This window comes from Capricornis sumatraensis, chromosome 17 (genome assembly GCF_032405125.1).
Source record: "Capricornis sumatraensis isolate serow.1 chromosome 17, serow.2, whole genome shotgun sequence".
NCBI classification, from domain to species: Eukaryota; Metazoa; Chordata; class Mammalia; order Artiodactyla; family Bovidae; genus Capricornis; species Capricornis sumatraensis.
Genome location: NC_091085.1, coordinates 79,145,299 through 79,212,385, shown reverse-complemented (window position 1 = coordinate 79,212,385; position 67,087 = coordinate 79,145,299). Strand labels below are relative to the sequence as shown.

General features: G+C 61.0%; 3 protein-coding genes and 1 pseudogene across 4 annotated transcripts in view; all 4 read left to right on the top strand.

The window, feature by feature from the left end:
- UFD1 (ubiquitin recognition factor in ER associated degradation 1) overlaps positions 1-5,602 on the top strand; it is a 17,332-nt gene extending 11,730 nt beyond the window's left edge. The window contains exon 12 of the mRNA XM_068990297.1: positions 2,377-5,602. Coding sequence (XP_068846398.1) covers positions 2,377-2,451 — 75 coding nt within the window. The 3' untranslated portion in view covers positions 2,452-5,602. The remainder of the gene's footprint in view (positions 1-2,376) is intronic.
- A 1,264-nt stretch (positions 5,603-6,866) lies between these two features.
- On the top strand, positions 6,867-9,565 carry C17H22orf39 (chromosome 17 C22orf39 homolog). Its single transcript, XM_068990024.1, has 3 exons — positions 6,867-6,890; positions 6,994-7,161; positions 7,926-9,565. Exons 1-3 carry the CDS (start codon positions 6,867-6,869, stop codon positions 8,049-8,051), a joined length of 318 nt encoding a protein of 105 aa, XP_068846125.1. The 3' UTR covers positions 8,052-9,565.
- Positions 9,566-14,135: 4,570 nt separating this feature from the next.
- Positions 14,136-59,025, top strand: HIRA (histone cell cycle regulator). Of its 2 annotated transcripts, XM_068989743.1 has the most exons (24): positions 14,136-14,240; positions 25,832-25,894; positions 26,719-26,829; positions 27,847-27,937; positions 28,828-28,922; positions 33,586-33,681; positions 34,371-34,531; positions 35,554-35,721; positions 36,768-36,881; positions 38,394-38,464; positions 38,673-38,778; positions 40,281-40,511; positions 41,124-41,209; positions 48,935-49,126; positions 50,280-50,441; positions 51,913-52,117; positions 52,355-52,459; positions 53,540-53,688; positions 54,573-54,793; positions 54,925-55,030; positions 55,248-55,370; positions 55,549-55,712; positions 56,234-56,322; positions 58,837-59,025. In XM_068989743.1, exons 1-24 carry the CDS (start codon positions 14,204-14,206, stop codon positions 58,951-58,953), a joined length of 3,063 nt encoding a protein of 1,020 aa, XP_068845844.1. In that variant the 5' UTR covers positions 14,136-14,203; the 3' UTR covers positions 58,954-59,025. The 2 variants fall into 2 exon arrangements, with proteins under 2 accessions (XP_068845844.1, XP_068845845.1); XM_068989744.1 differs by lacking the exons at positions 25,832-25,894; positions 26,719-26,829; positions 27,847-27,937; positions 28,828-28,922 and having other exon boundaries at positions 14,188-14,240.
- LOC138094027 (large ribosomal subunit protein uL1 pseudogene) lies at positions 43,069-46,251 on the top strand (annotated as a pseudogene).
- Positions 59,026-67,087: the final 8,062 nt, after the last annotated feature.

Sequence of the window (67,087 nt, the reverse complement as noted above, 5' to 3'; positions counted from 1 at the left end):
AGACATGCCTCCCTCGGCCCAGGGCGGGGAGGGGAGGTTTCACCGTACGGGCCCTTCTCCTGGGTGCCAGGAACTGGCTCAGAAACCCCGCACAGCCTGCCGCCTGGCCACTGTGACTCTGCTGGCGGTTTGGGTTTGGGTTAGGTGGTTAGCCCCACTTCAGACCCTGGTCTCCTGGTTTCCTTCTTGAGGCTCGGTCCCCTGGGGACCAAGAGGGGTTCAGAGACCCACTTAAAGCCCTTCCTGGCCTTAATGCTCGTCGCGTTGACACCATGCTGAGACCTTGCTAAGCTGGGAGGAGCGCTCTCGGTCCCCCCACCAGGCGCTTGCTCGCCCCAGCCCAGCTGCTGGCCGTGTCTGCCAGCCTCGCCATCCTCTGGCCCCTTCGTCCCTGACCATCGCAGGGTGGGGAGACAGGTGTGTGCAAACACGTCCAGGCGCGGTGTGTGATGGGGGTGGCCGGCGGGTGCACTCCCGCTGCCTGTCCTGGGACACGGGGCACACTCACGGGGGTCTTGGGGGAGCCCCGAGGAGACCAAGGCACCTGACTGGGTCGCCGCAGCCCTGCTGGGGCAGGGGGCAGGGCCCGCGCTGAGGACCAAGCGTCTGTCCCAGGGCACTTGGCCCTGCCCCCAGGAGAAGGGCCGAGCGTCACGGTCCCTGGAAAGGCCTCAGCCTGGCAGTGGTAGTCTGTCCCTGGTGTCCGCCCCACCCGGCTCCCATGCACAGGCTGGGCTGGCTGCAGCTGGAGGAGCTTTGCCAGCGGAGCCCAGGGGAAGTCCCAGCCCACTCCCCCAGCGTGAAGACTGCAGTCAGAAGGCTTCCCTTGCCAGCACCCCAGTCCCGGGAGCTCAAAGACACCAAAGGGGCAGGAAGCACCAGGGAAATAACTTTCCCAGACAGGGGCCCTCCAGGCCTCCAGCCAGTGAGTGGAAACAGCTCCAGGTTGGGGCAGAGGGAAGACCCTGAAGCTTCCAGGAGGTGGAGATTCTGCCATGGGTCAGGAACAGCAGGGGACACGGAGGAGCAGGGTCCTCAGACGTCTGTGCCTGGTTCCTGCACATCGCTGTGCCGAGCCCTCACCCCTGAGCCTGAGTGCGATTGTGTTTGGAGGCACGGCCTTTCCAGAGGTGAGGTGGGACGAGGCTCTAGGTGGGCCCTGTTCCACGCCAAGGAGATGCAGACACCCCAGGGAAAGGCCTGTGAGGACGCAGGGGCGGGGCAGCCACCTTCCAGCCACGACCGGGGCCTCCGGGGAAGCCACACTGCCGGCCCCTGGGCCTCGGGGTCCGTGTCTCGCTGTGAGGAGGTGTGTCTGTGCTCAGGGCCAGCCTGTGGTGGTGGTCTGGTGGCCCCAGCAGTCTCACACCAGCCCCATCAGTGAGCCGCCAGAGGAGAGAGGTGCCCAGTTGTTTAAGAGCTCCCTGGAGGCCGGCTCTGTGCCCTCTCAGGAGGCTGCCGTGACACCCCACTGAAACAGAGACTAGAGTAGGCACGAGAAAGCCTGCCACCCTGGAAGCGGGGCCGCCCCATGGCTGTGTGCAGCCCTGGAGCGTGGCCCGTGCAGGCAGGGCACAGCCCCGAGCGCCTGGGAGACAGGTTCCTCAAGTGGTGAAGTCGGGGGGGCCCTCCTGCAGCCGATGTGTGCACACCGGAGAAGCCAGGCTCCGGTGCCAACCGCAGGGTGGACGCAGGCCCTGCAGGGAGGGGGCGCTGCTTGGCCCGGTCTCAGCGTGCCCTCCCGTGGTCGCCACCACGAGAAGCCTGCACGGGGCAGGGGAGAAACACCAGCTGCCCCAGGCGGTGGTTGGCGTTGGCTGGGAGCCTGGGTCCTCTTCAGTGTCTCCCCGACTAGCAGCAGAGCTCGTGGACAGTTACTTGCTGTTTTCAGAGCTTCTGGAAAACAGTCTTTGTGCTGGGAGGAGAATACCTTGGTAGACTGAAGCCTGCCGAGTCACCATTCTGCCGAGTGCACCGGTCTGCCGAGGAGCTGAGCCTCTAGGGGAAGTAAAGAGCTGTGTGCAGAGACGCTGAACTGCTCACCAAGGCAGCTTCACTGCTGCAGAGCTGGAAATAACAGCGACACGGGCTGGAATTGGTGTGAGAGGAGAAGCGTGTGGCCTGAGATGGGGCGGTTGTCTGCGGAGGCACACAGCAGGGACTGGAAGTGTGCTTTGGCGTGGTTTTTCTTCTAGGGGAAGAAGGCTGCGGTAGAGTAGTTACCTGGCTTTGTTTTCAGTTCAGCCGGTGATAATTCACATTTGTAGGAATAAAGTGGGAGTCAGGAGGATGGCGGGATGGCACCTGAACCAAAGGAATAAAGCATTTCTAGTAAACTTCCAAGGAGCTGCTGAAGACGGTGTTTTCTCCTCACAGGATGAAGCCGGAGGCAGATTCGTTGCTTTCTCTGGAGAAGGACAGTCGTTGCGTAAAAAGGGAAGAAAGCCATAAGCTGGGACTGTTGACTGTTTGGAAAATAAAATAATTGCAGCATGCTGGCTTTTAGTTGCTGGCTCTGAGGGGATGCTCCCTCACTTTGGGTTTGCATAGAGTCACCTGGAAGAGGGCAGCGGGACAGCGGCTGTGTGCTGGATTTGGGGGAGAGAAGGCCCCTGGGGCCCCTTGGGGGGGCCTCTCCTCATGCCCACACTCACTGCTCAGCTGAAGCGGGGTGCCCCAATTCCTGCTGGAAACAGTGAAGGGTTGGATTGCTCTAAGTTGGGCTTTTTCTTTTTTTTCATTTATCCTTTTCCCAGGTCATAACTTAGCTGTTGCCTTTGGGCTGAAAAAAGCGGTTTAAAGAAAGTGACCATCCCATTGCGCTGGCTGCAGTTTAAGTATCCGAGGAAGGTGTTTGTTTATTTTACATGTTGATTTTTTTTTTTTCTCCTAAAAAGCCATGCCTCAGAAGGAAAACCTGATTTAGAAGCATTTCTGCTTTTCAGTTCAGTTAAGTCGCTCAGTCGTGTCCGACTCTTTGCGACCCCATGAATCGCAGCACACCAGGCCTCCCTGTCCATCACCAGCTCCGGGAGTTCACTCAGACTCATGTCCATCGAGTCAGTGATCCCATCCAGCCATCTCATCCTCGGTCGTCCCCTTCTCCTCCTGCCCCCAATCCCTCCCAGCATCAGAGTCTTTTCCAATGAGTCAGCTCTTCACATGAGCTGGCCAAAGTACTGGAGCTTCAGCTTTAGCATCATTCCTTCCAAATAACACCCAGGGCTGATCCCCTTGCAGTCCAAAGGACTCTCAAGAGTTCTCCAACACCACAGTTCAAAAGCATCAATTCTTCGGTGCTCAGCTTTCTTCACAGTCCAACTCTCACATCCATACATGACCACTAGTCAAACCATAGCCTTGACTACACGGACCTTTGCTGGCAAAGTAATTTCTCTGCTTTTCAATATGCTATCTAGGTTGCTCATGACTTTCCTTCCAAGGAGTAAGTGTTTTTTAATTTCATGGCTGCAGTCACCATCTGCAGTGATTTTGGAGCCACCCAAAAATAAAGTCTGACACTGTTTCCACTGTTTCCCCATCTATTTCCCATTAAGTGATGGGACCAGATGCCATGATCTTCATTTTCTGAATGTTGACCTTTAAGCCAACGTTTTCACTCCTCTTTCATCAAGAGGCTTTTTAGCTCCTCTTCACTTTCTGCCATAAGGGTGGTGTCATCTGCATATCTGAGGTGATTGATATTTCTCCCGGCAATCTTGATTTCAGCTTGTGCTTCTTCCAGACCAGCGTTTCTCATTATGTACTCTGCATATAAGTTAAATAAGCAGGGTGACAATGTACAGCCTTGATGTACTCCTTTTCCTATTTGGAACCAGTCTGTTCCATATCCAGTTCTAACTGTTGCTTCCTGACCTGCATAGAGGTTTCTCAAGAGGCAGGTAAGGTGGTCTGGTATTCCCATCTCTTTCAGAATTTTCCACAGTTTATTGTGATCCACATAGTCAAAGGCTTTGGCATAGTCAAGAAAGCAGAAATAGATGTTTTTCTGGAACTCTCTTGCTTTTTCGATGATCCAGCGGATGGCAATTTGATCTCGGGTTCCTCTGCCTTTTCTAAAACCAGCTTGAACATCTGGAAGTTCATGGTTCACACACTGTTGAAGCCTGGCTTGGAGAATTTTGAGCATTACTTTACTAGCATGTGAGATGAGTGCAACTGTGCAGTAGTTTGAGCATTCTTTGGCATTGCCTTTCTTTGGGATTGGAATGAAAACTGACCTTTTCCAGTCCCGTGGCCACTGCTGAGTTTTCCAAATTTGCTGGCATATTGAGTGCAGCACTTTCACAGCATCATCTTTCAGGATCTGAAATAGTTCAACTGGAATGCCATCACCTCCACTAGCTTTGTTCGTAGTGATGCTTTCTAAGGCCCACTTGACTTCACATTCCAGGATGTCTGGCTCTAGGTGAGTGATCACACCATCGTTATTATCTTGGTCATGAAGATCTTTTTTTGTACAGTTCTTCTGTGTATTCCTGCCACCTCTTAATATCTTCTGCTTCTGTTAGGTCCAGACCATTTTCTGTCCTTTATCGAGCCCATCTTTGCATGGAATGTTCCCTTGGTATCTCTAATTTTCTTGAAGAGATCTCTAGTCTTTCCCATTCTGTTGTTTTCCCCTATTTTTTTGCATTGATCGCTGAGGAAGGCTTTCTTATCTCTCCTTGCTATTCTTTGGAACTCTGCATTCAGATGCTTATATCTTTCCTTTTCTCCTTTGCTTTTCACTTCTCTTCTTTTCACAGCTATTTGTCAGCCCTCCCCAGACAGCCATTTTGCGTTTTTGCATTTCTTTTCCGTGGGGACGGTCTTGATCCCTATCTCCTGTACAATGTCACGAACCTCATTCCATAGTTCATCAGGCACTCTATCTATCAGATCTAGGCCCTTAAATCTATTTCTCACTTCCACTATATAATCATAAGGGATTTGATTTAGGTCATACCTGAATGGTCTGGACTTCCCTGGTGGCTCAGACCTGGGTTCGATCCCTGGGTTGGGAAGTTCCCTGGAAAAGGAAAGGGCAACCCACTCCAGTACTCTTGCCTAGAAAATCCCATGGACGGAGGAACCTGGTGGCCATGGGGTCGCAAAGAGTCGGACACGACTGAGCGACTTCACTATCACTGAATGGTCCAGTGGTTTTCCCTACTTTCTTCAATTTAAGTTTGAATTTGGCAATAAGGAGCTCATGATCTGAGCCACAGTCAGCTCCCGGTCTTGTTTTTTGCTGACTGTATAGAGCTTCTCTTGTCTTTGGCGGCAAAGAATATAATCAATCTGATTTTGGTGTTGACCATCTGGTGATGTCCATGTGTAGAGTCTTCTGTGTTGTTGGAAGAGGGTGTTTACTATGACCAGTGCGTCCTCTTGGCAAAACTCTATTAGCCTTTGCCCTGCTTCATTGCGTATTCCAAGGCCAAATTTGCCTGTTACTCCAGGTATTTCTTGACTTCTGCTTTTACTTTGATTTAATTTGGACATAACTGGTTCTTTAGTCTGTTTTGTAAAAACAGCTTCGTGGTGAAGCACAAATGTAAGTGTTAGAATAAATGAAACCTGAAGATGTGTTCTCCCTACCTCCCACTCCCAGTTTTAAATGTATTAAATTTTCCAAAGTTCTGCTGGCCTTTTTTTTTTAAATTAGTGTTAATTTAATTTCAGGTCTCCACTTTATATAATGAGCTCCTTTGACATGTCAATTCAATTATTTTAATCTCTTGTTCCTTGAAAATAATTTTCGATTATGAATTCAAATGAAAAACAGGCAGTGACCAAAACCTGAATTGCCTCTACGCGTCTGATTAGGTACCAGCATGCGGCTGACAGCTGCTGGAAAGGTCCTCTGCGGGCTTCTCCGACCCTGGGCCCAGCAGGGGCTCCCCTTGCCTCTTTGCCATCTCGACAGGCTTCCCTCAACACTCAGGAGACTCTTCCCCCGCGGGAGAGTGGTCCCAGGGTTCACCCACGTGTCCTCAGAGAAGGAGCATTAGAGTTCATCGTGATAATCAGGGTTGGGCCCTGTGACCCAAACCCACACCCAGGCAATGCAAGTGGTTTCGGAAGTCTTGAGCAGGCTGTGACCTGCCGGAGCCTCCAGGGGTCTTGGCTCGCTGGCGGATGTAGACGCCCTCTTTGGTGGGCAGCTTGGCCTGTGAACCACCACGGCAGGACGCCTTGGTGAGACTGCAGCTCTCGGCCCTGACCCAGACTCACCCAGCGGGTAACTGGCGGTGGCTAGGCTGGGGGAGTTGGAGGAGCACCGCGGAGGGGTCGCAGGGTAGTCCTGAGGCGCCGTCAGCCTCCTTGCCGTCGCTGTCATTGCCTCGTGCGCGCCCTTCACGGACGAGCCCGGTTCCCCGTCCCCCGCCCCGACCCCCGCCTCAGCACAGCCTCACCCCTACCGCCGCCTCGGGACGCCCACCCGCAGGGCCTGCTGGCTCCCCGGGCCGCACGGCCTCCGCTCCACTCCGCCCCGCTTCCTGCCTGGACGCCCTCGGGAGGGGACACGGGCGGGACAGCCGCAGCCGCAGGCTTGACCGCGCGGCGCTGGAGCCCGGGTGCGCTGATCCATTTCAGTGGCCGGAACTGCGAGGCGACCAAGAGAAAGCCGCGGGAAGAGACTGCCCCGCCCACACCGGGCTCGGCCCCGCCCACCTCGAGTTTCGGACCCCGCCCCCAGGCTGTTATTGGCTGCCAACCCGGATGTCCCGTTCACTGGCGCATCTCAAGGAGGTGGGCGAGGAGCTGCTGGCAAAGCCTCGGCGCTCATTGGCCCCTCTGCCCGTCAGTCACGCGGCGGCGGCGGCGGCCTCAGGAGGCGGGCCCGGCGGTTCCGGAACATGGCGGAAGGAGAAGGCTGGCGGGTAAGCTCCGTGGGCGCTGGGGGCCCGGGGAGCCGAGTCCGCCGGTCGGAGCGGGCGGGCGGGCACCTGGTCCCCGCTCACGCCCCCGTGCCCGCCCCCGCAGCCGCCGCGCCCGTGCGAGGCCTACCGCGCGGAGTGGGAGCTCTGCCGCAGCGCCGGGCACTTCCTGCGCCACTACTACGTCCACGGCGAGCGGCCGGCCTGCGGGCAGTGGCGGCGCGACCTGGCCAGCTGCCGCGAGTGGGAGGAGCGCCGCAGCGCCGAAGCCCAGGTGAGGCCAGGTGACCCGACCGGGCCCGCCGAGCCCCGGAAGGCCGGGAACCAGAGGCGCCGGGCGCCGGGCACAGGGGGCGGGCCTTGAACAGGGGGTTCGGGCCCAGCCCTCCGCATGTGCTTTGATTCGTATCATTCAAAGGTCCGTCTGGCAGCCAGGCTGGGAGAGGGCGTGGTGCAGTCACGGGAGTCCCGTACGGAGGGGCTCTTGGTCCGTCCGTTCAGCAGACACTTCCCGCTTGGACGCTCTTGGACGTACAGGAGCGGTTAGAACCCGATCTCTGCCCTCCTGACTCCCACATCCTAGTCTGGCATACAGTGGTGCTCTGGAGCTGATGGGGCAAAGGGTGGAGCGGAGCTGTGAGGGTGCAGAGCTCGTGGGGTGTGCCAGCAGGACTGGCGAGTGTAAATGCCCAGTCCCTGAGCAGTGGAAGCGAAAGTTGGCGGGTCTGTGTGGCAAGAAATCAATAACTTAAACACAGCTTGTAAAGATAGCTCTTATATATCAGTGTGAGAAATGGATTTCACAGTGAAGTGGACAAAAGGCATAGAGAAGGGATTTACCCTGAAAGGACGTCAGATGGCCTGATACACATTTAAAATGACGGTAAGTGGTTTCTGCCCAGCGGAACATCCACTGGGGTTTGGAGAGTCTGAGCACCTGGGCAGTACTGGTGGAATGTGGGGTGTTTTGATTGCATAAATGTCAAATGCATGCCTTTTGATCTCAGAGGGCTGCCCGTGACCCGGTCTCCTTTGCAGCGGTCCCTGTGTGAAAGCGAGCGGGCCAGAGTTCGGGCTGCACGGAAGCATGGCCTGGTGTGGGCGCCCAGGCAGAGCCCCCCAGAAGACTGGCACCTCCCTCTGCCTGAGGACAAGGACGGGTGACCGACCCAAACAGTCCAGAGGGCCCCTGGGAGCTTCCACCTAGCGTGGGACATGGAGCCCTTGCCTCCAGCCTCGCCTGCCCTGCCGTCACCACCAGGCTTGGAGCCGGTCCACCCAGCATGCAGTGTCCCTGTGGGCAGCCAGGGAGGCTGTCCCAAGGGCTGGGCTCCTCAGACGAACCCTCCAGGGGCAGCTCTGACCCGTGGGGACACTTGGGGGGGAATGAGGTGGCCCCCCCCACCAGCCCTGCTCTGGTGGCCACCACGCACCTCGGGTCTCTCCCGCCACGGCCACTCACTGCTCCTTCCCTCGGAATTTCACCCAGTCGTTTTTAGAAAATGTGGATTATATCAAAAGACATTTCACAGGTTTAATTCCAAATAGAAACTGTAAATTACATCCAGGTTTTAATATTGAAAGAGTTAGATGCGGGCAGTGTTAGAATTTTGTACATTCTTGTAGATGCTTTTAAAATACATGTCCTTGAACCAAGAAGAACCCTCCTTTAGAGGTCTCTTTCTTCTGCTGAAATGATGTAGCCTCTGGGGCCGCGCGGCCGGCCCGCCACTGGGCGCTGTTCACCCAGCCTGCGGCATCTCGGCGCTTCCCCCTGGGCCCCAGCCAGGGCACAGGCGTGGCTCCGCATCATGGAACCCATTCTTGGGGGCAGAATAACCCACCCCTTCAGAAGGACGTTCATTATTGGGCCCCCGTGTGCCGCAGGAGTCCTCTGTGGCTGAGCGGTGGGGGTGCACGCACGGGACCCCCGGAGCAGAGGAGAGTATAAAGAAGGCGCAGGGTGCCCCTTCTGGCAACAGCTGAGCCCATCAGCCGCGGCTGCACCTCTGTCCACGGGCATTTCTGTGCGAGGAGAGGGTGGCATGGCTGGGTCCTCCCGGGTCTGAGACCCCCCGTGGGGGGCTGTGTGCTGGGAACGGCGGCCACCCCCTGGTTCCCGGGATTTGTGCAGCAGGGCGCAGGCACCATGAGGAGCCCCACGCCTGCTCGGATGCTGAGCGTGCCTCCAGTGCAGGGGAACATGCCTGTGTCAGGCGTGTCCACGCCCTGGGACCGCACACCCAAAACGGACACATCGCCTCTGTCCCATTGAGTTCAGGGGACGGACATGGACATTCAGGCGTCAGCCGTGAAGATTGAAACGGGCAGCGTCTTTCAGACTCGGGCCAGAGGCCATGGTGACGAGCCGTTTGGGTGGTGACCCAGTGCAGCGCGGTCTCAGGGACGCTGGCAGTTCTGGGGCCAGGGTCAGAGCGCCATCCTGGGGAGCCTGTGATACGAGGATGTGCGGCGGGGAGCCGGGCAGGGAGCTGGGCCCCGCTCGGGCAGCACTGTTGTCTCTGGTGTAGGTGAGGCTGGCCAGCCTCCAGCCTCCTGTCAGCCTCTCGTGACCTCCGAATAAAAGGTTGAGACAAAACAGTTGGCCACGACCTACTGACTTGGTTGTCCAACCTCACCGAGGAAAGCTACGGGCTGGAAAAGCACCTGTGAGGGGTGGGGCGGTGGGGAAGGCTCTGAGTGTAGCCCTGTCCGAGGAGGAGTCTGAAGGCTTGCAAGGCCGAGAAGGAGCCACAGGCTGACGAGGCCGGTGCACAAGCTGCGTGCTTACTCAGGTGAAACGGCCCCTGGCGTGCCTGCCCTGAGGTGGGCCTCCGCCTGCAGGGACCCTCACTGCTGGGCTACTTCCTGCCCCCCACCCAGTTCCTCTGGAGGAGGCCTACCCCCTGCTGCTCTGTGCAGGCTGAGTCCCTTCAGTGGTGTCCGACTCTGTGACCCCAGGGACTGCAGCCCGCCAGCCCGCTGCTGTCTCTGGAGCTCTCCAGGTCAGAGCACTGAAGTGGGCTGCCATGCTCTCCTCCAGGGGCTCCTCCTGACCCAGGGGTCAGAGCTGCATCTCCCCTGGCTCCTGCACCGCAGCCAGTCCTTTCCCGCTGAGCCGCCAGGGGAAGCCCCAACCCCTGCTGCTGAGCATGACTGTATCTGGAGGTTGCTCTTTAAAGGGCTGATTAAGGTGAAATAGGATCACTTGAGTGAAAGTCACTCAGTTGTGTCCAAATCTTTGCAATCCCATAGACTATACAGCCCATGGAATTCTCCAGGCCAGAATACTGGAGTGGGTAGCCATTCTGTTCTCCAGGGGATCTTCCCACCCCAGGGATTGAACCCAGGTCTCCTGCACTGCAGGCAAGATTCTTTACCTGGGCCACAGGGGAAGCCCAGGGTCGCTTGGGCAGGCCCTAACACAATGACCGGCATCCTTACGAGAAACCAGGGCACGGAACGACCACACGGAGACACGGGAAGATGATGGCTGTCTGCACGCCAAGGAGAGCGTCCTCGGAAGGCATTAGCCCTGCCCACACCTGGACCTGGGACGTCCAGCCCCGGAACTGAGAGAAATAAACGTCCACCATTTCAGCCCCTTGGTCTGTGGTGTCTGTTCTGGTGCCGACCTTACTCACGCCTCCCCTGCCCCGCACTGAGCGGCCTGGGCTGGGTCAGGTGTCAGCCATCCTGGAGGACACACCGCCTTACCGGTCCCTGTCCTTGACACTCTCCTTGGCGCCCCTCTGACCCCCAGCTTAAAGCCCAGAGCTGGCCCTGCCCCTCCTCGGGGCGCAGGCCCTTCACCCCCACCCCTGTGGCCCCGGCCTCTTGCCAGTGGCTTCTGCCCCTTCCTGGTCACTTAAGGGCAGCAGTCAGCGTGGGGGCCGCCTTCTCCCCAGGCCGGGCAAGCAAGGGCAGCCCCTCACCCCTGGCAGCCTCAGACAGGTTAACTAACAGAAGACAGACACGAGGTTCAACACGTTTATTCACAGCAGGCTCGACCGGTCAGCAGCAGGCCGGAGCCCAGTGGGGTGGGCTCCGCCGGGCGGTGTGTCCCGAGGCTGGCTGCCTGCATCTCTACTTCTTGAACTCCACCTGTGTATACACCTTGGTGATGTCTTGGTACCTGCCTTCTGGGGGCTGGTAGTTGGCGATGGGCGGCGTGTAGTCTGGCCCTTGTCTCTCGAAAGGAAACAGGCTGGGGTCCCGCTTGGTAGCCTCGGCATGGAGCTCCGGGGCCGTGAGCTCCAGCTCCCGCAGAGCTTCCCGCTGGGCCTCGAGCAGGGATGCGATGGTGGCCCTCTCCAGCTCGTGCTCATGCTGCTTGTACAGTGACCACTTCTTCAGGAGCAGGGCTCTCCGCTCGGTCTCCTCAGAGGGGAGCTCCACCGGCGGCCGCTGCCTGGGGACACGCGGAGCCAAGGGTGTGGCCTGGAGGTACAGACCTCACCGACCGACTGCACGGGACCCGAGTGTCCCCGCTGGAGACGCGTGTGGAACACAGGGACAAACTAAGGGATGGGGCGGTGGATGCGGCGGCAGCAACACTGGGAACTGGGCCGTTCGCTTTACATGGAGACAAGAAACCGCGATCCCCCCAGCAGACCGTGGTGAAAGCCGGCTTTGGAGAAAAGTCAAATGGCGTGAAAACAGACCAATATCCCAGGGAGTCGAGCCTGTTACCAGCCCCGGAGACCCCAAACAGCGGGGTACCCCCCTGTATCAGTGGGGTCTGATGAGGCAGCGATCCCAGCCACCCCACCCCACCACCGGCTTTGAGCGTGTACGTCCCGGAGCAGGAGGCCGAAGGTTTCCTGCCATCCGGAGGGGCGGGGGCTGTGGGCCACATTCGAGCCTGCTCAAGCCCTGCCAGGAGTTTCCCGCCCATACTCAGGAGCAGCAGTACTTTCTCCAGGAGGGGGCTCAGCATGGGGCCAGGCCAGCCCCGGCCTATGACTGCCCATGACAGGTGGGAGGTTCCCATGACACCACTTCCTGAAGGTGACACAGCTGCTTTGCCCCGAGACCTCGAGCCCAGAGGCCCTTACCTCGCCTGATTCAAGAACTTGACCGGGGTGATAAAGTCCTCAATGGGAATCAGCTCCTGGGTCGCCTTCTCCAGTCGCCGGATCCTCTTTTTCAGGCGCTCCTTCGCTGCCTGGTCTTTCTTGGGGTCCACCTTCTTCTTCTTCCGCAGAGGCTCTGCTCTAAAGCACAAGGCAGACACTGCACGTCCTCCTCTGTGGTGTCGTGAGCGTGCAGAGACACGGCGCTAGGGAAAGTGCCCGCACACCGGAACTGTACTCCCGGCTAGGGAAGAACCGTGGGCGCTGGCCTCCGGGAACAGCCCCCAGCGAGGGTCCTCAGAACTGGGCAGGCATGGTCAACCCAGAAAGTGGGGGAAAACTCCACGGGGTGTCAGGGCATAAATTAAAGAGAAGAGCTCACCTCTAGTGCAAGGGTTCAGGTAGGCCTTGAGATAAACTGAAATATGAAATTACCAAACTGACGAATTACACGCTCACCCCTCATATTCTTATGTATTTTTAAGCTGAAGTATAGTTGTTTGACACTGCTGTGTCCGTTTCTGCTGTACTGCAAAGTGATTCTTTTATGCATACATACCTCTTTTTTTCTGTTCTTTTCCATCACAGAATATCTGAGGATATTGAACCTAGTTCCCTGTGCTATACAGTTAGGCCTTGCTGTTTATCCATTAAAAACTTGTTACTCACATTTTAAATAGATGTGATTTATAAACATGAGTAAGACTAAAAGAGACAGTATAATAAAAATGACCAGCAAGTTCCGGTTTATACCGTTTGATATTTTAACAAATTTCCTCATCCTTCAGTATCAAGTCTGGTTTGCCCGGACGAGCACATCTCCTGTACCACTAAGTTACTATTAAGAACAATCGAGTCCTCTGGTATCAAGACTGAGGCTCGTGAACGACGCCCGTGGAAGGTGTCCAGGGTCCCGGGTGGAAACAAGGGCGCTCCGGGCTCCTCGCACCTCTCCAGGCAGCAAGAAACACAGACACTGTGCTCTTTCAACCTTTTACATAGGACTCCCTCCAAGACGAATCAACTTGTCTTCAAACCCGCCTGCATTTAACTTTTGACCTGGTTAGACATACACCGACCGGCGCGCGCCCTCGCTCTCCGCGCGCGAGCCCCCAGGCCGGGCCGGCGGCCGGCTTACCTCGTGGGCACGAGTCCCCAGAAGGACAGCAGGGAGGCCCGCCGCCGCGCGTCCCCCGTCTGCGTCGGCCGCGCCGCCAGGAGCCTGCAAGACACCGGCCGCGCGTCACCGGCCGCGCCCCCGTGGGGTCGCTCGGGACCCCGGCGCCCGCCGCGGCCCCCCCGCCGCCCGCCCTCACCCGCTCGCGGGGCGCAGCGCGCGCCGGGCCGCCCCCAGCGCCGCGGCCGCCATGCCCCCGGGCCGCCGGCTGCCGCTTCCGGGCGCGCGCGCGCCTCGGCCGTCCGACCGGCGCAGTGCGCCGCTCTGCCGTCCGGCCGCCGCGCAGCCCCGCGGCCCCGCGTTCCGGCCGCCGCCGCGCCTGGCCCCGCCCCCGACGCGGCCCCGCCCCGCGGCCGGCGCCTCGCACCTCGCGCCGCTCGGGGGCCGCTCCCCGCGGGCGCCGCCCACGGGCCTCCCGGCCTGCGCCCCGCGAGGCCCGCGCCCCGCGCGGTGAGGCCGGCGGCGGGCGGGAGGCCGGCCGGGCGCGCGGGGCAGGCCGCGGTCGTGCGCCGGCGTCGGGGCCGGGCCTCGGCGCCGCACGTGGCCCTCGCGCGCGGGCGCCCAGTGAGAGCGCGCCGGGGGCGGCGGGAGCCCGCCGATTGGCCCGCCGGGCGCCGCCGGGGCAGCGGCCGCCCCCCGCCCCGGGCGCCGCGCCCCCCGCCCCGGGCGCCCCCCGCCGGCCCGCCCGCGTCCCCCCCCCGCCGCCCGGGGCGGGCCCGCCGCGGCGCCGCCCGCCCGGCCCTGGCGCCGCGCGGCCCGAGCGCGCGGGCAGCGGTTTCCCGCCGGGGCCGTTTGGCAGGTGCGCGCCGTGACTTCCGGCGTTGCCCGGGAGCCGCCGGAGGAGGAGCGGCGCGGGGGATGCGGCTGCGGCGGCGGCGGCGGCGGCCGAGCGCGGGGGGCGGCGGCGGCGGCGGCGGCGGCGGGGGGCGCGGGCCGGCGATGGCGCGGCGGCGCTGAGCGCGCGGGGCGGGCGGCGGCCGGAGGGCGCGCGCGGCGGCGGCTCCATGGCCCGGGCGCGCTGAGGGACGCGGCTCTCGCCTCAGCCCGGCGGCGGCGGCCGAACAATGAAGCTCCTGAAGCCGACCTGGGTCAACCACAATGGTGAGTGCGCGCGGGGGCGCCGGGCGCCGGGCCGGGCCGCCGGGGAGCCGCGCGCCCGCCTTCCCGCCTCGCCCCGGCGCGGGGGCGCCCGGGCCGCGGGGCCGGCGGGGCGGACTCCGTCCTCGCGCGGGGGCCCCGGGCGCCTCACGTGCTCGCGCCCCGCACGTGCGCGGAGCCCTCGGCCTGGCGGGCCGGGCGGAGGCCGCAGCCCGGCGGCGGAGACGGACCCCGGGCGCGGGCCGGGCCGGGCCAGCGTGTGACGGCCGGGCGCGGGGGCCCTTTCGCTGGCGGCGCGGGGGCCTGGAAGGGGCACGTCCTGCCGCCCCCGGGGCTGCATCCGCTGCCTGTGCCTCCGAGTGGAGCCCCGTGACGCCAGGCTGAGCCCCCCCCCCCCCCCCCAGCCCGCGGGACTGCGTTCGCGCCGAGTTGGAGCGCCCGGGCCCCTCGGGTGGAGCGGACTGCTCCGTGCCCTGGGTTAAGAGGCTGGTGCAGAGACGCGTGCCGTGCCCGGCAGTGCTGGCCCAGTTCTGCCTGGGGCGCCCACCTGCTGCAGGGCTTGGCCTCGGCTCCCTGGGACGGGAGGGGCGCCAGCCGCCAGCCCCCACGGGCAGCGCTGGGTGGGGGCCTGTCCTCCAGGCCAGGGTCCCCGCCACCGCCGGCTGTCTGACTGCTGATAGACAGGAGCCACCCTGGTTCTGCCCTGTTCCTCGTTTGTACTCAGCCGGGCGCCTAGAGGGAGCTGCAGGGCTCTTCTAGAGCTGGTCGGGTAGGTGCTCTCTCCTTCTCTGAGCCGGTGGCGCTCAGTTCTGAGCTGGGGTCTCGGGATGCCTCCTGCAGCAGCGGCTGCACTGAGCAGCACTCTGCTGTTGGGCGGGGCACTGCTCTGTCACTTCCCTGGGTCCGGGCGAGGTCTCTCTTTGCTCCTGGTACTCAGTAGACTCTCTGGGCCCCAGGGTGGGTGCCGTACGTGCCCCCAGCGCAGGGACTGCCTGGCTCGCTCCGTATCCCTTGCCCCACGCGGCTCTGCCTTCTGTACAGAGGGCCTGATGACGCTGCCTGTCGCAGGTGAGAGCTGAGGTGGCTAACTGACTAACTGGGTTGGCGGCGCGCGAGCGCGAAAGCGGGGAGCTCTGGTTTCGTTTCTCCTGCCTCTTGCTCCAAGTGCGTTTCCTGAGGCGTAGGGTGAGGGCTGGGCTCCCCGGCAGAGCTGGGCGGACGTTCAGTCGTCGTAAGTTGTGCGTGTGGGTCAGGAAGGGAGAGTCCGGTTGCTGTGCCTGTGAAGCCGGCGGCGCCCGTGCAGTCCGGCTCTGTGTGTGGCGCTCGCTCCTCCTGTCTTCCCCCCGCTCATCATTGCTGGCCTCGTGATGAGCTCCTTTGTAGGACATGATTTTCACGCTGCATAAGCACAAGCAGGTCGGGATGCTTAAGCGATCATTTAGGCACGGGTGGGAAAGAGTCAGCTGGGCAGGGTGGGCCGGACTGTGGGCCGGGCTCCTTCCTGTGGCCTCCCCGCCGGCCTTGAGGACAGGGAGCCTCACGGTGCCTGCCCTGCCTGCTTCGTGGTGCAGTCGGGGTGTTTGCTTGGGGAGGAAGACAGAGGGCTCCCCAGAGTCTGAAGTGCGTTAGAAACCTGGAAGGTAATGATAAAAGAAACTGAGACTCCTTTAGACCTGTTCTCTGTCGAATCTCCTTTCTTTTAAAGTCTCCTGAAATCAGCCCCAGTCTCATGGAGCGTTCAGAAGGACCGTTGCTGGTAAATGACAGCTCTCCTGAAGCGCAGGCTGGCTGCTGGTCTGGACCACGCCTGCGCCGTCCGGTAAAGACTGGTGAATAGCGGGAGCCGCTCGGAATCCCAGCGGTGGGTGGTGGCCAGTAAAGAAGGCCGCCCGTACTTCAGTTTAACAAACCAAATAGGTCGAGGTGCTTTGGAGAGTACGTCACTGCGCTTTCTGGTTTCCTGACTTTGCACTCCGTCTCCTGACTGGTTATGCGGCTCGAACGTACTCTGTCTGGGCTCTCAGAGCCCAGGGAGGGAAGGCGCTCCGCGGGGCAGGGCCCGGTGGCCAGGCTGCTGGGCGAGCGTCTGCCGAGTGCAGGTGTGCGTGCCCGCCGTCTGTTCCCGGGCTGACGAGATGGTGAGGCCTTGCCTCCAGGGGAGGCGTTCTCTGTCCCAGCACTGCTGCCATTTTGGGGCACGTGATTGTGTGGAGACCGGCCCGTGTGTTGTAGGGTGTTAGCGGCAGCCCTGGCTTCTGCACAGGGGCGCCTTCACACACTGACACACACAGACATTACCCACTTGTGGCAATGGAACCTGTTTCCAGACGTTGCCGGGGCCCCTGTTGGCCAGGCCAGAACCCCCAGGTGAGAACCACTGTGCTAAGGAGGTGAGTTAAATCTTGAAGTCATGTCACAGAAAGGAGCTTTGAACGTGGGGTCAGAGCAGGTTCAAGACATCATCATTTGTTAACTGAATTCTTGGGCTTTTGACTCCACCTTCTGCACCTTGGTGAGATCCGACCCTGCGCCCAGCCTCGGAAGGCCGTCTTCAGCTGAGGTGCGTTACAGGCGCCCGTGAGGCTTGCCGTGTGTGTAGCGGTTACATACAGGGGACTGTCCGCACATGTGTGTGGTGCGTGGTTTATCCTGTGTTGTGGGAGACAGTATTCCTTTGCTGTCCAGTCGCTCAGTCACGTCTGACTCTGCGACCCCATGGACTAGAGCACGCCAGGCTTCCCTGCCCTTCACCATCTCCCAGAGCTTGCTCAAACTCACCAACCCTGAGTTGTGATGCCATCCAACCTTCTCATCCTGTCGTCCCCTTCTCCTCCTGCCTTCAGTCTTCCCCAGCATCAGAGTCTTTTACAGTCAGTTGGCTCTTAGCATCTGGTGGCCAAAGTATTTTATTTTAGGCCTGGCCAAGATAAGGTTTGTCTCTAATTAGCCTATGACCGTATATTGGTTAGAGAGTGAGAGCAGTTATGTTTCAGTTGTAGGAAAACGTAGTCTGTATGTTGCGAAAACTTGACTGGAGGTTCGTGGTTCTTCTCCTCCCTGGGCCTTTGTCCCCTTGTGGAGTTCATGCACAGCTCTTGAGTGAAGCCCATTCCAACGAGAAGGGCCGGGACTGACAGAGTCACGTCCTCCGTCGGTTCCTGGCTCACACTGGGACGGCAGTGCTGTGAAAAGGTGTCGGGCAAAGTTTCAACAACAGCGTAATTTTCCAGTTGTTCCGTTGCTTTGAGGTGTGCGTTTTTCTCCTGTCTGCGATCCCTTCTCATCCCACAGAGGATTTAAGGCCTTTTACTGCCATTTAAGAACGTCAGTTGGAAGGGGAGCCGCAGGGAAGGGGGGAGGCACCGCAGCCTCCTGGGTGCGTAAAGGCCCGCATGGCTGCTCTGAGGACAGGCCGGGAGGAGGTGACGCTTCGTGACCGCGTGGTCATTCCCGTAACCTGTGCTGTTGGCCCGGATCAGACTAGTCCAACAGGCTGGTGTCTGGGGACGTGCTGGGTCTCCGCCGCTGGCGGGGATGAGGCTCCGGGAGCCGGTGGGTGAGGGTGCGCTGTGGCCTCACCGCCGTGTCTCTCGGTGGTTGCTGCCGGGGACCTGTTCACCCGTCCCACTCGATTGTGAGCTGCTTGAGGACGAGGGCTTTGCCTTTCGTTTTGGAGTCAGGTGGTCCTCCTCTTGTCTCTGCTGCTTGCCAGGCCTGTGTTCCAGAAGGCTCTTGACATCTCTTACCTGGTCTGCTGAGTGAGGCGGGTGACACCTGCCTGGCCTGCCCCCAGCTCAGCTGTGAAGGCTCGGGAAGTGTATGCTCTTCACAGTCTCGCACCAGCTTCCGCCTGGAGACAGTAGTGGGGTTTGGAAAAGTAACCAGGATACGTCTGACGAAGGCTCAGAAGCAACTGGGTGGGATTCTGCTTTGCATCATGCGCTTGGGGTTTATACCCTAAACGCTGAATCCTCCTGCAGAGAAGTCCTGTGGGACCAGAGGTGGACGTGCGCCGGGCAGGCGCGGGGCAGACCGCTGGACAGACGGCTGTCCAGAGTGCAAAGCGGACAGCCTCCAGGGAGGAGGCGGGGTTGGGGCACGCGTGCCGTAGGCCTGAGCCTGGCCCTTGGGAGGACAGGGGGTGGAGGACGTGCTGCTGCTCGGGAGTGTCTGGAGTGAAGGCCCCGGGAGGGCTCGAGCGGGCGAGCGTGTCAGCGATGGGCCGCGCGGGCCACGGCCTCTGGGGCTCTGGGCTGAAGCCCTGGGCACCTGCCTGGAAGTGTGGGCTCCTCCCGGCGCGTTGCGGGGTGCCTGGGCCTTCCGGGGAGGCCGGGTGTTGCAGGGAGGCGGTTTCCTAGGTCTGGGCGTGAGACGCAGTGGAGGCAGGAGGTCGGGGTGGGAGTGGGCCAGGCCGAGGCAGGCGACTAGGTTGGAGACACTCTGTGGGTTTCGTTAAGACGCTGAGAAGAAGGTGGAGACGGAGGCCAGAAAGGAAGGTGTTTGCAGATACGTCTTTGGACTTAAGGAGTGTGTGAAAAGCTGCTTTCGCCTTAGGAGTAGAGTTTCGGTCACACAGCCGGGAGGGCCCTGCAGCCGTGGGCCCCGTCTTGGGACCTGTCTGCCTCGAGCCCTCCTCTTCCCCAGAGGGGCGAGGTGCCTCTGTTTCTCCAGGGGTCTGCCCGTGGACTGTCAGGGTGTGCGGCTCCCGAGACCTGCTGCGGTCAGCAGCACACCTGGAGACAGAGCGGGCGTTGGGCATGGCGCAGACCCTGGCCGCCCACCCGCCTTCCGCAGTGTCTGCCGCGTGCCTGCCTCTCCTGCAGGGGCAGGGTGTGAGCACCGTCCTGGGTAGCAGCAGGCGACGCCATTCCCGCCAGGAGGAGTAGGTCGGGGCGGGGAGTCTACTCGGGGCTCCCTGGCGCCTCCTCGTGTGAGGAGAGGGGGCGGAAGGCCCGCCCTCGTCTCCCGCCCACTCCTCCTGCAGGCTCTGCACTCCCCCCAGGCTGCCTGGCAAGAAGCCCTGGTCTGAGGGAGCCCTTCTTCCCCTGGGGAGCCGCCACAGGCAGCCAGCAGTCCACCCCAGGCCAGATGGTGGGAAGGCGGCCCTCTGCGGGCGGAGCGTTCACGCAGAGGGCAGCCAGAGGACGCCTGCGGGGCGGGCCTGGGGCAGGGCAGAAGTCCACCTGGCACGGCTTCGTGGCTCTGCCGGGCCGCGGGCCTGGGCCAGGTGTGGGAGCCAAGGGACCTGGGCAGAGGCTGCGGCCGTGACCGCGCAGGAGGCGGCCAGGGTGGTGCCGGTGCAGTGAGCGTGCACGTTTGTGGGTGCGGGTGTGGACGTGGGTGTGGGTGTGACATTCACACACATACGCACACACACACATGCTGCTTTTGAAGTGTAACTTACATACTGAACTGCACAGACGTCTAGCTTCCCACGTGGTGAGTTTTGTCAAGCAGGCTCTGTGATCTGTTCCCCACTGGAGATGTGGAGTGTTCCCCCTCCCCAGAGAGTCGCCAGGTGGAATATGGGGGGGTGAACGCGACCCCCAGGGCCCGGGAGGCTGTGGAGGAGCAGCTGGGGCACCCGGGGGCCTTGCTGAAGCGCCGCTCTGCCTACAGCTGCCGTCGGGGCGCAGGCGGGGGGCTCCTCTGTCGGGCGCGTCCGCCGCCGAGTCGGCCCGTGGTCGTGTTAACGGGGTGTGGTCTGGGGAGCGGAGAGCTTGGTGGCTCTGCACTGGTCATCTGAAAAATGTAAAAAAGTTCTTCTGAGAAAAGTAAGACCTGTTTTCTTTAGGAAGTTAGAAAATGCAAAAACGAGAGCGCACTGCTAAGACTTTAGAACGTGGTCCTTCAGACCATTTGGGAAAGATAACTGGGTGACTTGGTGCTTTTAAACGTACCCGCCTTTGGGACCTCCCCAGGAGTCCAGTGGCTAAGACTGCACGCTCCCAGCGCGGGGCCTGGGGTTCAGCCCTTGTTGGGGAACTAGACCTCTCGTGCTGCGTGGGACGGCCGAAAGAAGCAAGCACACAGGCTTTACTTAGCGCATAGACTGCATCGTGAAGGTGCCTGGACCGCTGAAGACCTTAGCCGCAGGCCCACAGCACAGCAAACCCAGTGTTTCCATTGCAGCCTCCCTCCAGACAGCTGAGGTGCCGCCAGGCATTCTCCACGTAAATGATACTGTGGGGTGGCTGTTCTCTTTTTAAAATTGACCCAAAACAGTAATTCGTTTCCGGTGTGCAACACAATTTGTACATGTCGGAAAGGTGATCGTCACAGTAGGTATAGTTAGCGTCCGTCACTTCACAAGATCCCTTTTTCCTGATGAGAGCTTCCAGGATTCACTGTCTCAGCAGCTTCTACACACGCAGCACAGTATTATTACCCACAGTGTGAATTTTTTAGGTTGTTAAACAGATTTTCCCTCTGTGGGCATGTGGTGCTTGACCGCTCTTGCCTTTGCCATGGGTCTGGGCAGAAGGGATGGCACCGTGGAAACTCACAGGAAAAGAGACAGCAGTCTGCAAGCGTGCGCCTGCACCGGCTTCACCCCTGGCTCACGGCGCGAAAAGCCGAAGCCAGCCCAGCAACGGCTGCCTGGCGCGAGCCTCCAGCTTCCTTCCTGTGCGCTGTTTCGAACGTCTCGGGCAGCTGACACCCGAGAGGTGTCTGGCGGCGGTGCTGACTTAGGACCCAGAGGTTGTGGTTGAAGCGCTGGGGGTCCCAGAGGCCCCTTGGGCGTGCAGCCGGGCCCTGCTCCCTGGCGGGGCTGCCTCATGAGTCCCCCTCAGCCAAGAGGACCCGCCGTCCCGGCAGGTGTGTCAGAACGCGGGGCCTCTGCCCAGCCTTTCGCGACTGCCGGCGTTTGGGGGGCCCGCTGCACGCTGCAGGGCCTGGGGAGGCCCTGAGGAGGCAGACGAGGTACCCGGCGCTCGCGGCCCGCATCCTGCTGGGCAGAGTGGGCCAGATGCCGTGAGGCGGCCACACCGTTCCTGGGAGAGCAGACTGGCTCTGCGGGGTGGGGGGCACCCATGAGGGGAGCGAGGGTCGGAGGGGAGAGCTGGTGGGCGCGAGAGGGAGGTGGGGGGCCGGGCGGCCGGGCCTCTGTGGAGAGTGTAGGCGCCGGGCCTGGAGGCAGGCGGCCGGGCCTCTGCAGACTGCACGCTGTGGCACGGACGTGCACGCTTGGCACCTGCAGGGGAGCATATCCGCCCGCTGATGGCAACCACAGGTGTTTGACACTCGTGTGTGTCCGGATGGGCACGTGGTTTAAGAAAACAGGCCGTGAGGGTCTGTGCACGTGGCTCCTGCTTCCTGAGTGGTGGCAGTTCTGCCTGTGTGGGCTCGTCTGCGTGTCCCCAGCGGGAACGGCCACGTGGGCCCAGCAGCCGGACAAGTGTGCCCATCTCCCACCCCACCTGCCCGCTTGTGTGCAGACGTGCGTGGTCCGGGTCGGGTTTGGTTAGTGTTTGTTCAAGTTGTGAGAAAACGAGCGTAAGGTTTACCGTGTTGCCGTCTCCTACATGTGCTATTTAGCCGTGTCCTGCGTGTTCACACTGTGGGGCAGCCAGTCTCCACGCATTTTCATCTTGGGAAACTGGAGCTGCCCCAGCCCTTGGCACCGCCATCCTGCTCCGTGTCTCTCTGAGTCTGACTCCTCTCGGGCTTTTGTACAAGTGGAGTCGTGCGGTGCCTGCCTCTGTGACTGGCTGACGGGGATGGACAGCATGTCCTCAGGCTCGCCCCTGTTGCCTCTGTCAGGATTTCCTTGCTTTTTATTGCTGAATGATGCTCCACTGTGCAGCCACAGCACGGTTCCTCAGCCGTCATCCGCCACTGAGCCCTGGGGCTGCGTCCCGCTCTTGCCTCTTGTGGATGAAGCTGCTGGGAACGTGGGGTACAGATGCCTCCTTGAGACCCTGCTTCCAGTCCTTTGGGGCATAAACCTAGACGGGGAGTTGCTGGATCCCGGGTAGTTCTGGGCTTCCCTCGTGAGTCAGATGGTGAAGGGTCTGCCTGCAGTGCGGGAGATCTGGGTTTGATGCCTGGGTCAGGAAGATCCCCTGGAGGAGCGCGTGACAGCCCGCTCCAGTATTCTTGCCTGAGAATCCCCATGGACAGAGGAGCCTGGCGGGCTGCAGTCCGCGGGGTTGCAAAGAGTCGGACACGACGGAGCAGCTCGGCGCAGCCCAGCACGGCTCACTCCGTTCGCACGGCCCTGAGAGCTGCCGCGGGGGCTGCCCCAGCCCTTGCTCCCGCCAGCCCGCGGGGCGCGTTTCTCCCCGCCTCCCCGCCAGCCCCGGCCTCTGCTTCTCTTTCTTTTCCCCTCACGGTGGCTGTCCTTCGGAGAACGTCCGTCTGAGCCTCTGCCCGTTGCTTACAGGTGTCCGAGGCCCTCTCACCTGCCGGCGTCTGTCCGGCCCCGGCTGTGGCTTCGGGCCTCAGTGCTCCCTCGGCGTCTCTGTTGCAGGGCGAGGTCTTAGTTGCCCTGCCCGTGGCGTGTGGGACCTTAGTTCCTGGGCCAGGGATCAGACCCACCTCCCCTGCACCGCAAAGTGCGTTCTTATTCACTGGACCACCAGGGGGGTCCCCCTTGGCCCATTTTGAATCAAAGTTTTGGAGGTTTTTTGTCATTAAGTTTTAGGAGTTTTCTGTGTATTCTGGACACCTGATGTCACTCACCAGCGTCTCTCACATTCCACGGTGGCCTTTCGCCTCTGTTGATAGCACCCTCTGATGAGTGACAGGTTTCAGGAAATCCAGGTTGTCCCGTTTCTCTAACGCCCGTGCCTTTGCTGTCGCGTCTTAACAAACTGTTGCCCAATCCAGTGTCACGAAGCTTTTTCCTCCCTCTGCTTTCTTCTAAGAGTTCTTATGATGTTACGTTCAACATCCGGGCCCTTGTTCCATCTCAGGTTGGTTTTTGTAGGTGGTGTTAGGTGAAGGTCAGGACTCGGGGGCCTCCTAAGGCCCAGGAGGAGGGTTCTGTCTGAGCGCCCCGGTCAGAACCGGCTTCGGTAGCTGACTCTCTTCCTGCCCAGTGGGGAGCTGCGTGCCGCAGCCGCGTGCTGCTCGGATCAGCACCCCCAGACAGCACGGGAGTGGGGTGCTCGGGGGGTTAGGGTCAGGGCCGTCTGGGAGCAGAGCCCGAGGGTGGGCTGCCGGCTGCCGCGGCTCCCAGGGTATCCCTCACTTGTGTCGCCGTCTCTGCAGAGCCCATCGGGGGCGCGTCTCTGTGGCTCCACAGCCGGCTCTCACGCTGCAGCCACAGCGCCACTGCCAGAGCCCCTCAGAGGTCCCTCCGTGTGTCCTCTGACCCGAGGCGCGCCCCTGCAGAGGAGACGGGTGCCAGCCTCGCTGAGCGCAGTGCGCCCTGCAGAGAGGCTCCGGACTGAGGCGCAGGCCACGGAGGCCCCGTGACGTGGAGCCCTCGTCTGCCTCCTCCGGCCAGCTGGCTGTCCTGTAGATTGGAGACCGGCCGTGGACCAGGGTTCCGGCCACCCGTCCTTAGATGAGGGTTCCGGCCGCCCGTCTGGTGGATGAGGGTTCCGCTGCCTGTCTATAGATGAGGGTTTCGGCTGCCCGTCTGGTGGATGAGGGTTCCAGCCGCCCGTCCATAGATGAGGGTTCCGCTGCCCGTCTATAGATGAGGGTTCCGCTGCCCGTCCTTAGATGAGGGTTCTGGCCGCCCGTCCATAGATGAGGGTTCCGCTGCCCGTCTGGTGGATGAGGGTTCCGCTGCCCGTCCTTAGATGAGGGTTCCAGCCGCCTGTCTAGATGAGGGTTCTGCTGCCCATCTGGTGGATGAGGGTTCCGCTGCCCGTCTGGTGGATGAGGGTTCTGGCCGCCTGTCTAGATGAGGGTTCCGCTGCCCGTCTGTAGATGAGGGGCCACATAGAGAGCTGAAGCGCCTTCCTCGAGGCTGTGCAGCTGGCGAGCGGCAGGGCTTGGGCCCACCCGTTTCTGCCGTCCTCTCGTCCTCCAGCTCTACAGCGCCTTCCCCGTGAGAGCTGCTGCTGCTCCTGCCCCCGGGTGGCAGCCTGCCCCCTGGTCTGCACTCCTGGGTGGTGCCCCGTCTTCTGGCTGACCCTCCGCCTTGGGGGCTCAGGGCACTTGTGGTTTCTGCAGGAAGCCCCGGGCTGAGTTCAGTGGCTCCGCCCCCGGCTCCACGCTGAGGCTTGCGCCGTGTGCATCCTGCCTCCCTGGGGTTGTGCGTGTGCCGGGCCGGGCTCTGGGTGCTCCGGGTGGGTCTGCGGGCAGGTGAGTGTGCTGTGCTCCAGCCGGGCACGTGGGTGCTCCTTGCTGTACCACTTAGGACTGATGCCAGCTCAGCTCCGATGGCAGCTGCGCAGGCGAGTTGGCCTGTACAGCACACGGAGGAGCAGGCTTCTTGGGTTATCTTGTCCCCGCGCGTCCTTTCTCTTCCACATGGTGCAGATGGCAGGGAACCGCCTTCACAGCAGCTTCCCTGCAGCCCCTCTGCCTGCGGGGACGGGCGGCAAGCCCCCATGCTGCCCACGCCTGCCTTCCCGGGGCCGCTGTGGACGGTATCTGGGCTCTCCTGAGGGTGGAGGGGGCCTGTGCGGGTCTGTGCCCCGGGATGAGCTCTGGCGGTCGCTGCGCGCAGGTGGGTGCTGCTGGGTCAGGGCCGACAGCTGCCAGGCAGAGCTGGCCTGTCCTGACAGCCGTGGCCCGGGGCCTGAGTGGCCGCTGCCTCCAGAGCGCAGAGCAGGAGCGCTCAGTGCCTATGCCTGCCGCTCCCCGGCACCGTGGCGTGACCAGGCGGAGGCCTTCCTCGGCCTCGTGGAAGCTTGCGCTTGGCTTCACCATGGCCGTGCCCTCTGGGAGACAGCGCTGCAGGGAGCCACACTCCCGTTCGGTTCCCGCTTGCTGTCACGTGACACCGGAGCCTGACCCACGTGCCCACGTCCACCGTGCCCCTCTGTTGTGATGCAGACAGTGTCCTCAGCTGAGAGACCCCTGGCGACCACCCCACATCTGTGTTGGTGACCGCCGATGTCCAGCTCACCATCAGGCTGCTTGTGTGTCCCTGAGCCCCCTCCCTGGGCCGGGCCCAGGGTTGAAGGAGGCCGAGAGCTGGCTGGGAGACACCGGTGGGCACAGACAGTCTGCTGCAGGGCCTCTGCTGGTCAGTCTGCCCAACTGCCTCCAGCCTCGTGGGCCCCAGTGGGGCCTGGCCTTCCCCGCGGGGAGTGCCGTCTGATCGACCGTGGGGCTGCGCTCGCGGAGACGACTCCGTGACGCCGATGGGGCCCAGCTGAACCGGAGTGGGGCAGGTTGGGGGGTTCCCATTGCTGCCGCCCCTGGGACTGGGGCGGGCCGAGCTGCCTCCCAGACACGCCCACCTGGTGGTGACTTGGGTGAGTGTGGGGTCTGCAGGCCCAGCCCGCGGGCACAGGACGTTGCCCCGCTGTCGTGCCCGGGCAGCTGTGGGCAGCTCGCGCCGTTGCTCGCTTGTGGCGTTTGTTGGCAGCCTGCTGTGCCCTCGGGCGGTGGGCGGGCTGTGCTTGAGTCGCTGGTGTCTTGCGCGTGTGGGTCTGTGACTGTGTGTTTCTTTCCTCTGTTCCCAGGAAAACCAATATTTTCAGTTGATATTCACCCGGACGGGACCAAGTTTGCAACTGGAGGGCAAGGTAGGTTCTGGGGAGCAGCGGGGCGCTGTGCCCACCCTCGCCCGCCCCCCGCTCTGCAGCGCACCCGTGGCAGCTCACGGCCGAACCTGGGGCTCAGTGCGCACTCCGAGTGTTCTGGCCGCAGGTTGATGTTCTGACCCCTGCTGAGTGGGCTCCTGGTTTAGGCAGCCTGCACCCTGGCTTCCTGAGCGCGGGGAGGCTGGTGGTCCCACAGCAGAACTGGAGGGGGCTGGGCGCAGGCTTCAGCCTGCTGTCACTGCGCGTCTCTCAGGGCTCAGGAGAGCTCCGCTCACTACCCGGGGCCGGGGCTCCGTCCTCATCCGCACGGGTGCGCCTGCCTGCCGGGCCGGCACCCTGAGGTCCGGGGCTGATGAGGAAGAGTCCTAAGATCCTGGCCAAAAGGCCATCTTGGGGGCGCTGTGTGGAGATTTTGACACAGCCATGTCCAGGCCCTTACTGGTTTTCGCTTCTGTACTGGAGAGTTAGAGAGGGGCTGCCCTTTTGGGAGTTCCTAGCAGTGGAATCCCTCCTGAGATGCTCAGGTGTGTGTGCCAGCAGAGTGCCCGCTGCCTGGCGGTGGGGAGGTGTGGGGTCCCCTGCACAGCCGCTCGTCTCCCGGATTGGCACGAGGCCCCCCTGGGCCCCTGGTGGGCCCGTGTTGGAGGCCAGGCCAGGGTCGAGGGCAGAGCCCGGGCCTCCGAGCCCAGCAGCGCTTGTTTCCATTCATCTGCCCGGTCAGCCTGACTGTGTGCTGGGTGAGGGTGGGGCACGGTGTCCTGTGCCTGCTCCAGACTCCTCGAGTCGTTTCTGCTTCTCCGTTCCAGGACAGGATTCTGGGAAGGTTGTAATCTGGAATATGTCTCCAGTCCTCCAGGAGGATGACGAGAAGGACGAGAACGTCCCCAAGATGCTGTGCCAGATGGACAATCACTTAGGTATTTCAGGGTGGCCCTTTGCAGGCTTTGCGTGGTGGCACAGTGCCCAAGGTTAGCATGTGTGTTTATGATCAGAGAGCTCAGGCCGTGCGGCGCTAGCTCCCGTGGCCTGCTGTCTGACGCGCAGATCTTGGCTGCACACCGGGGTGAGTTATTCAGCAGAAGACCTGGCCCGCCCACAGAACCTCCTTTGGACAGTCCGCAGGTACCTCTGGTGATTTCCTGCTCACGAGCCATTCCCGCCTGATTCCACGGGGCTGTGGGACCAGTGGCCTGGAGGCAGTAGGGTTCCAGGGAAGGGTGCCCATGAGACAGCTAAGCAGACGCCAGGCTGGCCGCCGTGGCCCTTGGGGCCTCTGCCAGGCCCTCGGGCTCCCGCCGGGGTCGCGGTGTCCTCTCCCTCAGTAGCGCCGTAGCTGCCTGCCCTGGAGCATCTGGGGGCCGTACCCGGCTCTGGGGCCCGCCCAGCTGCCCCGGAGACGCGCGCTCCCAGTTACGCGTGCCCCCGTGGGCACTATGCCCCTCCCACCATCCACGTGAGGGCCACAGCCTGGACAGTGTCCTGTGTCGTGGGACTCGGGGGGGCTCCGACCGGCAGGGCCAGGGTCTCTGCCCGCTTAGTTGGCGCGTGCAGGGGAGTCTACCTGCGGTTGGGAAGGAACTGGTAGGTGGCTTGAAGCCAGTTTGATGCTCTACCAAGCTGCTTCCCTGGATGCTTTGGAGAGGGCGTCTCAGCCTTTTCTCACGAGCCCTCCTGTGGAGGGTCGTCCCAGGTCAGAGACGCGTCTCAGCACGCTGCACCCTGCTGACGCGAGGGGTCTGAGTTCCCAGTTCCCGGAACGCACGCTCAGCACTGACCTCCCAGAGACGAGCGCCCCTGCGGACCCTGCCCTGGGCGGGCGCTCGTGCACGTGGTTGGCGCCTCACGCGCCCGCTCCTGCCCCAGCAGGACGGCCTTCCTGAGCTGCGCCTGCCGCCCGGCCCCACAGACACTGATCTCTCTGTTTCTCTCCCCAGCGTGCGTGAACTGTGTGCGGTGGTCAAACGGTGGGATGTACTTAGCTTCCGGGGGAGACGACAAACTGATTATGGTGTGGAAACGGGCTACGTAAGCACTGTTTTTTCTTCCGTCTTGGTCCTAGAAGCTTCTTTACTGGTCTTTATCCCACCCTGGCACCCAGAGCTCCAGCTTCAGGGGTGGCAGGAAGTACATGTGCTTGGGGCAGCTACCCACCTGCCTGCAGACCAGCTCAGCGCCCCCCAGGGCTGGCGCTGGTGGCCTCTCTGGTTTCGTCCTGCGAGTGAGGCCTCCCCACACACGGGGTCCAGAGCCCGCCCTCCTTGGCGTTGGCCTGCTCCCTCTCTCCCGGGGCTCCACGGCCCCGCGGCCGCAGCACACCATCTCCAGGCCCCCTCAGGTTGGGCCTGGGCCTCTGGGCCAGGCAGGCTAGGAACCAGAGGCCTCCCGCTCAGCCGGAGTGTCCCTGGGGCTGTGGCTAGGAGAGCCTGCCTGTAGCCTGGGTGGGCTCTGCCGGACGGAGGGTGTTAGCGGGGCCTGCGGGGCCCGGGGGCCGCCCCAGTGCTGTCCCAGCCCGAGCACCCCAGCAGGGAGTTCACGGCCCTGCAGGAGGGCCTCGGATTCTGTGGCTTCAGCCAACGTAGAATGACATATGTGCGACCCAATTTGAGAGACAGAAGCAAATCACAATCCTGCCAATTAAAGGGAGCCGCAGGCTATGTGTGTGTGTTTCCGTGTGTCCCGGGCTGTGCTCCAGCGTAGATGGCGAGAGGGAGCTCTTTCGGAGTGACGTCCGGGCCTGTGGCCACCACGCCATTCTGTCTCTTGAACATGTTGCCACGGCTGGTCGGGCTGCGAGCGTCCACCCGGTGCACAGATGCGGCCTTGCCCGCCCAGCCCGTGCCGTGCAGCCGGCCGCTGTCTGTCTGTCTGTCTCCGTGGCGCCCACCCGGCCCCCCGCTGACTCCTCTCTCGCACAGGTACATCGGGCCCAGCACCGTGTTCGGCTCCGGTGGCAAGCTTGCCAACGTGGAGCAGTGGCGATGCGTCTCCATCCTGCGGAGTCACTCAGGCGGTGAGTGGGCTGCCCGGGGGGGGGGGCGCCGCAGCGGCCCGTGGAGCGCGGGGCCCCGGCGCAGCCCTGCGTCTGGCCGCCCCGACCCCTGCCTGCTCCAGCGGCGTCAGTGTGCCCACTCCTGCCCTCATGGGCTGTGTGTTTATATCTTTAATGTAGAACTCCCCACGTCCCGCTGTTTATCCTGGGAACTGAGTCACTGCCTCCTCAGCGGATCGCTAAGTCCGTAAGCGCACTTTCTTTATTCCGCAGACACCCGCCCACGGGGCCCACTGGCAGCTCCTTGCTTGACTTTGAGTGTGTTTAGAGTGTCTTCAGTGGGCTCTTTCAGGTCTGGACTGAGGTGGACAGCACTCGGTCAGAGGCCAGGGATCCCAGAGTCAGGGCAGTTCAGTCTTCTCCGAAAGCCTGCAGTCTGGCCGGGAAGGACCGGGCCGGCGTGCCAGGGGGCTGGGGGCCGGCAGTGAGCTGGCCGCATCTCACCCGCTGCATCTGGGGGTGCCGGCCGCATGTACAGGGCCGGTCCTGGAGGGCTCGTGGCCCTGCTGATGGGGGCCCTTACAGCCCTGGGGTCTGAGAGGGACCCTCCAGCCACTCTGTGGCAGAGGAGGTGGACTTGGGCTCAGGTGGAAACAGCCAGGGCCCAGCAGGGCCTGTGCGCATTAAGAGGAGACGGACTGGGGAGCTTCCAAGGCCGAGCAGCGGGGGAGCGGGCCCCTTGCGTGCCCGCAGAGCCAGCAGTGGGGGGTGTCCCCGAGCCCTTGGGGAGGAGCCTGCAGCTGGAGGGGGGTCGGGGGCCCACGCTGCAGACGGTGCTGGAAGGGTGAGCAGGGGCTGAGGGAGGGCCACCGGGTCACCCTGACGGAGTCAGCTACATCTCTGGAACCCAGCAAGCTGCCCGTGAGGCTCCCCAGGTGGGGGGCTCAGAGAGGACTTCCGTGGGCCCTCATCTGATACTGCGTCTAGCCCACCGCCCAGGGCTCCTCACAGGCAGGCAGAGCTGCTCACCTTCCGTGGGGGCGCCTCCGGCGGCCGGTGTGAGTAAAACATTTAAGAAAAAGGATCCTTGAGAAAGCAGAGGCAGATGGGGAGAAAGCGTTGGGTCTTGAAAAGCAGCATGTGAAAACCACGTGCTGGGCGTGTGTGACCAGGGTGGGGAGAAACGCCCTGATAGGAGCGCATCTCACCGCGGTGGACGCCGCCAGAGTGCAGTGTGATGTGTAGCGTGGAGCTGAAGGCAGAACGCAGGAGGAAACAGGGTTTGCTAGAAAGTTCTGGTTTCCACAGTTGATGCCACAGGGTCAGGAAACCCTGAGCAAATGGTAACCATGGGGGAGGCTGGGAGTCACCTTCAGAAATGGCTCCTGAGCCCACTTTATCTGTTGAGGCATGGTTTCTGACTATTAATAATTATTCTGAAGCATAGATATACTTATTCTTCAAAGGAAGCTACAACCCTGCCTTTCCGACAAATATGAACAAAGCTGGAAAAATCAGTAACACCAGAATACTTGTGAATTTAATAACATTTGACAGCAGTGATTCATTTTCACTAAGTGTGGCTTATAACAGAAGAATTTTGTGTTGTGGGGCTCTGTTCACATATGTTAACATACTAGGAAGTTAGGTAAGCAAAGCCAGGGTTAGCCTAGGGCATTCTGAAGTGAATATTAGGTTATTCAGTATCAATTCCTAATAAAAATCTTCGTTCTTTTTTAAATTGCCATAGATAACTGTTCCCTTACTGTGATAAGGTCTTCCCTGGGTCTTTGGGAGCAAGGGCAAACAGAGGCCACAGTTGAGCCTTGTCTTGTTGGTTTGGAGAGGAGACGGGCAAGGGTGGTGTCACCACGTCACTCCTGTGGGATCTCTGCACTGCAGTTAGACAGAGTCAGAAGGTGCGCAGGGGTGCCCTGGGGGTCCAGCAGGGAGGGTGCAGCCCTCTGCCTGCTGGATGCCGAGCTCTGTCCCTGGTCTGGGGACAGAGACCCCACCAGCTGTGTCAGTTCAGTCGCTCAGTCGGGTCCGACTCTGCGACCCCGTGGACTGCAGCATGCCAGGCCTCCCTGTCCATCACCAACTTGCGGAGTTCACTCAAGTTGGTGATGCCATCCAGCCATCTCAAGCTGCGTGGTGTACCAAAAAAAAGAGAGTAGGTACACTGGAAAATAATGCAAAGCGAGACGATGTGAGGAGTGAAGCTCCGAGAGCTCACGGAGCGTCGGAAAGCACTCCAGACTGATGGAAGGAAGTTGCTAGTTGGCCTCACATAAGAAAGCTTTGGCTTTCTCTAGCAATAGCCGAAGGGTGGCGGCAGCCAGAGTGGCGGCTGGAGTGTCCAGTGGTAGAGAGAGAGCCGTGCAGTTTTACTCAAGACTCCTGAGGAAGGTCTGGAAGGTGGTGTCTGGCGGGGAGAGCGGAGGGCAGGGAGGGGACGGGCACGTGGCCCCACCAGGCCGAGGGGCCCGCAGGGCAGTCGCCCGGGGTGTGGCCGTGGGCCTGGGGCCGGGGCGCTCGGCTGAGTGAGGCAGAGCTGCGCGGGGCCCTGGGCTGTGGGGCGGGGGGACCCACGGCGGCATCTGGGTGAGGGCCTGTCGGGCTGCGGGGGCCATGGCGGTGAACTCGGGGCGGGTGGTCGGGCAGATCCGGGGAGCAGAGCGGAGGTCGGGGGTGGGGGCAGACCTGTGAGCTGGTCGGGGGGCGCCCAGTGCAGGGGCTAACAGCGGGGCCGGGGCCCGGGGCGCGGCTGAGTCGTGGGAGGGGGGAAGTGAAGATGGTGAGAGCTTCAGGGTGAGCCCCCCGCCCCCGCTCCACAGCTGCCTGGGCACCAGGGGTCGCGTCGGCCACGGGGCAGCACGTGGAGGCCGTGGCCCTGGCGGGCGTGGTTCCTGCAGGTGTGGTCCGGTTCAGGCCCAGTTGGCAGGGCTTAGGAGAGACCTGGGCCTGGAACTCGGTGGAGCCTGGCTGGTCTCCTGCAGAGACAGGGCGAGCGCCGGCACAGGCAGGGGTGGGCCGGGCCGTCACGGCGGGAGGAGCCATCGGAGCGTCTGGGGGAGCGGTGGGGTGAGGCCAGGGAGGGCTCCTGGGCGTGGCCTGGGGACAGTGGCCGAGGCCAGGAGGCCAAGGTCGTTGGTGCAGTGGAAGACTCCCAGGCTGTCAGAGAAGCGCCCTCTGGGGGTGGCAGGGTGGAATGACGCTGGGGAGTTGGTGAGCGCGGCAGCAGCGGGGCGAGTGACTCAGGTGCTTGGTCTGAAGGCAGGTGCTCCGAGCTGGTGCGCGGGGAGGTTGTGTCCCTTGTGGAGGTTGACCACAGACTCGGCGGTGGCTCTAGAGGGCCTCTGGTAGGGCGAGTCGGGACGTGGGGGAAGCTCACACAGCGGGATGGACGTCGAGGAGGCCGCGGGCTCCTGAGAACGCGGGGCTGTGGGTTCTGGTCTGGCCACGGCGCCCCCTGGTGCAGCGCCACGGCCCGAGCACCACAGGAAAGCGCCGTCCAGAGGTGATGGGCCAGCAGCCACGCAGCAGCCGGCGGGGCCGAGGAGGCCGCGTGAGCTCAGCTGCAGGCCGCGTGGCGCGCTCCGGCCGTGAGAGGTGCGCGGCAGCGGAGATGGAAGGAGCGCTCGCCCCCAGACCACCAGCAGGACGGATGCTTGTCACGGTTAACAAAGCAAGATAAAATAGGAAAGAAGTAACAATTTTTAAAAGTGCCACAAGGGAGAGTAACAGACTTGACGACGATAACCTCCTACAGGAAGGAAAACTGATGGAATTGGCGGCTGATGTCTGTGTTGTCCACAGTTCAGGAAATTGCTAAGAAACTCACCTCCCTTCTGGAGTCCTACCTGAGCAGGCCTCTGCTCTAGGCCTTGGAAGCACAGGGGTCCGAGGTGTGCGTGGAGCCCCCAGCACCCACCCAGGCCCCAGAGGTTCCTGTGCCGCCTGCTATAGACCTGCCTTCACCTTAGACCGCCCCCCACAGCCTCCTCCCAGCACATGGGGGCACCAGGGGAGGCCACAGACAGTGTCAGAATGACGGGCAGTCTTGCCAAGTAAACAAAGATAGACTCAGCGGGCTAGAAGGGAGCCATCCTGAAGCTAAAAAGGAGGCTTTGAATCAGCGTGCTCACAGCACGTGAGGAGCCCCCGCCCACAAGCGCCCCACATGCGAGGTGTGCACAGTGCCGTGGGTGCCAGAGCCTGCTCCCGGCCCGCACCCGCAACGCAGAGGGGGTCGGCAGGAGAGCTTGTGCTGCCCCCGAGGAGCTCACGGCCTGGAGGAGAGGGCCCGACGGCTCTTGAGTGGCGGCTCTTTCTGTCTTCGCGCCCAGCCGTTGCTCCGTACACCCCGTGCCCAGCCAGGTGCTGCGCTCGGAGGAACCAGAGCGCCCTCGGCCGTCTGGCCCCCTCTGCCAGGGCTGCCACTCTTCATCTGAGTGTGGGCGGGGCCGCTGGGCGCTTCAGGCCTCCTGTCCAGTTGCAGGGCCTGAGTGGGGAGTGCTTCAGGGTGGTTTGGAAAGTCTAGCGATGGTGGTCCCGGGTCAAGTCTGCCCAGCCGTGAGAAGCCCGGGGCCGCTGACTGACCAACCGGCTGGCGGGCAGGGTGGAGCTGTGTGTGAGCACCCACGCCACGGTGAGAGACTGACCGCCCGCCCTTGTCTTCCAGATGTGATGGACGTTGCGTGGTCCCCCCATGACGCCTGGCTGGCCTCGTGCAGCGTGGACAACACTGTGGTCATCTGGAACGCCGTGAAGTTCCCAGGTCTGCGCCGCCTCTGCCCCGGCGGTCTGGCCACGGCGCCCCCTGGTGGTGGCTGCAGCGGGTGGTCTGGCTCCCCTCGGTTGGCCTCTCAGGGTCTTGCCAGTAATTCAGGTCTCCGTCGACCGTGTTTAAGGTTTGAAAGTTGACTTTAGAGACAGCAGTAGCCAAGCCCCTGTGCGGCCGCGTGCCCTCTAGTACGCCCTCCCCGCGGGATCAGCTTCTGCCCCCTGTGCCCCCCCCCGTCTCTCTGTGACGCCCTTGGGCATGAGCAGGCGAACACATTCCCTCTGCAGAAAGCTCATTTCCCTGCTGACAGGCTGGAATCCCTCCCAACAGCAGAGCCCGCCCAGCCCTGCGTTTCCAGCCCACGAGGTGCTTCCTGTTCCTGCCCTGTCGGGGCGGGTCCCGTCTTGCATACCCTCATCCTCAGCGAGGACAAGCAGGGACCCCACGGTGCAGGGCCCGCCCCCGCGCGGTCAGGGCGGCTCTGGCAGGTGGCCTCCTGTCCAGAAGGGAGACTAGCCGCAGGGCTGCGCTCCCAGCAGGACAAGGGGCGCGGCCGGGGGGGCGGGGGCTGGCCGGGACGGCTCCTAAAGCCCCCTCTCTTGGCCGGCCGGCCCCCTGCCTGTGTTTCTAGACAGAGTTTTCCCCTGGTGAAGTCTTTCCAACGCTTCTTATTTGTCCTGCAGAAATCCTAGCCACTCTGAGAGGCCATTCTGGCCTGGTGAAGGGCCTGACCTGGGATCCTGTCGGTAAATACATTGCCTCTCAAGCTGACGACCGCAGCCTGAAGGTGTGGAGGACGCTGGACTGGCAGCTGGAGACCAGCATCACCAAGCCTTTCGACGAGGTGAGGGCCCACAGCCCCCCGCCCACCCGCACCCGCCCTGCCTCTGGCGCGGGGCCGAGCTGCGGAGCCCAGCCCTGGGGGAGCCCAGAGTTGTTCCCTTCCCGGGAGCTGTGAAACAGCCGCCTTGCAGTGGCGAGGCCTGTGCGGCTTGGCGCTGAAGCGAGTGCAGCACGCCGCCCCCAGGCGGGGTGGAGGCAACGCCGGGCAGGCGCGTGCGCTTGCTGACCCCTGCCCTGGGGGCAGGCGGCCTGTGCGGGGCCTTGGCGGCCGTGCGCAGCGTCCACGCAGGCGACTGCAGTGGCTCGCGTGCCGCTCTCCCTTCTCTCGTTGGAGTCCTGCCTTCACGCGGGGCTGGAGCTGGGGGTCGCCGTGGTCCGGGAGACACTTTCCCGGCTCCTCCGCGTGTGCACGCTCCCGTGTCCGGCCGTCCTGGTGCAGGGGTGTCCCCACCCTGCTCTCGGGCTCTGCCTGGTGGGCCTTCCTCCACGCCTGCATAGCCTGGGTCCTAGCCGCCTCGGCCTTCGGGCTGCCCAGGGCTGACCCTGAGCTTCAGCAGCTGCTCTTATAGCAGTGTCACCTCACCCTGCAAGAGGCCTGGTGCCAGGGCCGCCTGGGTCGGGCAGCAGGGCCTCTCTGCTGTGCCCTTGGCAGTTTGTGCAGACTTCGCCAACCTCTCCTTGGCTGGTGGCATCTCCAGGCTGCAGGGAGGAGAGGGCTCAGGAGAGCAGCTGGGCCCTCGTGGTCCCTGCTGCCGTGCCAGGACAGGCTCGCAGCCAGACCCCCGAGGGTCAGCAGGGCTCCGCGGCGGCCACAGCACCTGCTCTGCAGACCCCCGTGGGCTCCCCGGTGCTGGGCGGAGGAGGGTCTGTGGTCAGAAGCAGTGGACAGGTGCCGTCTGGCCGGCCCTCAGCCTGTGCGCTGAGCAGTGGGGCGGCAGTGGCGCCGCGCGGCCTGAGTCCCGGGGCGGGTTTTGCTCCCGGCATTGGCCTCGGGCTCCACTCAAGCACAGGTGCTCCTTGCAGTGTGGAGGAACGACCCACGTGCTGCGGCTCAGCTGGTCTCCGGACGGGCACTACCTGGTGTCCGCCCACGCCATGAACAACTCCGGCCCCACCGCCCAGATCATCGAGCGGGAGGGCTGGAAGACCAACATGGACTTTGTTGGGCATCGGAAAGCTGTGACCGTCGTGGTGAGTCTGCTGGGCCTCTGGTTGTCGGCCGACAGTGCCGCCTGAGCGGGACCCTCGCAGCCTGGGCCAGGCCGTGCTCCCCAGGCTCAGGCCACATGTGGGACTGAGGCGGCAGCCTCCGAGGGCCAGCACACGTTGTCATCCGGTTCTTCTTTCCTTTAAACTAATTACAGAACACATCCCGTGTGTCTTAAGGGCAAATGGATGTGATGATGAGTATCACTGGAGTCAGGCTTTGTTAGGACTACTGTGCGCCCAGCCTGGCCCTTTTGCGTGTGTGGGCCTGCCCAAGGGCACTCAGGCTGGCAGCCCTGACAAGTGGCCCACTCCCCAGTCTCCCTGAGACCCATCCGCGGCCGGCGTGGCGCCAAGACCGCACTGTGAGTCAGCTGACCCGCCTGGTGGTGGTGATCAGACTCCTGGGGAGCGTCCTCACAGGCCTGAGGCAGGCTGTGGAGCAGCCTGTGTGAGCCTGACTTGGTCAGCTGTGGGCCACGAGCAGAGGAAGCAGAGGGCATCTGAGGCTGACAGGTGACGCCGGCTTCACGGGGGGCTCTGTTGGAGCCGGGGGCTCGGGGGTTGGCTACTTTCCAGGGCTCGCCACGTGGCTGCCCGGTGCTTCCACAGGACACTCGCCCCAAGGCCTCCCAGCCTCCAGGCCCAGGGCCCACGCCTCTAATGCAGCTCTCCCGTCTCCCCACACCGGCCATCTGCCTGCCTCTGGGACGAGACCCCGCTGGGCCACCTGTGTGCGTCTCAAATTTGGTGTAGGGCAGGCATCCCCAGCCCCTGAGGACCAGGTTAGAAAGGGGACTGTGAGCGAGCGAAGCGTCATCTGTTCACAGCTGCCCCCTTTCCACGCACCCCGCCTGTCCTCTGCCTCCTGCAGAATCTCAGGAGCGTGAGCCACCCCACCCGACCCGGTCTGTGGAAGACCATCTTCTGCCAGACTGGTCTCTGGTGCCGGAAAGGTTGGGGACCATCACTGCAGGGGGCCTGCCTGATGCCCGATTAGTTACTGATTCGTCTTTGTCGTTTGGCTACAGAAATTCAACCCTAAGATCTTCAAGAAGCAGCAGAAGAACGGTGGCTCCGCGAAGCCCAGCTGCCCGTACTGCTGCTGCGCCGTAGGCAGCAAGGACCGCTCGCTGTCCGTCTGGGTGAGGCCCCCGGGGGTGGGGCGGGGCTGTCCGTCTGGGCGAGCACCCCTGAGCTCGCGGCCGGGGGCGGGGAGCGGCAGGGAGAGGAGAGACCCCACTCTGGTGGCAGGCAGTGGGCTCTGCCCTGCGCGGGGCCTGGCCAGGAGAGGCTGGCCCGCTGCCGCGGACCCTGGATCCAGGCGCAGGGAGCGTCATTAGCAGCCAGGCTGCAGTTGACACGTGGCACCGGCCTTCCTTTCCTTTAAGAGACCCTTTATATCGACACGGAGCCCCCAGGGGCAGCCACCTGCAGCGTGCAGATGGTCACGTGTGCCTTCCGTGTAGCCCGGCGCCACTCCGCAGCGTCTGCCGTGTGCCTGGGCCTTCCTGTCTGGGGCGTCACACAAATGTGGTTGCCCGGGTGTTACCGTCTGCACCGTCCAGCTGTCCCCGGGCGCGCCGGGGTTGGCATTTGTGTGTCGCCGCGTCAGCAGTAGTTTACTCCTCACGGCTGACTCCTTGTAGACAGTGGGTCTGGAGTTGCAGGACTGGAGGTTATCCCCGGCTGCATTTGGGACAGTTGTTGATGGCAGAGCAATCCCCGACCCTACCCCAGACCTGGGCCTGGTGCGTCGTGGGCAGTCCAGCTGTGCGCTCCCTGAGCTCCATTGACCTGGTGCTCTGAGCAGAGTCTCGCTGCCGGAGCTCAAGTCGACAGGTCCCCCGCTTCCAAGGCCCTGCAGGTGGGACTGTGGGCAGAGGGCCAGGCTGGGTCTCTCTGGAGAGAGGACTCAGAGGGCGAGGTTCCCATGGGCTCCAGGCTCAGGGTCCAGCCCCATCCTCAGGACTGGGCTGGCCACAGGGCCTCCTGCCCGCGAGGTGGGTTCCCGGGCCCTGGGGCAGGTGGGCCAGCCCCGTGTGTGGGAGCCCGACCTGCTAAATGTGGGGGCCTGTGCTCGGCCGCGTGGGGGCCCTGGGACGTGAGCATGCAGGTCAGGTGGGAGCGTGGCCTCAGACGCAGGCTTGCACAGGATGTGTGTGACACGCGCTGCGTCACGCTCTCAGTGGGCAGTCCAGTGCCTGACTTTAAGAGAGTACGCTGCGTGTCCCAACACAGAAGAAAGCGGTTAGTAGCGGTGACCCGGGGCCTGGTCCAGGGCAGCGTGAGCCCGTGAGGTGCGTGACGCCGCTCCTGCAGAGCCTGGGTACGCCCAGGGGGCTGGTCTTGCCTGAGGCTGTGCTGTCCTGGGACCTGCCTTGGCCACCTCCTCCCCTGTGGCCCTGGCACCATCCTTGCTTGAGAGGCCTTCTGGAACCCCTGGGCGTCGCTGGTGGTGTGGTGTGTGTACAGCCGTCTCCCCAGCCCGGCTGTGTGTATCTGGCGGGCTGGGGCCCACCGCTGGGGTCTTGGTGGTGGGCTGAGCGGACTTGGAGGTGCCCTGTGTGTCAGCACAGCTGGACCGAGGCTCTCTGTCTGGTGGTGGCTCTGAGCCAAGTGAGCGGGGAGGTTTCACTTGTTTACTTGCCTTCCAGCTCACGTGCCTGAAACGGCCTTTGGTGGTCATCCACGAGCTGTTCGACAAATCCATCATGGACATCTCCTGGTAAGCTGGTCTCTCGGCTCGAGGCATGGTCTGGTGGAGGGGGGAGGCACCCGCTAGACCCCAAGGCCTAGTGTTGTGATCAGGGCTGAGGGGCTAGGCCCGGGGTCCCAGCCGGAACAGACCCCCAGTGTATGCGTCAGGAGAACTGGAGGGCCTAGAGCCCTCCGGGATGGGCTTGCTCCTGGCTGCCGACGGCCGTCTCTCCTAGGACCCTGAATGGGCTGGGCATCCTGGTGTGCTCCATGGACGGCTCCGTGGCGTTTCTGGACTTCTCCCAGGACGAGCTGGGGGACCCCCTGAGCGAGGAGGAGAAGGTAGGAGCCTCGTGGCTCTGGGCCCCTGCAGCCTGCACCGGCTCACTGCTTCCCGAAGCACCCCTGGGCTCAGCCTCTTCCAGCCTGTCGCCCTCACAGATAAAGCTCTGTTCATCCAGAATCCATCTCAGTCACGAGCGGGCCTGGGCGTCTTTCCTTGAGCCGACAGCCGCCCCAGGAACGTGGAGGGGCTGCCAGGCACCCGTCTGTCCCATGTCCTGGGCTGATGCGGCCTTGGGTCGGCCATCAGGACAGGGAGGGCCCCTTTCCTGGCATCCACATCTGCCAGGTCCAGGGCCATGCGCTCCACCCCCTCCAGTCAGGGCTGTTCCAGCTTGCTAGCCCGTGAGCACGTCCCTCCTTGGTTAGCCTGAGGTCTGGGGGCAGAAGTGGGAGCCTCCTGTGGCTGGGCCGGGCCTCTTCCACGCGTGGTTTGCCCAAGACTTGTGCCGGCGCGTCCTTGGGGCCCTGCGCAGGCCAGCTCAGCTTTCCCTGCCTCGGCTCCGAGCTCACTTCCCTCGAGCAGGTCCATGCCAGCTCTCCTCTCTAGGGGCCCACTGTTGCTCGGAGCCCCTCGGAGGCCTCTGTGGGGACCCCACTACGACATCACCCTTTGGGCATTGGGATCTGCCTGGCTCAGGGCCCTGGGCTGGCCTGGCACCCATAGTCCTGACCCGTGGGAGGCGAGTGAGTCCACCACCCAGCTCTTCCCTCCCCCGGTCAGCATCTCCGGGTGACCTCCCTTTGCCCTTGAGAGCTGTGACCGGCCTGGGTGCGGGCAGGGCCCTTTCGTTGGAGGCATGCTAAGGCTGAGCTCCAAATCCTGAGGCTCCAGGGCCCAGGGAGGGGCTCGTGGCCCCAGGCCACCCTGCCCGGGTCTGTCCTGCTGGCAGGTCTCCCGCGGCCTCTGTCCTGGGCGCTGGCACACCCAGCATGCACCTTCTGCTTGTGCCTCCAGCCACACCCATGTGCTGCGGCCACTGTCCCCAGTCCCATGGGTGGCTTGCGGCCCAGGACTGCTGAGGTCTGGGAAGGTGGGCGGGCCCTGCTCGTGACGAGAAAGGTTCCCCTGGCCTGCACGCCAGGCCTTCCCTCGCTATCAGGTGGGGACCTCCAGCCTCGCGGGGCTCCTCTGGCTGTGGGAGGAGGTTCTGGGTCTGGGATCTGGTTCCTAAGAAGCCTTTGGGTCCTTGCAGTGGTTTCAGAGCCTCGTGTTACAATCCGAGGGTCTCGATTTCAGTTCAGCGAGAGTTTCTTGCCATTTGTTCTGCGTCAGATCTGCCATAGGGTCAGGCATTCACTCGCATCTCCCGGTGTAGACGCCTTGAAGGCTCTGAGCGCCCAGGGAGGGTGCAGGGCCGCTCCGGACACGTAGTCAGCAGCAGGCAGGCTGCGGGAGGGCTCGGGGACCCTGCCCGGGGCCCCATCTTCCCTGAGTGGGGAGCTACTCACAACTTGCCCACGGGTGGGCAGCTTCACACCCCTCACTTGGCCTTCCCCAGAGCCGCATCCACCAGGCCACCTATGGCAAGAGCCTGGCCATCATGACCGAGGCCCAGCTGTCCACCGCTGTCATCGAGAACCCCGAGATGCTGCAGTACCAGCGCAGGCAGCAGCAGCTGGACCACAAGGGCCCCGCGGCCAGGGACGCCGCGCCCGCGGCCAGGGACACGGGCTCTGCACCCTCGGTCGCCGGCGTCGTCAACGGGGAGAGCCTGGAGGACATTCGGAAGGTGAGGGCTGGGCCTGGCGCCCCGAGGACACTGCCCACAGCCTTTCCAGAGAGGTGGACACAGGGCAGTGGGCCTCGGGCCCTGCCCCCTGGAGACTGTCAGCTCCGCGTCTTTCCCTGGGCGCCGTGCTCCCCTGGGGTGCGGGTGCGGGTGAGGGGGGTGGGAAGGGCAACGACGGAGCTGGGGGCTAAAGCCATCCCCAGGTGCTCGTGCAAGGCGCCCCCCGCCCCCGGTGGAGTGCACACACGGTGTGGCTGGAGCCCTCGGTTATGAGCCTGCAGTGGGAAGTTTTTACAAACCATGGTTTAGAGACAGGAGGTCAGGTCTCGCCCGGCAGGTGACTCCGTGTGGAGCCTCTGCTTGCGGCTGCACGGCTGGCCCGGCACGTATTCACTGCCTGGAGGCCCAGTCACGTGGGCACTGGAGGTGGAGGCGAGGGGCTGCTGGACCCACTGCCCCTCAGGGTGAGGTCGAGCACACGTCCTGAACCAGCAGCTCCGTCTGGTTGTGTCCAAAAGGCCGTATCGTGGGGAGCTGGGGCTCGCGTCCTTGCAGCCCTTGCCTGCTCACAGGCACTGATGCATCTGCTTTCGTTTGTCTCTCCTTTGCCAGAACCTTTTAAAGAAGCAGGTTGAGACGCGGACCGCAGACGGTCGGAGGAGAATCACGCCGCTCTGCATAGCACAGCTGGACACCGGGTACTCGCTCTCCCTGCGCCTGCTCTGGGCGCTCTTCCTCTCTCCTTCCGCGGCAGCTCTGTCACCGCCCAGCCGGCACAGGCTCGTGGGCGGACGGGGCGAGCTGAGCCCGCTTCTCAGAGCCCTGCCCCCTGGCGGCGCTGCAGGTGGGCTTGTCGAGGCGCCTCCGTGGCTTTGCCGTGTCCACGCAGCTGGCCCCGCTTCATTGAAGACGCCAGGGCAAGAAAAGTCAGGCCGGCTTTCTTGTGTCTTGTACGCTTTCGTAGCACCCCCTTTCTCCACGGGAGAGAAGCGTGTGCGCGATGCTGGAAGCAGCGTCGCCCACGGCCCAGGCTCAGGTTCAGTCTCTGCTGGCACCGTGCGGCCCGCTGCCTCCGTTTGCTCCTGGTCCTTGACCTCGTGTCCACTTTAACAGCTGGTTCTCGGAGGCACTAGCTTGCAGAGGGTCCAGGTGCCAGCCTGCGAACGCGCCGTGCCTTACCTAGCCAGCCCCGTGACTGTGGACGTGCGGAGTGTGCGGAGGGCCGCGCCTGTCCGTGCATCTGAGCACTGCTCTGACTGTTCCCTCGGTGCGCTTCCCAGAACCGGGCGTGCAGGGCGGGGCCCAGGCTGGCAGTGGGCTCGGTGGGCGTCGGCTGCTGTGGTGGCATCTGTAGTCGGGCTGGCTTTTGGGTTGGTCATCCTCCCCACAGTGAGGACTCGGAGGGCGAGTGTGAGGAACAGGCCGTGGGCGGAGGTGACCCGCTCCCCTCCGCCCGTCTGCACAGGCATCGTGCACAGCAGCGCTCTGTGCTCCACTCGCGCTCCTCCCGGAGCTGTTCTGAATCTCCCCTGAGGGCCACGGAGACCCTCAGTCACCGAGGCACGGACCCCCTCCTGCGGTCAGGCCTCCAGACTCCTCGCCCAGGGGGACCCCTCACCCAGCGTGGCTCCTCTTGACGGAGTCTCTCCCCTGAACCTACCCGGACACCACCCCACCCGCCTTCCTCAGGACCAGGTGAAACCCAGCTTGTGCGGAGCTGGACCTCAGAGCCCCGGGAGGGAGGGCTGTGTGGGTGGGAGGCGAGGCCGGGACCTCTGTCCTGAGTCCTGCTGAGGAGGCAGGGCGGCGCCTGCGCCAGCTTTCTGCCCTGGGGCACGTGTTTCTTGCACGAGACTTGGTGCTTTTGCTCTGAATGACTGCTTCTCTTGACGGGCATGTCTAAACAACAGCAGCAGACCAGGTGACTGTCACCTCAGCCAGTCAAGAGAAAAGGGAAAGTGCCGGCCCTTAAGATGGAAACGTGGGAAGCAGCCACAGATGAAGAATAAACCAAAAGGCGGGAAGATGCTCTGTTGGACTCTGCAAATAACTCTGAAAATGGATTATTTTGAGGAAAACGAAAGTTACCAAAACTGAAGAAAATCTACACAGATGAAGTCTCATGGAAGAAATGGAGGACAGCTGTCACAGAGGTAGCCTACCAAAAGCCACCAGACTCAGACAACTTCACTGGAAAATTCCAACAGACTTTAAAGAACAAATCATTCTAATATCAGGTTGGTGCAAATGTAATTACAGTTTTGGACTGTGAATTTTAAATCCTTATAACTAGGCTCAAACACATCTTTATCAATCAAAATAGGAACCATTACAATCAACAGTTACGTTTTTGCCGACAAGAAATTCCTGTAACATAAAAACCCAACAAACTTGGAAAGCACTTTCTGCATCCTGCTGGTGTGGGAGCGTTTTCCCTGCACAGGTGTTGTCGAGGTGCTCGAGGAGGTGCTCCTCACTTGGCAGGAGGTCAGGCGACTGTGGCTGGTGAGGCGAAGCGCCATGACGTTGCCTGTGCGCCGTGCAGTCGGGCACTGACATGGAGAAGAACTCGGCCTTTCCTGTCGGCCAGCACCACCTGCAGGCACGGCAGTCTTCAGCGCATCCCATTGATTTGCTGAACATGCTTCTCAGCTGCAGTGGTTTTGCTGAAATTCAGAAAGTGGTAGCGGATCGGACCAGCAGCAGATCGTCTAACAGTGACCGCGGCCTTTTTTGGTGCAAGTTTGGTTTGGGGAAGCGCTTTGGCGCTTCCTCTCGGTCCGCCGACTGATGTGGTCGTCACCAGCTGTCGTACACAGCCCACTCTGTGTCGCATGTCACAGTCCAGTCGAGGAATGGCTTCCGTTTTGTGGAATAAGTGAGGGCACTTCGAAACGACGACTGTTTTATTTCCGGTCTGCTCACAAGGCACCCCTCATCGGCCTTTTTCACCTGTCCAATTTGCTTCAAATGCTGAGCAACCGTAGAATGGTTGCAGTTGAGTTCTTGGACAGTTTCTCACGTGGTTCCAATAGGATCAGCTTCAGTGACGCTCTCAGCTGTCCTTGTCAACTTCTGGCGGCCGCCCCTTCACTCCTCTTCAAGGTGCTCGTCTCCTTGGCAAACCTGCCACACTGCACGCTCGTTTGCAGGTCCTGCGTCAAACGTGGTGTTGATGTTGTGAGTTGTCTCCTCTGCTTCTACAACCCATTTTGAATTGAGATAAGAAAATCTCTCAAATTTTCTTTGTGTCTAACATCGTTCCATAGTCTAAAGTAAATATAAAATGCACAGCAAATAATAGGTCACTAGCAAAGACAGTGAGCAGTGCACGTAAAAATGACATTTAACGTGATCCTGCTTTGTTTAGAATATATTCCAGGATCAGAGCACAAATTTCAAGTGCAAAACCGCAATTATTTTTGCATCAACCTAATAATACTGAAAACACCCCTAGTGCTTAGAAAAAGAAGGGAAACTTGCAAAGCCGTTTTTTTAATGAGCACTATGTTGAAATTTCACAATCAAAATGTGACAGAGATACAGTGGTAAATTTCTGATCAATCTCATTTCCAAACGCCAATGTAAAATCCTAAATAAACTAACAAACTGAACCTTATAATGTGTTAAAATGCTGCTGCTGCTGCTGCTAAGTCGCTTCAGTCGTGTCCGACTCTGTGCGACCCCATAGACGGCAGCGCACCAGGCTCCCCTGTCCCTGGGATTCTCCAGGCAAGAACACTGGAGTGCGTGTTAAAATGCTAATACACTGTAAATAAGCAAAATTTATTTCAGGAAAGCGAGATGGTTCAGACGATTTGGGGAAACTTATTTTACTCCTGCCTTTCAGTAGATCAAAGTAAATTATTTGGTCATCTCTGTAGATGCTTAAGAGGCATTTTTATTAAGTCCAATATCATTCTTATTTAAAACTTTAATAGGAATAGATAGGTGTTTATTAAACTGGATAAACTTATTTCAAATTAAATTTGAAAACTGAACGAATGTCTACTGTGATAGTAGTTTAACCTTGTTCTAGCAATGCCAGCTCATACAGGCAGACGAGAGAAAAAAGAAATTAGAAAGGAGGTGGCAAGCGTGGTGTGAGTCAAGGGTGATGTGATCCACAAGAGAATCAACTGGAAAAGCTGCCACAGTCAGTAAAAGAAGACCAGGGGCCTGGGTACGACCAGCCACGCGCCACCAGGTAGCACCAGTTACCTTTGGGAGGTGTGACGACAGAAGCCGTGTTCCGCGGTGCAGCGCCTGGAACCTCCCAAGCACAGGAGATCTTCATGAAGGAAAAAACTTTAAACTCTACTGCAAGCCCTAAAAGAAACTTCCCAGAAACAGCTAGAAACGCACACCGCTTCCCAGATAGGGTGACTCAGCATCGTGAAGATGACAGACCTCTCGCAGCCTACGGATAACAGAGCACCACAGGGATTTTCAGCAAAAGACAAACTGACTCCGCAGTTACGTAGAAAAGTACACGGGAGCGGCTGAAGTGTTCTGGGAAAGATTAATCAGAGAGACTCGCCCCGCTGGAAATGGAGGCGTGGGAGCTGCAGCTACAGTAGTGGCGCGCTCACGCAGAAACAGAAGGGTGGGCGCGGCGAAGAGTCAGGACGTGACGCTCTGGGACCGCTCGTGCAGGACTGCGTGCAGGGCGAGACGCCGCTTCAGTAAGTGGTGCTTGGAACGCTGGACAGCGCGTGTGAATCAGTGAAGCCAGGGCACTCCCCAACACCGAGCACACGAAGTAGTTCAAAATGGCTCACAGACTCACACACAGACACCGCAAAACTCCTAGAAGAGGACGCAGGCCGGCATCCTCTGATGTACACTCTACCAGCGTTTTCTTCAGGGAGTAGAAATAGCAGCAGAAATAAGCAAATGACTCTTGTTTTCCCGGTTATCATGGTGTGAGGAGCCACGAGCAGCAGAGCCTCCCTGACGCCCGCTCTGAGGCGGTGCAGGCGGTCCTGCCCGGGAACCAGCAGATGTGTTTGGAGACGGGAGAGCTTCAGATCAGCCTGGAACTGCCGCTCGGGACAGACGCCTCTCGGGCACCATCGGGCTCAAGCCCACTCTGCGCCCCAGGCTCTCCGCGTGTGTCCAGGGGACAGCTGCAGTGCAGCCGCAGCTGTGGACATCGAGGTGATGAAGAAACTCGGCAAGAATAAGAAGCTGGCCAAGAAACATTGGGCCTTTCGGGGCTTCCCTTGTGGCTCTCAGCTGGTAAAGAATCCGCCTATAATGCGGGAGACCTGGATTTGGTTCCTGAGTTGGGAAGATCCCTTGGAGAAGGGAAAGGCTACCCACTCCAGTGTTCTGCCCTGGAGGATTCCATGAGTCTATGGAGTCACAAAGACTCGGGCACAACTGAGCGACTTTCACGTTCCGCGTTCAACATTTGGCTTCACAGTCTCTGATCAAGCAGATCCCACGAATCCTGGGCCCAGGCCTGAACAGGGCTGGCCAGTTCCCTTCCTTGCTGACCCATAGTGCGAACGTGGTGGCCAAAGTTGATGAAATGGAGTCCACGATCAAGTTCCAGATAAAGAAGCTGCCCTATCTGACAGTGACTGTCAGCCAAGTGAAGATGACAGGTGTCGAGCTTGTGCGCACCCACTTAGCTGGTGCCAGCTTCCTGGTGTCATTGCTCAAGAAACATTGACAGAATGTCCGGGCCTTGTACGTTAAGAGCACCATGGGCAAGCCCCAGTGTCTGTACTAAGGCCCAGCTTAATAAACCATACTCAACCATCAAAAAAAAATAATAAATAAGATCTAATCAAACTTAGAAGCTTTTCGCACCTCACAGGAAACCGTGCACAAATGGAAAGACCGTCTTTGGGCTGGGAGGAAACCCGCGCAGAGGACGCAGCCGAGGGCTTCACCTCCAAACACACAGACGGTGCACGCAGGGCAGCTGTCTAAAAACTCCTAATGTGGGCAGAAGACCTGAACAGACATGTCTCCAAAAGAGACACAGATGGCCAGCAGCCACATGGAAAGGTGCTCAGCACCACTAATGGTTAGAGGAACGTGAGAACCACAGTGAGTTACCACCTCACACTGGTCCAAACGGCCGTTGTTAAAAAGTCTGCAGGGAGCAAACGTTGGAGAAGGTGCAGGGAAAAGGGGACCCTCCCACACCGTTGGTGGGAAGGTCAGTTGGTGCAGCCACTACGAAAAACAGGCTGTTCCTCAAAAACTTACAGTGAGGCCCAGCGAGCTCTCTGGGCACACACCCGGAGAAGGCTGCCGTTCAGAAAGACAGCACACCCCAGTGCTGACTGCAGCACTGTTCACAGCAACCCAGCCGTGGGGAGACGCTGAATGTCCATCAACAGATGAGTGGGTGAAGATGCAGGTGTTCATGCGACGGAACGCTCCTCGGCCACATGGCAGTGAAAGGTGTCACCTACAGCAGCGTGGATTGACCTAGAGGTGACCGTGGTCCGTGAAGTGAGCCACAGACACGTGCCGGACGACAGCGCTCGTGTGGAGTCTAAACTGTGACATACGGGAGCGTCTCTACGCAGCAGCAGCAAACCGCAGGGCAGAGAGCAGAGGCGCGGTCGCTAAGCAGAGGGTGCGGGGAGGGACGTCATGAGGGTTTGTGGGTTAGCAGGAGCAACGGTTATATCTGGGGCGGGCACCCTTGCACAGGAGGCTGCCCTCGGCACCCTGTGATAAGGCGTGATGGGGAAGAGTGCACGTGCGTGTGCCTGGGTCACTGCTGCGTAGCAGAGACAAACAACTGTGTTAAGGCAGTTACACTTCAGCAAGATAAATTTAAAAAAATTGGAGCCCTATCTCACAACTTACAATTCGGCACAGCTCAGAAATTTTTCAGAGAATAACATTCTGAACATCTCAGTTTTTTTTTGTAATAACCTCAGAGGTAAAAAAAAAAAAATCTTTCCTACAAATTAAGCAAAAGTTAGACCACACAAATACAATGTGTTTTGCAAGAAAAATTACATGGTAAGTAGTCAAAACATCCAAAATTTACACAAATACAACATGTTTTTGCAAGAAAAACTACATGATAAGTAGTCAAAACAACATCCTCGGGAAAATATTTCCTGTTCATATAGGAATTGTCAAAAATATGGTAAATAGGTCTTACTAATACAGACTAGTAATCAGATAGAATAAGGTCTTACTGTGGGCCAAGACTTGCTGTTACATGCCTTAGCGCGAGCGATCCTAGAGCACTGATTACAGTGATAATGTTGAGATCACAGATTCAGTTGGCTGGGTAGCCACGAGGGTCACACTTGTGTGGGCAGAGACCGTGGCCGGCTTCCTCACCGCTGTACCCCCTGCACCGGGCACACGGTTGCTGCCCAGTACGTGTTGATGGGATGAAAAATAGGAAAATGGATGACAGAAATGAACAGACAGTTCACAGAAAAAGAGTGTCAGGTATTTCTAGATGAAAAATTTTCAACCCTGCATCAAAATAATTGTAAATTAAACCCTAATGCTGGGAAGGATTGAAGGCAGGAGGAGAGGGGATGACAGGATAAGATGGTTGGATGGCATCGCCGACTCAATGGACATGAGTTTGAGCGAACCCCAGGAGATAGTGAAAGACGGGGAGGTCTGGCGTGCTGCAGTCCGTGGGGCTGCAGAGAGTCGGACAGGACTGAGCGGCTGAACAATAAGAAACCTACAGTAACATACCACTTTCATCTCTCAGATAGTCAGAGGTGAAGAAATTGATGAAGCCGGTCATGAGCGTGTCGGAAAATGGGCAGCCATACACAGGTTGTGAGGTGGACCTCAAAGCAGGGCCCCGAGAACGGGCTATCCAGAGCCGTCTGGACGCCCCACTGTTCACTGCAGTTCCTTCTGGGACTTGATCCCCCGTAGCGTGTGAAGTCAGGGTGGGGCACACGGCGGGCGAGCCTGTGATTTCCCTGCGCTGTCCTCAGCACGTGCTTGGGGGGTGCGTCAGTCCAGACAGCGGCCCCGTGGGGAGCGCGGGCGAGGCGCCCCAGGGCCCTCCGCAGAGCCCTGCCGTGTGCCACAGCAACGCCAGGAGACCGTCGGCCGTTCCTCAGGCCGCCCGCAACGGCAGGGAGGCCCCTGCGCCGTTTCCCAGCCCCAAGACATGCTTGCCTGGTTAACCCTCAGGTCAGGGTGCATCTTAAAGTCAGAGGCATCAGTCAGCTAACGGTTGCGATTTCTCTCTTTCTTAGCGGCACATAAAGTACCAGCTCATCTCGGGTCCGACCGAATGCAGTGTGTGAAGTGGCTGCCCTTTCTTTTTCACCTCTTTGTCACTTGTGTGAAAGCTGCCTGAGAGTGTCTTGCCCCTGGACCAGAAACCGGGGTGTCGAGGGTGTGTAAGTGCTTGGCACAGCGCCCGTGGCCTGGGCTGACTCTCCCTTTCTCGGTGACAGGGACTTCTCCACGGCCTTCTTCAACAGCATCCCGCTCTCAGGCTCCCTGGCGGGCCCCATGCTCAGCTCCCACAGCGGCCCGCCACTGCTGCCGCTGGACCCCAGCACACCCGTCCCCTTCAGCTCCTCGAAGCCTTCCTCCGAGCCGGCGGCCGGCACCCGGCCTGTGGGCGACGCTGTCAGTAAGGACGGGTGAGTCCATGGGGCCAGGGGCAGGTCCTGGGGACACTGGGCGGCCTCAGGTGAAGACAGGAACGGGCTGGGTTTCAGATAAGGGGCCTGCTCAGAAGAGGAGTCAGTGCTCAGGGTCCACGGGCTCGGTGTCTGCAGCCCCAGGGCCAGCCCTGCTTCAGCCAGTCTGCTCGTGCCCCCGGCCCCAGCTCCACCACACTCAGGATGCATCTGCCTGGACGCCGTGCTGGCCGTGGGGTAGGAGCAGAGAAGTGTGACTGAGGAGCTGGCCCCCTGAGGGCCTTGCCAGGCAGGTCTCCAGAAGTATCTCTTTGAGGCTGAGCCAAACCCCAGGGTCGCGGCCACAAGAGCGGAGCTGCAAACCCCTGAGAAGGGGCGGGGGGTGCGGGACGAAAGGCTGGCTTCTCCCTGGTGCGGACACAGGCCAGGACTCCCACCCGGGAGCGCCCAGACCCAGCTGCTGCCCTGGCCTGTGCCTGACGGCTGTGACTCTGGGGCCTGGGTCACCACGGCCTCTGAGACAGTCGCGGCCAGGAGGCCAGCACCAGGGGCGGGGGGGGGCACACGGTGGGCCCACCAGGCCCCCCAGGAAGCCGGCCGCCAGGGCGAAGGGGCCGGGGAAGGGCAGGGTCCTGGGAGAGCTGAAGGCCCGGCCCGGGTCAGCACAGAGGAAGCCCTGCGGCTTCGGACCAGCGTGTGGGACGTGCCTGGACCTCGGGTGGGGGGGGGGGCGCCTGACCGTCCCCCGAGGCACGTGGAGCCGCCCACGTGCCGCGCTTGGCCAGGGAAGCGGCAGGAGGGGACGGTGGCTTCGGGATCCCACGTGCTTCCGGTTAGGCCTGTGGGCAGAGCGGGCTGGGGTGGAGACGGGCCCGAGGTGAGGAAGGGCCTGTGGAGCCTCCGTCCCGGCCTTGTGCCCCCAGCAGTTCTCGGAACGTGCAGAGGGGCACGCCAGGCGTTTGCTCACAGCTTCGCAAATGGCAGGTGCCGGAGGGGCCGCCTTCCAGAAGGTAGTATGTGGGGATGTTGAAGTCAGGACAGTTGTTCATGGAAGTCTGACGTTCATGCCCGGCTCCTTGGCTCCACGGGACGCAGAGCCCAGGCTCCCAGCCCTGCTGGTTGTGTGACGTGGCCTTCCCCCCACTCACCCCAGCGTGAACACGGCCACTGCTCCCACCACCCCGTCCCCCTCCGTCCTGACAACCCCGTCCAAGATCGAACCTATGAAGGCCTTCGACTCCCGGTTCACGGAGCGCTCCAAAGCCACGCCGGGAACGCCTGCCTCGGCCAGCGCGACCCCGACGGCCGCAGAAAGGTAGGCGGTGGCTGCGTGGGCCCCGGAAATGGGGGCAGGCGGGTCCCAGCCTCGCACGCCGGCTTCCTGCTCACGCACCAGCCAGGGGGTCGAGAGCCGGGACAGTGAGGGACTGGAGGCCTCTGAGCCCCCACAGCGTATCCTCGCCTCCCCGAGGACAGGCAGCAGCCCCCCCGGGCACCAGGATCCTGCTGAGCCGGCCGCCTGAGCATTCCAGCCTCTGCAACTGGCCTGGAGCCTCTCTGCCCCCAGGGAGGCCTCGGAGCGAGCCCGCTGAGGCACGGAGCTCACTGCCCGGTCCAGCGAGTCAAGGGCTGGAGGGGTGCGAGCGGGGCCAGGCCACCTTCCTTGGCCCAGGCCAGGGCGCCAGTCCCTTCCTGGAGCTGCATCCCCTTCAGCACGTCAGGGACGGGGGCCTGAGACCTGCCGGAGCCCCTCGGCCGGCCGGCGCCCAGAGGAGGCAGCAGCCGTGGCGAGACCGGCCCTTGCCGCGGACGGCGGCGTGGAGCTAAAGCACCTGCGCTGCCCTGGGGCTGAACCCAGGGTGGAACCGGCGTGTCTGGGCAGGGCCCACTCTTGGGGAAGGGCATGGGGCACTGTGCAGGCCAGCGTGGCCTCTGACCTTGGCGTGCGGTCAGCAGCCTCCCGCTGCTGAACGCTCTGGAAGGTGGTGAGATGAGGCGTGTCGCTGAACAGGAAGTGAGGGGTGCCAAGGTGCCTCCCACCCCGACGCGGGAGGGTGAGCTGGGCCCCGAGGTCACCAGGCTGGCTCCCTCAGGAGCGGTCACCCCCGTCCCTTTCAGCCTGTTAGATGCTTACAGCCCCAGCAGGGCCTGCGGGATGAGGTGTCACGCCTGCCATCCTCGCCTCCCCCTTGACAGCGGCAGAGAATACGTAAGAGTCCACGACCCAAGCACACGAGAGGAAGTGCCAGTGTGCGCGCGTGCAGGCGGGGTCCCTCCCGCGCAGCCCACCCCGGGGTTCCCCTGCTCCCAGCACGGCCCCAGCCTTCTTACTGTGCCCGTGGCGTGCTGTTTCCAAAAGGTGTCATAAGCCACGGCACAGCCTTTTCACGGGGCTTTCTCTCTCTTAATAACGTGTGTAGGGTTCTTCCACACGTTTTCGTGATTTGATAGCTTCCTCCTCTGTCTCTTTAAAGCGCGCGTTTGTCGTGCGTAGTTGTGGCTGCCCTGGGCCCTCGTTGCTCCGGCTGCGGCCGGCAGGGGTTCCCTGCGTTGCAGTGCCCTCGCTGGTTGGGAGCACGCGCTCTAGGCACGCGGGCTTAGTTACCCCGCGGCTCGCGGGGTCCTCCTGTCCCCTGCGTTCCCAGGTGGCCTCCCGGCCGCTGGACCACCAGGGAAGCCCTCTCCTAACTTGTCTCATTTGTCAGTTTTCGGGGACGAGTAGGGATTCGATTGGCTACCCTGTGGCTAGCGGTCCCGGGGAAACGCCGTGGGTCTGTGTCGTGCAGGTTGAGAGAGCAGAGCCTGGTGAAGGAGCTGAGGCCCCGTGACGTCCTGGAGAGCAGCAGCGACAGCGATGAGAAGGCGCCCGCGGCCAAGCCCTCCTCGCTGCCCAAGCGCAAGCTGGAGCTGGAGGGGGAGGCCGTGGAGAAGAAGAAGAAGGGGCGGCCGCGCAAGGACGCGCGGCTCCTGCCCATGGCCCTGTCCATGCAGGTGAGCCTGGCGGGGGCGCCTCCGGGCCTGGGCCGCCCCACCCCCCGGAGCCCTCGAGCCCCCCAGGGCAGCTGCCTTGTGCCCACAGCGGCCTGCCTCTCTGTGACGTGCAGCTGCCCTGTGGTCCTCAGGGAGGAGAAGCCGGGGCTGCAGGCCCAGCCTCGCTCGGGGACTCACCCGCGCCTGGCGCTGCCCTCCAGCGCTGGCACGTGCTCAGGGACACCTCTGCTCTTGCAGTCCCCTGCTGCCCTGACCGCCGAGAAGGACACCGTGTGTGTGTCCATCCCAGCGCCTACGCTGAAGCTGCCGATGCCAGGCCCCCAGAGAGCCTTCACCCTCCAGGTGAGCTTGCCCTGGGCCGCGAGCCTGAGCGGCCACAGACTCGGGCTGCTTCCACACGGCCCCCCACCTTCGGGGGCGCTGTGGCTGATCCGAGCAGCCACCCGGTCTTACGGAGCAGCTGGCCTCTTTGGGGACCCCGCGCCTCCCTCGTGGCTTTTCCTCCGAGGCGTGCTGCCCCCCGGGCGCCCAGCTCCTTAAGACCCACCCCAGGGGTCCCTTCTCCCAGAAGCCTCCTAGGTCTTGGCTCTGGGCCTTGGGCTCGTTTGCCTGGGGGGCCAACCCACCTGCGGGCCTGTCCATGGCGCACCCCCGGCATAGGTGGCCGTAAGGGGGTGTGAGGTCTGTTCACAGCGTGCATCTGGGGCTGGTGGTCCTTGGCCCAGAGGCCCCGGCCTCACACGCCATCCCCTCACCCTGGGGACCCCCGTGCCGGCAGGGCATGCCGCCCTGCCCAGGCTCCCCTCGGGGTCTCCGGGTGGGGCCCCCAGTTCTTTGCACGAGTGGCCGGTCCCCCACCCTGGGGCCTTCCCCGTAGCACCAGGTGGGACTGTACTTGGTTTTTGGGGGCCTGGCCAGCCCTCCGCCCAGCTCAGCTGCTGGGGCCTCCCAAGTGCCAGCGCTCCTGTCTGCCTGTGTGAGGCCGACGCCAACCCGCACCATCTCCCCACACTCACCTGGAGGGACAGCGGGCTCTCGCGAGCACGCTGGGCACCTCGGGTCTCCCAGACCTCCTCCAGGAGCCGGCCTGCCTCCGCGCCTGCCACACCCCACAGCTGTTGAAGGCCATGTGCCCCAGCTCTGCGCTCAAGCCAGGCCCTCCCGCGCTCCGTGCTCTTGGCCCATCGCCTGTGGCCGCTGCATCCCCTCTCCTGAGCAGGGGTGTCGGGATCGAGAGGCATCAGTCTTCAGCTCTGGCCCGGCGTGTCCACTCGACAGGCAGAGGCCCAGCAGTCACCCACTCCCGGCGCCTGTCCCCGTGACCACTCCTCCTGACCCCCCAGCTGGTGGTGGCAGCTCTGTCCGCCCCCCGGGCCCGCCTCTGAGGCCAGCTCCCCTGAAGACTTGTCTTGCCTCCCCCAGGTGAGCTCCGACCCCTCCATGTACATCGAGGTGGAGAATGAGGTGGCGGCCGGAGGCAGCCTGAAGCTGAGCCGTCTGAAATGCAGCCGCGAGGGGAAGGAGTGGGAGACGGTGCTCCCCGGCCGCATCCTCACGGCCGCCGGCAGCGGGTAAGGGCAGGGCCTTGCCCCAGTGCACACAGGGCAGCCCCTGCACCGCGCCCGGCCCGCTGCGTCCCTGGGCACCTCGAAGGTGGCGCTGTCCCCCGCGTGCTTCAGCAGGGGAACCCCGCCCCGGGCATCGTGGCCAGCCTCCTGCAGGCCCTGTGTGCAGGGAAGTGAGCAAGGCTTTCTGACAGTCCTCCCAGCCCCCAGGCCGGCGCTTTCCAGGTCCCGCCCTTCGAGGGGAGCTCTACTCGGGGCTCAGCCCCACAGTGTCTTCCCACGGGCTCCAGGGCCGCTGGAGGGGCCCCGCACTCGCTTCCTCTGGAGGGGGGGCCCATCTGAGCCGTGCACGCTCCCTCACAAGCACGCTCATCTGTCAGGCCCGGGCGACGCCCTCACAGGTGTCTGCAGCCCCCACCTTTGCTGGACTCCCCCCCGGCTCTGGTCCGAGGCTGGCAGGGCGGGGGCATCAGCATGGACTCCCTGGTGGCCAGAGGCTGCTGCCGCGTGGCCAGCCAGGCCCCAGCCGGGTGCCCAGTTCTGCCGCCCGCTGCCAGGCCCTGCCGCCACTCCTTGGCCCGAGGTGGGGCCCCACTGGGAGCAGAGCCTGCAGTGCCAGGCACAGCCCAGTGCCCCCGTGGCCACCTGGAGGAGGGGGCGCAGCAGTGCCCACGGCTGGCACCCCTCCCCGGCCCTGGCCGCGTGTGCCCCCGGCAGAGCCCTCCGGGGCCGCTCTGGCTCGTCTCAGCCGGGACCACGGGTGCTCACTGTCAGGGCGCTGGTCCTTGGACACCTGCTCCTGGGCCAGCTCGTGTGAGCCCAGGAGAACCCGGGTGGCCTGGGGAGAGGAGCCGGCCCGGCAGGCCCCTGACGCCCGCCCCCGCCCCCAGGGACGTGGTGTGCGTCGCCTGTGAAAAGCGGACGTTGTCGGTGTTCTCCGCCTGCGGCCGCCGCCTCCTGCCCCCCATCCTGCTGCCGTCCCCCATCTCCACGCTGCACTGCACCGGCCCCTACGTCATGGCGCTCACCGCCGCCGCCACGCTGTCCGTCTGGGACGTGCACAGGCAGGAGGTGGTGGTGAAGGAGGAGTCGCTCCACTCCATCCTGGCAGGTGTGCGCGGGGCCCTCGGGGGCTGGGGCGGCGGCCCTGCCAGCCGAGGCGACAAGCAGGCTCTGGGCCCCGCTGCTGAGGGGCCTGGTGCCCGCTGAGTGGAACACACGGGAACCTGCGTGTCTCCCCAGGAAGCGACATGACGGTGTCTCAGATCTTGCTGACGCAGCACGGGATCCCCGTGATGAACCTGTCGGACGGCAAGGCCTACTGCTTCAGCCCGTCATTGTCCACGTGGTGAGTGCGCCCCCCCGGGGCCTGCACTCCTCTGTCCGCGCTCTGGGGTCCCGTCCGAGGGGGGCACGTGAGCGTTCCGGGGCTTGTCCGCCGGCATTTCCGCCCGGGCCTCTGCCCAGCAGCTGTGTCAGGAGGCCCCTGCGTGCAGGGCACCGGCCCATGCTGCGCTTGCTGGGCCTATAGTTTCCCTGAGCCCTGCCTGCCCCTGTGTCCCCAGGAACCTGGTCTCTGACAAGCAGGACTCGCTGGCGCAGTGTGCGGACTTCAGGAGCAGCCTGCCACCCCAGGACGCCATGCTGTGCTCAGGACCCTTAGCCATAGTCCAGGGCCGTGCCTCCACGTAGGTGCTGGGCGAGGGCGGCTGTGCACACGCGGTCCCTGCCAGGCCCACCCTGGCTGCCCTCTGCCCCACGGGCGGGCTCTGCCGCTTGAGAGGCAGGTGGCGGGCCCGCTGGGCAGTGCGGAGCAGGGCCTGGGGCCAGCCGGCCGGAAGCCTGCTGACCGCGCTCTGCCCGCAGCTCGGGGCGGCAGGCAGCCCGGCTCTTCTCCGTGCCTCACGTGGTGCAGCAGGAGGCCACCCTGGCCCACCTGGAGAGCCAGGTCGCCGCGGCGCTCGCCCTGCGCTCCAGCCACGAGTACCGCCATTGGCTGCTCCTGTACGCGCGGTACCTCGTGAACGAAGGTGAGCCCCGCCCCAGCCAGACCTCCCGAAGGCCCACAGCCTGGTCAGCAAGGTGGCGCCAGCCCCACTGTGAGCGGAAAGGCTGGGGCAGGGTACACGTGGAGGTCACTTCCGGAAGCCTCTGCGCCCCCCGCCCCTCTGAGCCCCGTAGGCCCACAGCTATCTCCCTCCTTCGAGCCCGTCCCGCCCAGCAGGGCCGCCTGCTGTCCAGTCGCTGCACGGCCCTCAGCCCAGCTCGCCGGGGCCCATCCGTGTCTCTGCCCCAGGAACCCCGTCCCCTGACCTGCGCCTACCCCCCTCTCCAGCAGAGCCCCTGCTGACCCCTCCTCCCGCAGCCCTGCCCACGCCGGAACAGGCTTGTGCCCAGGGAGAGGGCAGGTCAGGGCCAGAGCCGAGACAGCAGGCCTCAGGAGGTGGTGCGCGGAGCGGTGGTCCCTTGGGCTCTGCGTTTGTGGTAACTTGGCCTGGGCTTGGCTTTCTGGTCCTATGTGACGTGTTCCTGGTTCTGTTTCTGTAACTAGGGTTTGAATACCGACTCCGTGAAATATGCAAGGACCTCCTGGGGCCAGTTCACACGTCCACTGGAAGCCAGTGGGAGTCCACGGTGGTGGTAGGTGCAGCCCTCCTGGCCCTGCAGGAAGGTGGGACGAGGCCTGAGCCAGGGTGCTGTGAGAGCTTCCTGGTGCCCCTCTCCACCACGGGGCCCAGCCTCAGAGTGAGGGCACGGTGCCCACCCGTCCTGGCGGAAGCCCTCTCAGCACAGCCGCGGGGGCCTCCGCTCTGCGTCTGTCAGCAGTGAGGCGCCGTCTGGTCTGGGGAACCTGGGCTAGTGAGCGGCTGAGTCTGCAGAGTGGGGGTGGGGCCCGGGGGGTCTGCTGGCGGGGGTGCACCAACTGGGCCCTGGAGGCCCCTGTGGCCGGGACACCGTCAGCAGAGGGCGTGTGACCTGAGGGCAGGCCGTGGACCCTGCAGAGGCCCGCTGCATGGCCTGCAGAACCTGAGTTCCCTGACCGGGGGTCGAACCCAAGCCCCTGCAGAGGAAGTCCAGCGTCCCCACCGCTGGACCGCCAGGAAAGTCCCAGCACTCTTCTGAACTGACGCCTTTTTTAAAAAGTGTTTCTCCTGTCTCTTGGTCTGGATGTTGGGGGTGGGGTGGGGGTAAGTTGAGTGTGAGCCCTCCGCCTTCTTGCCTAGTTTCTCCGTGAGAATTGGCCGTTCCCGTGGACTGGTCCCCAGGAGGTCAGGCAACCGGAGGGTGCTGCGCACGATGGTGTGGGGTCCACGGGCCCTGGGAGGCTTCCTTTGGGCAGCATCATCTCACGTGTTTAAGAGCCACTTGTATTTCCTGTTGGAATACTTTGGCGTCATTTGTTTTTCTTACTGATTTGCAACAGCTCTTGGTATATTGGGAAATGAGTGATAGAACCTCCCAGTGCACCTCAGGGACCCCAGGTTTCTTGCCGTCAGAGATCAAAGCTCCACATGCACGGGGTAGTGGTCGGGCATGGTGAGGCAGACAGTAAGCAGAGGGTGGGCTCGGAGCAGCCGCCCTCCGGGGCCTGAGCTGTCCTGCCAGGCCCTCTAGGGGAGCCTCGTCCGTCGAGGTCTGCACCTCAGGGCCTACCTGTGTCCTGAGCGGAAAGGTGGCCGTGAGCTGTATCTGGCTGCTGCCCAGGACGGTTGGGGCTGGGGGCGGCACGTGCTGGGGGTCTTTACACACTCTCTCCAGTGGCGGTTCTTGTCACAAAGTCTACATTTTCTGGTAATTGTAAAAGACTCGTTTATTATTTAGCAACGCATCTTTCTCCATCTTTAACTTCCAGCCTTTCTGTGTACGTGTCTGTGTATTTCTTGCCAGCACCCGTGTGGCCGGCTTTTGTTTGGTCTGACAGGCTGTTTTTTCATCACCTAGTTCAAGCTGTTTATGCCTCTTGTCTCCCTGTGTGCGTGTGCGTATTAAAGACTAGCATCAGCTTCAGCGAGATGATATGCCTCGTCCCGTGGCCCTTGTCACTCTGAGTATTTCCTCCGAAACATTTTCAGAGTGGATCTTTCCTCGGGTAACCCTTCTGAGGTGTTACAAGCCTGAGTAAAGCATTTTTATGATAATCTCATGTGAGTAACTGTTTAGCTGGATTAAAAAGCAGGCAAGGCTTTTCCAGGGCATTAAAAATACCAGAGATTTCCTGAAGTCCAGCGGTTAGGACTCCATGCGGGCCCAGGTTTAATCCCGGCCCGGGAACCAAGATATCGCAAGCCGTGTGTTAGAAAAAACAAAACACTTTATTGTGGATCTTGGCGTGCTTTCCTTTATAGGAACGATGTGCCTAATCTTTGGAAACTTTGAGAATTTTTCTGCCGTTCACCTGAAAATGGTGTCTTAGGCCAACATGCCTGCTTATCAGCCTTTCCACGATACCTGATCAGCCCTCGGTGGGGCCTTTCAGCCTTTACCCGTGTGAAATGCGCCCGTGTGTTCTCTGTAACTATCTGTTTCTCCTGTGGAGCCCGTTTCGTGGATGCTGGGCTGTGTGCGGGCGCCCACGGGCCTCTGTGGGCAGTGGTGCGCCCCGCCCCCGCCCCGCTCCCCTGCTGGGGGTGGCTGCTCCCCACCAGCCCTCACCCTGTGTGGCCCCCGCCCTGCACGGCCCCCGCCGCGGCCAGGCCCTGGAGCCGCCCTCCTGTGGGGTGTGCTGTGCTGCCCGCAGTGGGTGCCTGTCTCTGTTTCCTCGTCGGGGGTCCACACTGCTGACACCCGGGGCTCCTCTCGCAGTGGTCGGCACTGCCCGCGGGGGTTCTCCCCTCTCCACAGCTGTGCTCCTCGGGGGTCTGTGGATGGAGGGCCCGGGCAGAAGGGGTGTAGGAAGTGCTAAAGGCAGAGACCCCAGGACGAGAGGCCAAGGGGGCCCCGCCCCTCCAGGGGGCCCCACCCTGGAAGGCCAGGCTCCTCTGGCCACTGACTAGTGAGTGCAGAGACCAGCGGTGCCCGAGCCAGCAGCCACAGGGGGCCCAGACGAGCGGGACCTGCCTGGGACTCCCCGCACCTGCCGCTCGGCGCCTCTGCGTCCAGCCGCCCCGCCTCCCGGTGAGTTGGCTCCCTCAGCCCCCTCTCCTGTGCCCGCAGGGTCTGCGCAAGCGGGACCTGCTGAAGGAGCTGCTGCCGGTCATCGGGCAGAACCTCCGCTTCCAGCGCCTGTTCACCGAGTGCCAGGAGCAGCTGGACCTTCTCCGGGACAAGTAGCCTGCCCGCCCGCCCCCGCCACAAGGCCCACGGCTGCCCCCGCTGGGCCCCGGGGACGCCGAGACCGCGGGAGGCGGGCCATCCCACACGGAGCCGCGTCCCGGGCTGCTGCCCCCACGGAGGGGGCGGCCCTGCCCGCAGCGCACCCGCCCTCCAGGCCCGGAGCGGAGCTGGGCTCTGCCTGCAGCCCCGGGGCCAGCGCGGCCCGCCCGGGCCTGCCATCTCCAGCGTGGCCCCGGGTGGAACCGGGCCCGCCACCGTGGGGGGCGCCAGGCTGCTTCAGCTACGGTGAAGAGAGCCCCAGGAGGCACGCGGATTACGTGGTCAGTAGACTGACCTGAGAGACCTATGTAAAAGGAAAGCCTGTCCCAGCCCAAGGACTATTTTTGTACTAGAATTTGCTACCTTGTAAAATGGCCAATAATCAGGATTTCCCTACAAGTCACTTGGACATCGGTCACTTGTAGGAAATTTAAACTCTAATTATGACAGCTACATTGAAAAATAACTGTACTGAAATTAACTTGTCTATCTTCATTCGGTTTTAATTTTTAAATGTTTGTAAAAAGAGACTTGTTTTTTGGGGGATGGGGCAGAGGGTGGGCGATTTCTTTTTTCTAAGTGTAAAATAAATGGACACGCATTGGATACCAAACGCTCCTGACTTCCCCAGCCTTTTCCTTCCAATTCCCAGGCCCTCCCTGCACCGTGGACCCCTGTCCTGAAATGGGAAGTGATGGCACGGCACAGCCAGAAAGGGATCCGTGATGTCACCTGACCCCCGGCCCCTCCATGCGAAGCGTTGGGTAGCATCTCACGAGCTGGCAGGCTGGCTGCAGAGGTCCTGGGTTCTGTCTGCAGGCACCACGGAAATCAGGAAACACAGATATCAGGGTTTTCTTAGGCAGCAGGCCCAGCGCTGACCCGACAGGAGGAGACGGCTGGAATCACGGAGATTGGCGGCCTGCTGAGGGCTGAGAACCTCCTTCCCTGGTGCCACACCCCATCGGTACCTCCGTGTCTGTCTGTGCTCGCGTCGGGAAAGCAGGCCTGACGGTTTTGGCCACTGACATGCCATCTGGCTGCTTCCCCGCCGGGTGGTCGTCCCACCGTCTGTCTCACTGGGAAGTCACGTGGCTGAAGAGAAGCAGGCACACGTGCGTGCCCGACAAAGTCAGCGTGCGCACTGCCCTCGGGCACGGGCGCCTCAGAAGCCAGGCTACGGGAGCCGCAGCGCGCGGCCTGAGAGCGCCTGCCCGGGCCCCGAGCCAGCAAAGACCCGGCCTCACGCGCCAGCTGCCGAAGGGAGATGAGGCTAAGGAGACGCACGTGCTTGTGAGGACCGGCCAGGGTCGCGGAGGCAAAGTCATGGCATTTCACACACATTCCCTCGAAGAATCCTTGACAGTCAGCGTTATTGACAACCACTCCTCAGACAAGAGGGGACGGGGCGGGGAGACTGGTCGGAAACGTGCGCTTCCAGCCAAGACAGACGGACAGGGACCACACTGACCCTTCTGCCTGGACCCACTAAAGACGGCAGTCGGAGGGCACGAGGTGGCGGGTACAGCATGGGCAGCGGTCCCTGGGAAGTGGGAATTGAGGCCAGTCTGGGACTGCCCAACTCCCGCCAGCCGCAGCACCGGGGGGGGGGAGCCGAGGCAGGGCCCAGCAGGGCCCTGGAGTCCTGACGTGGCTCCGAGCGCCCTGGAGAGGAGGGGGCTCCGAGGACGGAACCCCAGAGCCTAGCCTCTGCACATCCAGCCACGTGCGGATCAGTGCTCCTGTAAATGGCCTCAGAACCGTCCAGAAGGGTCGGCACCCAGAGCCGCGTGTGGTGTCCATTCCTATCCACTGGACTAGAACTCAGCTCACAGGTTTGGGGCAGAAGAGGACTCGGGAAGTCTTCCTCCGTTTTGGAGAATAATTAGATCCGTCTGCTCCAGATCCATCTGGGATTCCCACGTGGCTCAGACGGTAAAGAACCCGTCGGTCAATGCAAGAGACCCAGGTTCGATCCCTGAAGCAGGAGATGGCAATGCGCTCCAGCATTCTTGCCTGGAGAACCCCATGGACAGAGGAGCTTGGTGGACTGTAGTCCATGGGGTTGCAAAGAGTCAGATATAACTGAGCAACTAACACTTCCAGATCCATCTAACAGCAAACAAACAAGACCCAAAAGGACTAAATTGCTTCCAAGAAGTTACTTATGTTGCAGAGTTCAAGAGGATCTGTAAGAATACAGAAGTGCCCAACATGCCGCAGGGGGCAGTTGATGATGTCCGGCGTCCACCAGGCGTGCAAAGGAGGAGCTCAGGGCAAAGCGAGAAGAGTCAGTCTTGACTGCTCAGGCAAGACTGGCCCGGGAGTTCCATTAATGTCAGAACCAGCAGAAAAGGACATTAAAACAGTCACTGTAACACTCTTCCTTCTTTGGAAAAGTGACAAGTCTGTAGCCAAGAAAGCCGCAAGCAGACTTCTGCAGGTGAAGAACGGTGAACGGTGGCGTGGAGACGGAAAAGGCGCGGGACAGGCGATGGCAGCAGACACTGCAGGGGAAGGGATCCGTGACCTTCAAGGCACAGCAGTAAAAATGCGCCAAAGCAGGAAACCCAAAGGAAGACGAGAAAGGGCGTCGGGAGCCAGGGGACAGCGTCAGACAGCCTCACGCACCCGCAGGGACGTTTTCAGAGGCGGCGGCGGCGGACAGGGCAGACACTCGAGTACATGGAGGCCTGAAGCTTGCCCCGCCCTGTGCCCTGCACCCCTCCAGGCGGCCTCCTGCCTCTGTCCGCCTCCCCACCCCCGCCGCTCACGCCAGGCCGCTGGCCTCCCACCCTGCCCACTGACGCTCCTCAGCTCCCGTCCGCCTGCTGGCCTCTTTTGCAGGCAAAGCACGGGGTCTGTGTCTTCCCGGGCGGGGACCCCCTGCCTGTGCTGGCCCGACTGCCCCGGGTGCCTCCCAGCCTCAGCCTCCAGGTGGTGTGCGCGCGCTCCCCACTCAGCCTGGGGCCACGGGCAGCTCTACAGCCCGGGGGCGGGCACCTGCCCGGCGTCTCTCCGCGTCGGCTCTGTCAGCCCGGTCCTCTCGTGTGTGGCAGGTCGCTTCTCAGTTGGTCTTCCTCTCTAAATCTTATTTCTGTTAATTTAAGCATCTGATTTTTGTGAAATTTAATTTTTGTCCTTCAGTAACTTATTTTACAGGACATTTCACCAGATACATGGATGGCAATTAAGCACAAAAAGAAGACGGCCAGTGGCATCAGTCATTTGCAAAATGCAAATTAAAACCACAGTGACACGTGCCTCTTAGAGTATAAATGTAAGAAAATAGTCAAAATACCGCGGCGGCAGAGCAGCCGGAGCGTTCATGCTGCTGACAGGCGGGCACAGGGCAGTTGTGTTGAGACACCGCTGGGCGGCTCCTGGTGCAGTGGAACACACTCCACCAGGGGGCCTGGCTCAGGAGGCAAAGAATCTGCCTGCAGGTGGGCGGGACAAGAGGCCCTGGTTCCTCCCCGGGCCAGGCAGACCCCCTGGAGGAGGGCGCGGCAGCCCGCCCCAGTACTCCCGCCTGGGAAGTCCCACGGACAGAGGAGCCTGCTGGCTGGGGTCCACGGGGCCACAAAGTCAGACACGGCTGAGCACATGAAAGGACCTAGGTGTTCTATCCTTAAGTTTGGGTTTTGTTTTGTTTTAAAGATGCAGAACATTTTTCATCATATGAGGATATCTCATATTTCCCTTAACTGAAAAGGAACAGCTTTACTGAGATAAAATTCTCATAACATGTAGCTCACCTATTTAAAATGTACGAATCCGAGGTTTTTAGAACAGCCACACACGGGCAGCCATCACCGTCGTCTCTATTAGGACATTTCCACCACCTCGAAAGGGGACCCCACGCCCTTTTGTCACACACCCCCCCGCCCCTAAGTAAGCACCTGTCTGCTGTCTCCAGGGACTTAGCTCTTCTGAATGTTCCTATTCATAGATATAAATATTTCCTATATGCTTCTAAGTATTCCCTATAAATAGACGTGGTCTGTGGCTGGCTTCCCGTGTAGTGTGCTGTTGACGAGACCCGCTCATGTCCCAGCCCTTCACTCCTCCTTATGGACAGACGTTTTGTTGTCGGCGTATTCCTCAGCCAGCCAGCCATACGCGCGTGGGTTGCTTCCGACTTCTGGTGCTTATGCACAGTGCTACTTTAAACGTCTGTGCATGAGCTGTTGTGTGGACCTGTTTGCATTTCTCACATAGGGATATCTATGTAGGAAGACTCAGTAGACGTGAGTTTGAACAAACTCCAGGAGGTAGTGAGGGACAGGGAACCCTGGCGTGCCGCGGTTCATGGGGTCACAGAGTCAGACGTGACCTCGCGGCTGAAGGGCCACGAACGCTGCCTACGCACAGCCGCGTCATCTGTGCTTATGACCAAGCTGCTTTTTCCCCTCACTCACAGGCTTGTGGGTCGGTAGGGGTTTGGATGGACTTGGCTCCGTCCTTGCTCCCAGGCCTCACATGTTCCGGTCTGAGCTCCGGGCTAGCGTGGCAGCAGCTACTGGGAACACAGTGGAGGTGCCACGGTGGAAGGCGTGCAGGACATTCAGGCCTCTGCTGGGGTCATCCTGCAAACATCCGTCGTCTCAAGCCATGGAGCCATGCCTGGACCCCAGGGGTGAAGGGACAGCCCAGCTCATCACAAAGCCACGTCGAGGGTGGACGAATGCGCCACCCCAGGGGAGGAGGACGGAGGGCTGGCCATTCAGTCCACTACACATCCAGCCTTCTCGTACCCGTGAGCTGCACATCGTCCTTGGGGGTTCTGTTTGGAGGAGGACACATCCAGCCTTCTCGTACCCGTGAGCTGCACATCGTCCTTGGGGGTTCTGTTTGGAGGAGGACACATCCAGCCTTCTCGTACCCGTGAGCTGCACATCGTCCTTGGGGGTTCTGTTTGGAGGAGGACACATCCAGCCTTCTCGTACCCGTGAGCTGCACATCGTCCTTGGGGGTTCTGTTTGGAGGAGGAGGGTCTGCAAGGGTAACTGGAGACCAGCTGGAATTTGTCTCTTGCTCATAAGTGAAGCTGGGTTTTGTTTTCAATGTTTGAGAAGCAGGCGTGCTGCTTTTCCAGCGTTATTTGTTCAAACACTTCTGCCCACTTTTCTCTCTGGTTGTTGGTCTTACTGAGCTGTGTAGAAGCCCACATAGGGATATATATGTATATATGTGTATCTTGATAAGATTGAAAGATTTTTTTTTTCAGGATTACTTGGCAAGTTACCAGCAGTAAGAATTTTAGAATCCTTTTCAAATCAGACATTTAGTTCCTTCACGCATCTGGGCAAGGTCCTAACTTATTAAATATCCTGTCATTTTGCCTAACTAAAATTTTCCTAAACTCTTTTTCTTTCAGGGTGTGAATTTGTAGTTTCGACCCCCAGAAACCCCAGGATGGTGGGGGTGGGGCAGGGAGGCGCTGCTGGACGGGAGGACACAGCGCAAGCACTGGAGGGGCCTGACACCACGCAGGGGGAGGGTGTTTGCGGCCACAGGCACGGCTGCCAAGACAGCTTCGGGAAACGCGGTACCACCCCCAGCAAGAGTCCACATGGTCCGAAGAGGATGCTGCTGTTGTCCACCCCGCGGTCTTGGCAGGTCGCTGCTCCTCCTGGAAAGAGATTAAAAGGCAAAGATAGGACACTGAAAGAGGAACTCCCCGGGTCAGTAGGTGCCTAATATGCTGCTGGAGATCAGTGGAGAAATAACTCCAGAAAGAATGAAGGGATGGAGCCAAAGCAAAACCAACACCCAGCTGTGGATGTGACTGGTGATAGAAGCAAGGTCCGATGCTGTAAAGAGCAATATTGCATAGGAACCTGGAATGTCAGGTCCATGAATCAAGGCAAATTGGAAGTGGTCAAACAGGAGATGGCAAGAGTGAACGTCGACATTCTAGGAATCAGGGAACTAAAATGGACTGGAATGGGTGAATTTAACTCAGATGACCATTATATCTACTACTGCGGGCAGGAATCCCTCAGAAGAAATGGAGTAGCCATCATGGTCAGCAAAAGAGTCTAAAATGCAGTACTTGGATGCAATCTCAAAAACGACAGAATGATCTCAGTTTGTCTCCAAGGCAAACCATTCAATATCACAGTTACCCAAGTCTATGCCCCAACCAGTAACGCTGAAGAAACTGAAGTTGAACGGTTTTATGAAGACCTACAAGACCTTTTAGAACTAACACCCAAAAAAGATGTCCTTTTCATTATACGGGACTGGAATGCAAAAGTAGGAAGTCGAGAAACACCTGGAGTAACAGGCAAATTTGGCCTTGGAATGCGGAATGAAGCAGGGCAAAGAATAATAGAGTTTTGCCAAGAAAATGCACTGGTCATAGCAAACACCCTCTTCCAACAACACAAGAGAAGACTCTACACATGGACATCACCAGATGGTCAACACCGAAATCAGATCGATTGTATTCTTTGCAGCCAAAGATGGAGAAGCTCTATACAGTCGGCAAAAACAAGACTGGGAGCTGACTGTGGCTCAGATTATGAACTCCTTATTGCCAAATTCAGACTTAAATTGAAGAAAGTAGGGAAAACCACTAGACCATTCAGGTATGACCTAAATCAGATCCCTTATGATTATACAGTGGAAGTGAGAAATAGATTTAAGGGCCTAGATCTGATAGATAGAGTGCCTGATGAACTATGGAATGAGGTTCGTGACATTGTACAGGAGACAGGGATCAAGACCATCCCCATGGAAAAGAAGTGCGAAAAAGCAAAATGGCTGTTTGGGGAGGCCTTACAAATAGCTGTGAAAAGAAGAGAAGTGAAAAGCAAAGGAGAAAAGGAAAGATATAAGCATCTTAATGCAGAGTTCCAAAGAATAACAAGAAGAGATAAGAAAGCCTTCTTCAGCGATCAGTGCAAAGAAATAGAGGAAAAGAACAGAATGGGAAAGTCTAGAGATCTCTTCAAGAAAATTAGAGATACCAAGGGAACATTTCATGCAAAGATGGGCTCCATAAAGGGCAGAAATGGTATGGACCTAACAGAAGCAGAAGATATTAAGAAGAGGTGGCAGGAATACACAGAAGAACTGTACAAAAAAGGTCTTCACGACCCGGATAATCACGATGGTGTGAGCACTCATCTAGAGCCAGACATCCTGGAATGTGAAGTCAAGTGGGCCTTAGAAAGCATCACTACGAACAAAGCTAGTGGAGGTGATGGAATTCCAGTTGAGCTATTTCAAATCCTGAAAGATGATGCTGTGAAAGTGCTGCACTCAATATGCCAGCAAATTTGGAAAACTCAGCAGTGGCCACAGGACTAGAAAAGGTCAGTTTTCATTCCAATCTCAAAGAAAGGCAATGCCAAAGAATGCTCAAACTACCACACAATTGCACTCATCTCACATGCTAGTAAAGTAATGCTCAAAATTCTCCAAGCCAGGCTTCAACAATATGTGAACTGTGAACTTCCAGATGTTCAAGCTGGTTTTAGAAAAGGCAGAGGAACCAGAGATCAAATTGCCAACGCCTGTTGGATCATGGAAAAAGCAAGAGAATTCCAGAAAAGCATCTATTTCTGCTTTATTGACTATACCAAAGCCTTTGACTGTGTGGATCACAATAAACTGTGGAAAATTCTGAAAGTGATGGGAATACCAGACCACCTGACCTGCCTCCTGGAAAATCTGTATGCAGGTTAGGAAGCAACAGTTAGAACTGGACATGGAACAACAGACTGGTTCCAAATAGGAAAAGGAGTACGTCAAGGCTGTATATTGTCACCCTGCTTATTTAACTTATATGCAGAGTACATCATGAGAAACGCTGGACTGGAAGAAGCACAAGGTGGAATCAAGATTGCCGGAAGAAATATCAATCACCTCAGATATGCAGATGACACCACCCTTATGGCAGAAAGTGAAGAGGAGCTAAAAAGCCTCTTGATGAAAGTGAAAGAGGAGAGTGAAAAAGTTGGCTTAAAGCTCAACATTCAGAAAACGAAGATCATGGCATCTGGTCCCATCACTTCATGGGAAATAGATGGGGAAACAGTGTCAGACTTTATTTGGGGTGGCTCCAAAATCACTGCAGATG

Excerpts from the sequence above, each read along its gene's own strand:
- C17H22orf39 (XM_068990024.1), top strand. The coding sequence starts at position 6,867 with ATGGCGGAAGGAGAAGGCTGGCGG. Across the intron at positions 6,891-6,993 it reads CGGAAGGAGAAGGCTGGCGG|CCGCCGCGCCCGTGCGAGGC; the intron begins GTAAGCTCCGTG and ends CCGCCCCCGCAG. Across the intron at positions 7,162-7,925 it reads GCCGCAGCGCCGAAGCCCAG|CGGTCCCTGTGTGAAAGCGA; the intron begins GTGAGGCCAGGT and ends TCTCCTTTGCAG.
- HIRA (XM_068989743.1), top strand. The coding sequence starts at position 14,204 with ATGAAGCTCCTGAAGCCGACCTGGGTCAACCACAATG. Across the intron at positions 52,460-53,539 it reads AGAGAGCCTTCACCCTCCAG|GTGAGCTCCGACCCCTCCAT; the intron begins GTGAGCTTGCCC and ends TGCCTCCCCCAG. Across the intron at positions 56,323-58,836 it reads AGTGGGAGTCCACGGTGGTG|GGTCTGCGCAAGCGGGACCT; the intron begins GTAGGTGCAGCC and ends CTGTGCCCGCAG.